The following is a 68,009-nucleotide window of genomic DNA, read 5'->3' as shown; positions in this document are numbered from 1 at the left end:
CTGGTAAACGCTTCCAGCAGTAACGGCCAAATGGAGTCCGGAATGTTGTTAGGGGTTGTGAGTCTTTGTCTAGGTGTATAGACCAATACCCTGATTTTGCGTCAAGCTTGCTAAATATTTTGGCATTAGCAAATTCTGGGTTTAATTCCTCCACAGTTGGAATTTTGTGTGGGCATCTCCTAAGGCTGGCATTCAGTTTTTGAGGATCTAGGCATATTCTAAGGGAGCCGTCTTTTTTGTGCTGTACGTGTGTTCTTCCACCTTTCTTATCACCTCTTGCTCCACCATTTTATTCAGCTCTGATTTGACCTTGTCTTTGATGTGGATACTGCATTTCCGTGGTGGGTCAATGAAAGGTTCAGCATCCTTTTTCAAAAAGAGCTTAGCGGTTCCACTAAAATTGCCTAATTTATCAAACTGGTCTGGGTAAGCTTTCTTTAGCTCTGCAATGGTTGATATCCTCTTCAGTGGTCTCTGGCTGTTGTTAACCTTCTTGTTTACTGTATCAACATTGACAGTTACCAGGTTTAACAGTTGGCACTGGTTGGCAGTCCGACTACAGCTGGACCTGGTACATCCACAACATAGAACCTGGCGTTGATCCATTGTGAGTCTTTGTACTGGTATGGAATGTCGATAGTACCCATACAGGGAATCTGATGACCACTGTATGCCGATAGCCTCCTGTAATTTTTCCTCAGCTTTTCCTGCACACACGCATCCTTGCCATACATATGTCTGAAGGTGCGTAGTGGAGGAGTATTGCCTGATGCCCCTGTGTCTATTTTTAGACAGAGTGTATGTCTGTGGCCTGGTAGGTCAGGTGGTCTCATGTTCAGTGTTGTGTATGCCTCTTCTCTCGGTGGCTTGCTCTCAATGCTGTGCATGCACTTCTCACTGATGGTGATTGAGTATAATTTTGTTTGGTACTCCCCTTCTTCATCAGCCTCTGTGCTGTCTATAGCATTGATATGGGACTCACCCCGCTCTCTGTGGTAACTCCTGGAGGCCTGTTGTCTGTCCTGTCTTTGTGGTGGTGGGCGAGACTTGCTTCTTTGGCTTTGACCGAAGCGTTGTTGTCCCTGCCGCCTGCTTTTCCTGCAGCACTTCGCCCAGTGACCTCTGGTACCACAGGCAGAGCATTCATCGTTGAATGCAGGATATTGACAGGGTTTATGGCTCCTGCCACAGTTTTGGCATATTCGCCCTCTGTCCACTGCATGGATTTTCTCACCATGTGACATACCCAGTTGGTGTAACTGTTCATTGCCTGCTGATAGGGCTTCATATTCTGATGACAACAGCAGAGAGGGTAGGATCTTTTAACTGAATAATACTGTGTACATCATTTTGAAGTGTGTGACTAAATTGTGTTGTGGAAATTGTTTGTAATTAGTTTCACCCAGCTGACAGAAACTGGAGGTGTGGCCTCGCAGGAATGGGAGTGGCTGGATCTGCGCTGACATGGCTGACATCATACCTCAACGACCGCTCCTACCAAGTGTCATGGAGAGGGACTCTGTCGGCTACCCGCCCCCTGCGGACGGGTGTCCCCCAGGGCTCGGTCCTAGAACCCCTTCTCTTCTCCCTCTACACTAAATCACTGGGTAACATTATCACGTCTCATGGCTTCTCATATCATTGTTATGCCGATGATACTCAACTCTTCCTCTCCTTCCCTCCCTCAGATATCCACGTCTCTGAGCGGATCTCGGCCTGTCTGTCCGACATCTCCGCCTGGATGACGACCAACCACCTCAAACTGAACCTAAGAAAAACAGAATTGCTCCACCTGTCGGCCAAATCCTCCCCCCTGACCGACCTCTCCATCACAGTCGAGAATGCAGCTGTGACCGCGTCGCCGACCGCCAAGAACCTTGGTGTTGTCCTCGACGACCAGTTGAACTTCTCTGCTCACATCGCAGCGACAACCAGAACCTGCAGATTCCTCCTGAGCAACGTCAGAAGGATACGCCCCTTCCTGACAAAAGAAGCCACCCAACTCCTCGTCCAATCAACAGTCATCTCCCGCCTCGACTACTGCAACGCACTGCTAGCTGGCCTCCCGGCCACTGCCACCAAGCCTCTTCAACTCATTCAAAACGCAGCGGCCCGCCTGATCTCAAACCTACCGAAGTCGGCCCATGTCACCCCACTTCTTAGGGACCTGCACTGGCTCCCCATTGCTGCACGTATCCGCTTCAAGGCCCTCGACCTAGCATACCGTGCGGCAAAGGGAACCGCTCCCGCCTACCTCCGGTCAATGGTCTCTAACTACACACCCTCAAGACCCCTACGCTCTGCATCTTCTGGTCGCCTCAGACCTACTCCTATCCAAGCTCCCGGAGGGTCATCAAAGAGAAGCCGCCTATTCTCAGTCCTTGCCCCACAATGGAGGAATGAACTACCCATCCCAGTTAGGACAGCCGAATCCCGTCCAATCTTTCGCCGTCGACTAAAGACTCACTTCTTCAACCATTATCTGAAATTATATAAAAAAAAAAAAAAAAAAAGTCTAACCGTGACTAACCTTACTGTCATGCACTTGTCCTAATAAACTAACCTACACTGTAACATGCAACACTTTGATAAACATTGTTACTCAGCTGATAGAGTTGTACCCTTCTTGCTGTCTTGTCGTACAGAACTTGTAAGTCGCTTTGGATAAAAGCGTCAGCTAAATGACTAAATGTAAATGTATATTTCACAGCATCGTGGGGTGTGCTGGCAATGATCAGCTCCATTAAAAGTTCATTGAGCTCTTCATCAATAAACTGGCATTTTTGAGCTAATGTTCTGGTGTGACGGATCATACTGGTCTGCGTTGTGTTTGATGTTAAATGAGAATGTCCCGAGGGGGAGTCGAACAGGGGGCTCCCGCGTCCGCGGGCGACGACACAGGCCGCTGCACTAAGAAGTGAATTCACTCCTAACTACCGTACGGTACCTATGCGTCTGTTAACCCTGTTATGGGGAAGTGAGTTTAATTTACCAGCCCGCACTGCCACAGTCACTCGTCAACACACCTGTTTCCGTGACTGTGGACATACCCACGGGCTTCCCCGTTACACTCACCTCCCTAAACTCACGCCCCTCAGGACATCCGGGTCACTGGGCACCACTGTGACGGATCATACTGGTCTGCGTTGTGTTTGATGTTAAATGCGAATGTCCCGAGGGGGAGTCGAACAGGGGGCTCCCGCGTCCGCGGGCGACGACACAGGCCGCTGCACTAAGAAGTGAATTCACTCCTAACTACCGTACCTATGCATCTGTTAACCCTGTTATGGGGAAGTGAGTTTAATTTACCAGCCCGCACTGCCACAGTCACTCGTCAACACACCTGTTTCCGTGACTGTGGACATACCCACGGGCTTCCCCGTTACACTGGCTCTGGTCACAAAATCATCAATGCTTTCATCGGTTTTTTGTCTATATTGAATTAATTGGAGCCTATGGATTCTAAAGTTAACATTCAATTTGAACACTTTGGATGCCAACGATGCTATAAGTCGTTAGTTCATGCCGCCAGTTGAGTGCCGCCAACGACATATAGCGTTTGTTTGTTGTATTTTTTTTTATTGGCGATTTCAAGTCAAGTCAAGTCAAGAGTTTTATTTGTCACGGCATACAAGTATACAATGAAATGCGGGTGGTCTTGCCCGCAACGATGTGCAATACAGTAGTACAACATATAATAGAATCCAATAAAAACAACATTGTGCAATAGACAGGTAATATACAGGTAATATAGTGGGACATCTCGGTATCTGTACATAGTTATTTACAGAGCATGTAGGACATGTTAGGTCCTTTGGTAGTGCAATACACTGTTACTGTTGCTTTACTATTTTTAAAGTGACCTTTCCTTTGTGGCCCTAAGTGTGGGCGTGTGCAGCATGAGTGTGTGCCTGCTCATGTTAAAGTGGCTGCTAGTGTGCGAGCGTGCACAGCGTGCGTGTCGTGTGTGTGCTCATGTGTGCTTGTGTGTGGAGAGTTCAGTTGGATTTGAATTCATATTTCATCAATCGAGCCTCACGCTAGTGTTGCAGAGTCTCTCTGAGCTCAATTGGGAAGATACCGCCCCCTATCGTCTCTCCCTGTGTAACTGCACCCCATTAGTTTAGACTGATGAAGGGGGGGGGGGGGGGGGGGGGCAGTTTCCTCATTTTACTTTTCCGTCAAGCCAACTGAAGAGACCCAAGTTGATCGCCGGCCCAGAAAACGCGTGGAATATATATTTACAGTACCCAACGCTGAATCAATAAACGCGATCGATATTTGGAATGGCAATGAGGAATAGGCCGAAAAATGACACAGTTTTTGTGTATGCCAGAATATTCCAGTAAATGCCGTTTATCACAGAATTTTCCTGAAAAACTAGGGCTTTTCAAAATGCTATAAAACGGAAATTAACTGATTAAAAAACAATCCGTTTCGACAATGTTGACTGCAAACAAGTCATTGATAAATGACGGGCAAATTAGACACATAGCCATAATTTAAGACAGAGATTATGCGTTCACAACGCTATCATTGAAGTGGCTGGTGGCATTTAACCACGTTTTACCATGTTCACCAGTGGTAATCAAAGTGTTAACTGACCTTCATAGAATTCCCATAGTTTGGCTGGCTTTTTCTTGTCAGCCTCACTGAGTCCACTAGCATTCAGCCGTTTCAGTCCTTCATCTCCAATGCCACGACATATTTTCCGTGCCTGTTTGGCATCGCCAACTATTTCCTCATCTTCTAGGTAAAGAGACATTTTTTGTTTAAACAATGAAATAGCCTCACCCTGATCCGGGTCGGCCCAATTCATTGTTGGCAAATGTGATGCCATGACATCTTCTCGTTCGGGTTGCGTTTCCAGCGTGTGAACTGCTGCTGTCAGCTGTCAGATTGCTTCATTAGCGCTGATTTCGCGCTGACGGAGTGACGGGTTTCCTACGTGCCGATGCAGAATTATCCTCGGACAATCTCCCGTCCTGCTTGTAGGCAATCCACTACTGTTACCGCTGTCACCATGAAGTGTTATCGAGACAAGGAAGACAATGAGTTGCAGACTGGACTCAAGTTTACTTAGGTTGACATACTGGTGCACTCTTATATATCGTCCGGGTCGCACCCCGGCATTATATGGTACCTACTGCATATCACTACAATATCCTGACAGCTAAGTGAGATATTTTTAACCATGTCGACAAACACGGGGCACTTGACAAAAAACAACAACAAAAAACACAATGACACGCTGCAAACAGAACATAGCGTGATGAGCAAAACAACTAAAACAAAAACACAGACAAATACGATTCTGGTCCATGACCCGTCGGTAGAGTGGTTCGCTCTAAACACAGCCCACTCACGGCATTATTTTGGCAAAAGTTTGAGCACGTTTGTCATAAAGTGACATCATTCATTCTCAATGAATTAAAGAGAGTCCAGCTCGTTAACACTAAAGGAAAGATAAAGGAAAGCTAAAGGTCCCGTGTCTTATAAATGGCCTTTTCCAGTGTTTAGCATTGTTTCCTAGCAATGGGGGTTTATATCAATGGGGTCTGTGTCTCTAATTCTCATTTTGACTCATCAGTCTAGTCTCGAGTTCACGAGATCCTCCCTCACTCAACTAAGCCATTCTGATTTGACTGTTTTGCTGACGTGAGTAAGGCACTGGTTGTAGTCACCGCCCACAATCAACAATTCGCTCAACAACAGAGCGAGTGGAATTACTTCCTCAAACGGGTTGACGTGCGTGGGTGCCGACAGAGACAGCAGAGAACGAGCGAGAGAGAGAGAGAGAGAGAGAGAGAGAGAGAGAGAGAGAGAGAGAGAGAGAGAGAGAGAGAGAGAGAGAGAGAGAGAGAGAGAGAGAGAGAGACGAGCATTTACACACAACCTTCAGCCCCACGTGCGGGAGTGTGTGTTTAAATGTGTGTGCGCGCGGGGATGGAGCTTCTCCACTCGCATATCACTGTCAAAATGTTGTTGCGCACGCTTCCACGCCTGTATTCCGATCCGTGCAATAATATTCACAGGGGTATATATTGTCATTTGAAACAAGTTACCAATGCATTGTCCCGTGGGATTATGCGCTCCCGCGGCAAAGTTTATTAGTATCCCCCTCCTCTATCTCTCTATATCTCTCTGTCTGCCAGTGCAGACTGTGGGTGACTGTCACTCAAATCGCTTATGGGCGGAGCCCAGCCCAAAACAGCTTGAAATCTTGAAGTGAAAAAAATGCTGCTTTAGAGTACTTGATTAGAAATACAAAACAATGAATTTTTTTGAAAAAAACTTTACAGATGTGTTCCATAGACTCACAGGAATTGTGTAAAGCAATGCATGTCCCCTTTAAAAAGGAAAGCCGGTAGGCTAGTAAAGGAAAAAAGAAAAAAAAGTATCTACCCCTGCTCGTCCATAACGAGCAAATAAAGAACAAATCATAGTCAATGCCATACGTGGGGGAGGAATAACAAATAACAAAGTGACTGCGTTATTCAATACATGTACACTGTAAAAACTGGGATTGGGGTTCATTCATATTTATTAAATAAGTATTAGTAACCTATACATAATAAAAATAGAATTGAGCTGAATTCAATGCATTTGAACCATTTATGAATTGCATTTTACACAGTTTTAGTTGAATACAATTAGCTGATAGTTTAAAAGTGACCAGATGACGCTCAGTTTTTACAGTGTAGGCTAGTCATAAGCTAGATCACAGCCAATACACCTCACCGGCAAGGATGATTACCTTTCATACAGCTGCACACAGCTAGCAGCTATCCAACAAGCTAGCCAGCCAGCTAGCTCAGTGAACTTCGGATGAAATCCATGGCCTTCTTCGGATTGTCAAGGCGCCTGGATCCCTCACCAGTGTCAATTCTGAGCGTGGCAGGGCGCTGCAAAGCAAACTTGACCCGACCTTCGTGTAGGGCTTTCTTACAGTCTTTGAAGGCATCTCTTTTAGCCTGTGTGCCCCTGGAATAGTCCGGGAAAATCATGACTCGTTTTCCGTTCCATCGAAGCTCCCTCTCTTATCTCTATCCCCCGAGCTAATGAATCTTGCGATAAGCGTGCGGCTTCTGTTTCGGTCCTCCAGGGCGAAGCGGGGAGTGAGTCTGTGTGCATGCTCGATGTATCACCCCTTAGCGGGGGTAGTGATGCCCAGCAGCTCCGGTATGAATTTCTCGAGAAAGGTAGTCGCGTCAATTTTCTCACAGATCTCCCATCTCGGCTCTGGTAGCAGGTGGGTCAGCCTGTAGCTGTTTGTCGGCATCCTCCAGAAAGCCCAGTCTCCCCTCCACATCACTGATCCTTGTCACGAGTGTTGACAGTTTCCCTTCCATCGACATGGTAGCTTTGCGAATTTCACCCAGGCTTTGCATCTCCGTAGATATTTTTTTCAGGATTATAAAGATATTGAGTAGGGTATATCTGCAGAGCCGCAAGCCCAATGTCTGGGAGGGGCTTCGGGGCTTGTACTCAGTGTGAGACGGGGCTTCGGGGCTTGTACTCTGTGTGACTGTGCGTGGGTGGGGCGTCGGGGCTTGCACTCTGTGTTGTTTCCTGTAAAACCCGGAAGTAGTCAGTTTGTGCTGTTTATTCTTAACCCTAACCATAACCCTAACCCTAACCTTAACCCTAACCCTAACCTTAACCCTAAACCTAACCCGCAACACGGAACACAGAAATGCAAATGCTGTCGAGTCCTCACTGCTTGTAAAAATAAACAGCACAAACTGACTACTTCCGGGTTTTACAGGAAACAACACAGAGTACAAGCCCCGACGTCCCGCCTCACACAGAGTACAAGCCCCGAAGCCCCGCCCAGACGTTGGGCTTGTGGCTCTGCAGATTTATGCTATTGAAAATATTCGCTATGTCCTCCGCTACGACCCCCGTCGAATTCGCGCCTTCTTCTGTCGGAGGAGATTGATCATCGCCATCTTGGTCTTGGTCAACGTTAGCATCCGCCGAGCGTAAACCTCCCTTTTTAGTGGCACTCTGAGGTGGACTTTTCTGTTTGCACGCCATTTTCAACTCCCAAAATGATCACCCCTCTATGACGAATTTATTATGTTACTTGCCGACTCCGGATACGATTTTCAGATAAAAATATAGATGCCACTGCGAGCAGCTCTCTCTCAAGCAGCCATTATCTTCACCGCCTCACGTGACTCCCCCATCTGCCTTCTTTCTTCTTCTCTTCCATCACTGAGTGGAAGGCGTGGTGAAATTCCTTGTGCTCTTAAATTGTTTTACATTTATGACCTATTTATCTAGCGATTATACTCTTCATTTCATGCTTTTTGCTTACGTTGTTGATCGCTGTTATGTTTGACACATTTTAGGATTCACTGCTGTAACCTGCCTTGTCAGACTTTAATAAATTAAACTTGAAACTTGTAGATAGCAGTCACGTGTGAGCTGTTGCTGTTTATAAAACAAACACATCTTAAACTACCATTATAAACACATCTGAAACTAACCATTATAAACACATCTGAAACTAACTATTATAAACACATCTTAAACTAACCATTATAAACACATCTGAAACTAACCATTATAAACACATCTGAAACTAACCATTATAAACACATCTGAAACTAACCATTATAAACACATCTAAACCTACCATTATAAACACATCTAAACCTACCATTATAAACACATCTAAACCTACCATTATAAACACATCTGAAACTAACCATTATAAACACATCTGAACCTACCAGTATAAGCACATCTAAAACTAACCATTATAAACACATCTGAAACGAACCATTATAAACACATCTGAACCTACCATTATAAACACATCTGAACCTACCAGTATAAACACATCTAAAACTAAGCATTATAAACACATCTGAACCTACCAGTATAAACACATCTAAAACTAAGCATTATGAACACATCTAAAACGTTAGGTTATGGCTATAACCAAGTTCTGTTAGTTAGGGGTGACGCTTGGCATCACCTACTGCACTCCCTCGCGTACGTGCACGCGTACTGAATAACATTCCACAAATATACCTTTAATACCAGTATTAGTCTGACCACACCCCTCATCAGCTTACCTTCATAAGCAGGTGTGTGGTCACCTGCTCTCCTCCTTCCCAAGCTTTCACCACAAGGTGAGGTCAAGGGCTGCAGCGGCCGTCTGATGCCAAGCGTCACCCCTAACTAACAGAACTTGGTTATAGCCATAACCTAACGTTCTGTTTCGTTAAGGGGCTCTGCTTGGCATCACCTACTGCACAAGGGAGGCCAAGCGGAGCCGCTGGCTGACAAATACACCCCGCTGACAGCCCCCCACAACCATCAGAACAGGGAGGGCCGAGCCCCCCCGACCCCCCCTAATGGAGGGCATCCCCCCTATTAGGGGCTTCACGGGAGGGCGACGGACCCGACCGTGCGAAGAGGCACTCAAGCAACCCAACGCACAGGGTGAGCAGACCGTGGCTTGACCCCACGACTACACCCACGCACAACCCGCATGCCACCCGGGAACGAACGTAGGAACAACCTCGTCACCGCCCCCAGAATCACGGGGTCAAGGGCAAACCCAACCCTGTGGCAAGGCCGTAGCAGCGGAGCGCGAAGGAAGACCCAGACCCACCAAAAGGACTGGACTCCCTGGAATGGGGGCCCGGAGAAGGCCATGATGCCAGCATCAAGACCCCACCAGGGGGGCACCTAGTGACCCCGCCCCCCACATCGCCAGCGTATTCGGACAAAGGCCCCTCAGCCGAGCGGGCCCTGTCCTCCCCAACAGCACACCGCCTGGAACACAGGCCCTGCAACAGGCAGACAGCATGGTCATAACACACAAGAGTTAACCAACGGAAGCAGGCAGTGCACCGGGGAAAAAGACCAGGCAACAGGCTGTCAACCCAAGCCTGGAAAACTGCGGACGAGGCAGGCGCCAGAAAGGACAGCTGAAAACAGCCGCCCCGGCGGAAGGGGCGTATGCTGGCGTTGTCGCATAACCAAGCTTTTAAACAGCACGTCAGAAGTGGGATCCATAGACCACTCGACCCCTGACAGCTGCCCACAGAAAAAGCCCATACGATCGGCAGACGTCATGAACGTGCAGGGGCACCCTCAACCGGAGAACCGGGAGTTGACACTGCAGCAACACACCAGAGAACCAACCACCCAGGCATCACCCCATGCAACGGTTGGTCCCATAACCCCTCAGGAAAGAAACCCCAAAACACATCTGCGGCACCGCCGCAGCCCGCGTTCCGGTTCCCAACAGGGCTATCCCGGGCCTACGGGTCAACGAGCATCACCCCGGACCGGGCCCGGTGATACGGGGAGCACAGGGTCCCCGAGGAGGTTAAACCCACCCAATAGGCCCCTCAGCGCCAAAACGCAAGAGAAGAGCGTAAAAATGGAAGACCAGCCCCAGCACCCCGCACTCGGTATTCCCAGGAGGTCACCCAACCAAGTACCAACCAAGACCAACCCGTACAGCGGCCGAGATCCGACGAGATCGGACGCGTACAGGTCGGCACGGCCGTAAGCCATTACGACAGTGCAGAATACAACGCACCTAACAAGGGTCCCATAACGCTCAACCCTGTGACACCCGGATCGACCTAGCATTTTCCCCCCTGAAAAAACCCCAAGTCCCTCAGGGTACCAGAACAGCAGATCTGCATCCCCAGCGGACAACGGTTGCAACTGATCTGGACCAGCGCGACCAGAACCAGTCCCGTGCCCTAATCACGCCGACCTGCCAACCCCAGGAGAAGGGGCAGATATGCGCGTTTGATCCCAACACAAAAAAGAAGGCGCCACCCAGACGTGTCGGTATGAACCGCGTCCGGTGGCCCACCCCTAGGGCGTGAGACCCTTCCCCATATGTCCAGACCCATTCCGTCATCATCCCCTGACATGAACGGGAACCCATCGACAACACACAGGATGTCGGAAGAGGAAAAACCCCCATCCCAATTGCTCCATAAAAACGCTGTTTCACCCAAGCAAACAAGGCGCGCCAGTCAGCCAATGGCCCAAAAGCACATCCTGAGCCAGCACTATGTGTGCGTTCGGACATACCCACATCAACAATAGGCCGTTTAGACCACCATATTGAATCCCCAAGACGCCCAGGGAAACGACAAGAGGGGCGAGATGCAATCAACTCCATGAATGAATGAATGAAAAAATTTACCCAACAGACTGCAGTACAGGAATACACACAATAGGATAAGGGGAGGCAGACCTGAGAAAGACGTTAGTCTTGTTTCCATCAGGGACCCTCATTTCCAATCCATCAAGACACATTCAACTCTTTATAAAAATAAAGAAAAGGCATCACCCGTATGACCTAACTGCACAGCTGGGAGTCAAAACCCTGTTTTTCACATGATTTTAATCCAGTCACTCCTTTTAATCAGAGTGTAAGACCAGACCCTCCCAGAAACACCTTCCCACATGAGACTACGGTCAAGAAAAAAGATATGTAAACTGTGAGACACGTGACCAATAGACTCAAGTTTGACACATAAACCGGGCGCAGCAGGCCTGTAAGCCCTGCGCCCAACCTCGACATCTTTAAGACACCAGCTCATGGAAGGCGTCGCCATAGCAACAACGCTACAACGGGCGGGGAAAAACCGACCGGATCCTGTCATAACAGGAGTCGGTAGAATACCCCTTTCCCCCCCCCCCCCCCCCCCTGTCAAGCACTGGCTTGGCCCTGACTGGCTCAGCAGAAAAGATCAAAAATCCCCTAAAACCAATCAAGTGGGAAAGGAGGGGTTTATTCGACACCCCCTCCCGAAAACACACCCTCTATCCCTACACACAGAAACGCAACCGTAGCCATCTTGAAAAACCTCCGGTAGAAAACAATGCATAGCATAAGCTAATACAATGCCTGCTACCCACAAAAAGTGTAAGAGGTTTCACAACAAACATAAGTCGCCTGTGCGTGAATCCTATACCCGTTGCCTATGTCATACATAGGAAAAACGCCGAACGAGAGTAACGGCTAGGCCGTGAAAAAGTGTGCGTACGAGCATTACTGCAACTAAACAACACAGCATTGTGAAACACATATACTTAGTTAAAGCAATGGAATAACACCAGTTCTAATTGCATGTGGAGCATCAAGCTAAAAAGAACCCATTACCGAGTGTAAGTTGCAGACCTTGCTTAACCTCGTAACACAACACAACTCACCCCCCAACGTAAACAGGGTAGATTCATATATACACAACCCCACCATATGATTTGTTTGAAGAAACACACAGTTTGTTCGGCCAAAACACAGTCCCCCTTATGTCGGGGAACTTTTTTTATTAATACTAATAAAGTGTAAGGCACAAAATCATAGAGGGGCCGGGAAGGGTGTAGGAGAGGGGATACAGAGGGGAAAAAAGTCACTCCTAACGGCGTCTGCCACCTCGCGCCGCTCGAGTCTTGCCACCCCGGGGAGCCCTGGAGGGACGGTAGGTTACAGTCTGCTGGACACGACGTTCCCTACCGTCTCCTCCGGTCTGGGATGGGCCGGCGGTGGCCGAAGCGCCGTTTCGTCCCCTGGCCCTCTTGGCAGGGCCAGCAGCGGCGGCGGAGGCAGTGGTAGCGGCGACGGAGACAGCTCGACGTCGCGGAAGCCTTCTGCCCCCACCGGCAAGGACGGGAGGCGGAAAATGGGGTTGAAGGACGGATCTCTCCTCTGCCATTTCTCTGCATGTTGAGGTCATCAATTGCAGGGCCTTCCCGAACAGGCCAGCGTCGGAGAGGGCGGCCGTCAGAAGAGGGGCTCTCTTCTTCTCTGGCACACGGGCCTGCTCCAGCCAAAGGTGACGCTGGCCCAGGGTGGCCAGGGCGCGCACTTTCCCCATGGCTATGGCCAGCACCTGGGAAAGGTGCAGGACAGCTCCCGCAGCCTGGGTGATCTGATCGCATTTTACCTCGTTCAGATCCGTGCCGCCCGTCATTATCCCTGATACAAATCTAGCCAGGTGGGCGATGTTAGTCGCCGCAGCCAGCGATTGTGTACCAGCGATGAATGACTGGTCACCCCAATAAGCCAATCGCCTAGCCGACCTCCCCTGGAGGACCGGCTTGCATAGGGGTTCCCACACCATATCCGGACAGAGGAGCGCGGCCATCGGATTGTCAAGCCGAGGCACGCCCTCCCCCATACCTTTGACTAACCCCGACACCCGCGTAACTGGTACGTAGGCGGGAGTCAGTCCCATGATGTTGGACACTGCCTGACCCCGACGAACATAGGCCCCCATCGATGGGAAAAATGGGTAGACAACGTCCACCCCTCTCACTGGGGGACGCTGCCAGGGATGGCCTATGAGGTCATCAGGGACAGGTGCAGGCAATGGCAGCGGCAGCGGCACACCGTTCGCGGTGGCGGCTACCGCCATGAGCTCGGGAAACAAGGCCCGCAGTTCCCCCTGCGAACCTTCCTCCACCGACCCCGCATCCCTCGCATACAGCAGGCTGCGACTGGTCAAGGAGCCACAATCCGATGCGGCCGACAGTAGGGCATCCTGCTGCTGAGGCCAAGGTGGTTCCTCGACATCCTCAAACAAGGCGCCCCATGGAGGCATACTCTCCTCCACGGGACCATCATACAAGAATCCGTCCGCCTCTTCCATGAAGTCTTCAGTTTCCATCAGAAATCCAGAGTCGGACGCATCCTCGCTGGTCTCCAGCAGCTCCCCAAACCCAGGCCGTTCGCGTCTGCACGCCACCATCTTGCGACGCGAGCGAGCAGACGCGAAAAGTTTGCGTCGCAAATCCTCCGGCTCTAAAACAATCCCCCGTTCATCAACGGGCGATTCCCCAGAACCAGAGGAACCAGAGTCGGGATCAGGCCATCGCCGGAGCAACGGCACCGAACCCTCGGCTCGTCGGTGAGGAAAACTATCCACCGGCAGTCTCCCGGGCTGGGTTGGCAACCACGAGAGTGGCAACAGCCCAGCACCGAAGCGCACGACGGAGGCGGGAATGGAGAACCGGTGGTGAAGAGTAGGTCTAGCGGGTCTACTCTCCGCAGAATACATTATGACCCAAATCTTTTCTTATACAACAAAGTGAGAGAAGAAAAGATTAAGCACAATGTAAACCAGTCACAACTCTTTTCAACTAACAACACGTCAAGTGGGGTACTACCGAGGCACTTCCTTGTGGTGAAAGCGAGAAGGAGGAGAGCAGGTGACCACACACCTGCTTATGAAGGTAAGCTGATGAGGGGTGTGGTCAGACTAATACTGGTATTAAAGGTATATTTGTGGAATGTTATTCAGTATGCGTGCACGTACGCGAGGGAGTGCAGTAGGTGATGCCAAGCAGAGCCCCCTTTTTCCAGAATAACAGGATGCACATCAAAGCAAGCTTGTTCCAGACCAGTGATAGATGTATGGTGGTATTCCAGATTAAGATGGGAGCCTCTATGTGGTGGTATGAGAACAGTAAATATACAACACACAGAAGATCGTCTGACTCAAATGGTGTCATGCAGTGAGGAATAGGATATGTTATAAGTGCTCACTCTTCCCCCGGACTGGGGAAATCATTCAGGCCGGGAAATATAGCACACAATATATTCCCAGTCAGGCCTTTTTAAGCGGGGGTCTGGGGGTCCCTCACTAGATAAATGTAAAGTTACAAAGACTTAATTTCTTGCATTCTGGTTCATTTTAGTGCATGTGAATCACAAACTAATGAGCCAACAACTGCTTAGTAAAGGTATATCATTAGGGAGGGAGACAACACAAGGACTAACGTTTAACCAAAAATACGAAATAAATAACTATAGGCCTACATATTTCTTTTTAAATGAGGTGTGGACTTCAGTTCATCAGTGGTGGTTGCAGGGTGTTGAATGAAGAGTTGCACCACTGCTACTCTCTCCACCTTCAGGAAGAGCACAATTATAATACAGTTAACCACTTTCTCCACCAATTCAAAGAACAGAGCAAGAGCACAATACGCTATTCAGTTTACTAATAAAACACTGCAATCAAAAGTTAAAATTACAAACATTAACCTCTCTCTCTCTCTCTCTCTCTCTCTCTCTCTCTCCCCCTCTCTCTCTCTCTCTCTATCTCTCTCTGTCTACCAGTCGCAGACTGTGTGGGCTGACTGTCACTCAAAGTGCTTATGGGCGGAGCCAGGCCATAACAGCCTGAAATCCTGAGGCTGAAAAATTATGGTTTTGAGTACTTGATTAGAAATATAAAACAATGCATTTTTTGGAAATAAAAACCTTACAGATGTCTTCAATAGACTCACAGGAATTATGTAAAGTTGCCCAAATAGTGCTAGGAATAGCAATGCAGGTCCCCTTTAAGTTTCAACAATAGCCTACTATGTAGCCCAAATAGTGTGTGACACAGGCACACAGACACACAACAAAGACATAATGATGACAACATTAGCTGTGTTAGCTAGCTAACAGGTCTACTTGTATCACTGATGGCTGTGGTCCTGTAGTGGTGCATGAAAACATGTAACTGTCAGTTTTTCTGCATTTAGCAGCATCTCCAGCAAGGGACTCTTTCTCCTTCATTGCTCCACCTTTCCTCTTTTTTCCAGTTCCACCATCCATTGATTGATTGATTGATTGATTGATTGATTGATTGATTGATTGATTGATTGATTGATTGATTGAAAAGTTTATTAACAGATTGCAGAATGGGTACAGTACAGTACAGCTCAATACATACAATTGTTAAGGGGATGCAGACCAGAGAAAGACTTTCGTCTTGTTTACATCAGGGTCCCCCATTTTCAATTCATCATAACATATATGACATACATGACATACAGATAGACAGTACTGCTACATCTATACATTTATGACATATCAGATTTGCAAATACAGTACTGTTTGTGATACAAAAAGTGTCCAGAAAAAGAGTGTATATACATTTGACGTAGAAACTGTACATTGGGGGAGGTTGGGTGGGTGGGTGGGGGCTGTACATTGGAGGTGGGGGGGGGGGGGTTGGGTAGGGGTACACTGTACATTGGAATACTGACAAAGCCATACTTGGTCATTTACTGTACAACTGGGTTAGGACATTTGTAGGGGCCAGTTTCGAATTGCAGTCTCCCGTAGGTGTTCTTTGACAGTGTTTTTGAAAATGGGTAGTGATTCACATTCCTTTACAGCTTTGGGTAGAGCGTTCCACATTGATGTGGCATAATTGCTAAACGTGTTTAGTCCCTTGTTTGAGCCAAATCTGGGTTTAACATCAAGCCAAGGCCTAAATAAATGCACATTTGCTGCCAGTTAACCAGTAGAGCAAAGCACTGCAGCCTTCTGTCAGTCCGTGCCTGGCTGGCTGCCTCGTTTCAACCCCGCGCAGTGCAGTGTTGCATTCAAGGCACACTTTCTGCAGGCCAGCAGGCCAGGCCACTGAGAGGTCTGCCGACTCATCTTCGCTGTCGCGGCGTCGCAGGGGGAGTAGTAATAAAACCAGTCTAGCCCGGTTTGGTCCTGTAGTGAAACCAGTCTAGTCCTGTAGTGAAACCAGTCTAGTCCTGTAGTGAAACCAGACTAGTCCTGTAGTGAAACCAGACTAGTCCTGTAGTGAAACCAGTCTAGTCCTGTAGTGAAACCAGACTAGTCCTGTAGTGAAACCAGACTAGTCCTGTAGTGAAACCAGTCTAGTCCTGTAGTGAAACCAGACTAGTCCTGTAGTGAAACCAGTCTAGTCCTGTAGTGAAACCAGTCTAGTCCTGTAGTGAAACCAGACTAGTCCTGTAGTGAAACCAGACTAGTCCTGTAGTGAAACCAGACTAGTCCTGTAGTGAAACCAGTCTAGTCCTGTAGTGAAACCAGTCTAGTCCTGTAGTGAAACCAGTCTAGTCCTGTAGTGGAACCAGTCTAGTCCTGTAGTGAAACCAGACTAGTCCTGTAGTGAAACCAGTCTAGTGCTGTAATGAAACCAGACTAGTCATGTAGTGAAACCAGACTAGTCCTGTAGTGAAACCAGACTAGTCCTGTAGTGAAACCAGACTAGTCCTCTAGTGAAACCAGTCTAGTCCTGTAGTGAAACCAGACTAGACCTGTAGTGAAACCAGACTAGTCCTGTAGTGAAACCAGACTAGACCTGTAGTGAAACCAGACTAGTCCTGTAGTGAAACCAGACTAGTGCTGTAGTGAAACCAGACTAGTGCTGTAGTGAAACCAGACTAGTGCTGTAATGAAACCAGACTAGTCCTGTAGTGAAACCAGACTAGTCCTGTAGTGAAACCAGACTAGTCCTGTAGTGAAACCAGACTAGTGCTGTAATGAAACCAGTCTAGTCCTGTAGTGAAACCAGACTAGTCCTGTAGTGAAACCAGTCTAGTCCTGTAATGAAACCAGACTAGTCCTGTAGTGAAACCAGTCTAGTCCTGTAGTGAAACCAGACTAGTCCTGTAGTGAAACCAGACTAGTCCTGTAGTGAAACCAGTCTAGTCCTGTAATGAAACCAGTCTAGTCCTGTAGTGAAACCAGACTAGTCCTGTAGTGAAACCAGTCTAGTCCTGTAATGAAACCAGACTAGTCCTGTAGTGAAACCAGACTAGTCCTGTAGTGAAACCAGTCTAGTCCTGTAATGAAACCAGTCTAGTCCTGTAGTGAAACCAGACTAGTCCTGTAGTGAAACCAGACTAGTCCTGTAGTGAAACCAGACTAGTCCTGTAATGAAACCAGTCTACTCCTGTAATGAAACCAGTCTAGTCCTGTAGTGAAACCAGACTAGTCCTGTAGTGAAACCAGACTAGTCCTGTAATGAAACCAGACTAGTCCTGTAGTGAAACCAGACTAGTCCTGTAGTGAAACCAGACTAGTCCTGTAGTGAAACCAGACTAGTGCTGTAATGAAACCAGTCTAGTCCTGTAGTGAAACCAGACTAGTCCTGTAGTGAAACCAGACTAGTCCTGTAATGAAACCAGACTAGTCCTGTAGTGAAACCAGACTAGTCCTGTAGTGAAACCAGACTAGTCCTGTAGTGAAACCAGTCTAGTCCTGTAATGAAACCAGTCTAGTCCTGTAGTGAAACCAGACTAGTCCTGTAGTGAAACCAGACTAGTCCTGTAGTGAAACCAGACTAGTCCTGTAATGAAACCAGTCTACTCCTGTAATGAAACCAGTCTAGTCCTGTAGTGAAACCAGACTAGTCCTGTAGTGAAACCAGACTAGTCCTGTAGTGAAACCAGACTAGTCCTGTAGTGAAACCAGACTAGTCCTGTAGTGAAACCAGACTAGTGATGTAATGAAACCAGTCTAGTCCTGTAATGAAACCAGACTAGTCCTGTAGTGAAACCAGACTAGTCCTGTAGTGAAACCAGACTAGTCCTGTAATGAAACCAGACTAGTCCTGTAGTGAAACCAGACTAGTCCTGTAGTGAAACCAGACTAGTCCTGTAATGAAACCAGACTAGTCCTGTAGTGAAACCAGACTAGTCCTGTAGTGAAACCAGACTAGTCCTGTAATGAAACCAGACTAGTCCTGTAGTGAAACCAGACTAGTCCTGTAGTGAAACCAGACTAGTCCTGTAATGAAACCAGACTAGTGCTGTAATGAAACCAGACTAGTCCTCTAGTAAAACCAGTCTAGTGCTGTAGTGAAACCAGACTAGCCCTGTAGTGAAACCAGACTAGTCCTCTAGTGAAACCAGACTAGTGCTGTAATGAAACCAGACTAGTCCTCTAGTGAAACCAGTCTAGTGCTGTAATGAAAACAGACTAGTCCTCTAGTGAAACCAGACTAGTGCTGTAGTGAAACCAGACTAGTGCTGTAATGAAACCAGACTAGTCCTGTAGTGAAACCAGACTAGTCCTGTAGTGAAACCAGACTAGTCCTGTAGTGAAACCAGACTAGTCCTGTAGTGAAACCAGACTAGTCCTGTAGTGAAACCAGACTAGTCCTGTAGTGAAACCAGTCTAGTCCTGTAGTGAAACCAGACTAGTCCTGTAGTGAAACCAGACTAGTCCTGTAGTGAAACCAGACTAGTCCTGTAGTGAAACCAGTCTAGTCCTGTAGTGAAACCAGACTAGTCCTGTAATGAAACCAGTCTAGTGCTGTAATGAAACCAGACTAGTGCTGTAATGAAACCAGACTAGTGCTGTAGTGAAACCAGACTAGTCCTGTAGTGAAACCAGACTAGTGCTGTAATGAAACCAGACTAGTGCTGTAATGAAACCAGTCTAGTGCTGTAGTGAAACCAGACTAGTGCTGTAATGAAACCAGTCTAGTGCTGTAATGAAACCAGTCTAGTCCTGTAGTGAAACCAGACTAGTCCTGTAGTGAAACCAGACTAGTCCTGTAGTGAAACCAGTCTAGTCCTGTAGTGAAACCAGTCTAGTCCTGTAATGAAACCAGACTAGTCCTGTAGTGAAACCAGACTAGTCCTGTAGTGAAACCAGACTAGTGCTGTAATGAAACCAGTCTAGTCCTGTAGTGAAACCAGTCTAGTCCTGTAGTGAAACCAGACTAGTCCTGTAGTGAAACCAGACTAGTCCTGTAGTGAAACCAGACTAGTCCTGTAGTGAAACCAGTCTAGTCCTGTAGTGAAACCAGACTAGTCCTGTAGTGAAACCAGACTAGTCCTGTAGTGAAACCAGTCTAGTCCTGTAGTGAAACCAGACTAGTCCTGTAGTGAAACCAGTCTAGCCCTGTAGTGAAACCAGTCTAGTCCTGTAGTGAAACCAGACTAGTCCTGTAGTGAAACCAGACTAATGCTGTAGTGAAACCAGACTAGTCCTGTAGTGAAACCAGACTAGTGCTGTAATGAAACAAACCAGACTAGTCCTGTAGTGAAACCAGTCTAGTGCTGTAATGAAACCAGACTAGTCCTGTAGTGAAACCAGACTAGTGCTGTAATGAAACCAGTCTACTCCTGTTTCGTCCTGTATTGAAACCAGTCTAGTCCTGTAGTGAAACCAGACTAGTCCTGTATTGAAACCAGACTAGTCCTGTAATGAAACCAGACTACTCCTGTTTGGCCCTGTAGTGAAACCAGATTGGCACTGTTTGGCCCTGTAGTGAAACCAGGTTAGCACTGTTTGACCCTGTAGTGAAACCAGACTAGCCGTGTTTGGCCCAGTAGTGAAACCATGTCAGGTATGATATTATGAGCGAGGTTTAATTTTGAATACATGTCAACGTTGCCCTGAGGGGTCCGAGGAGAGAGGAGCGGGAGGCAGATCAGAACAGGAACGGTCAATAGAATGCAGCCTGTTGGTCTGTGAATATGGAACGATGACTTTTGTTCTACCTAGATGAAAATTATACGATGTAGATAATTATCTGGTTGATAAAATTATGATTAGATTAGATTAGATTCAAATGTATTGTCATTATACAGCACAAGTACTGTACAACGAAAATAAGTTTGGCATCCAACCAGAGTGCAAATGTAACAGTAAAGTGCAATAGTAATATACAAAGTACAAGTACAAAGGCCATACACAACCTCTCGCCCCTCCATACCTGTCCGACCTCCTTCATATCAACATTCCCACCCGGTCCCTCAGGTCTGCCTCCTCCATCAACCTGACCGTCCCCCCAGCCCGTCTGTCCACCATGGGGTCAAGAGCCTTCAGCTGCTCTGCCCCCCGCCTCTGGAACTCCCTCCCCCCCGACATCAGGAACATTGACTCCATCATTTCTTTTAAAACCCACCTCAACGGTTAGGTGGCCGAGCGGAGATTGCGTTCGTCACCAGCCCCGGAGCTGTGAGCTGGATTCGCCTGTTCGAATCCAGCTCACAGCTCCGGGGTTGTCACCAGCTTGGCTGGCCGTCTGCACTAATACAATTGGCTGTATTAGAGGGTGGGAGAAGCTGGCGGGGTGGGTCCGGGTCGTTGTAAACAGCGACTCCTACAGTTCGGTCGGGGCGCCTGCTAAGCGCGGATAGGACTCGAGGGGGATAGTGTGGTCCTCCCAGACGCTACGCCCTCTCGATGAGAATCCGCGCTGCCAGGTGAAAAGAAGCGGTGATTGGCTGGACGTGTGTCGGAGGAAGCACGTGGTAGCCTCCACTCTCCCAGATGATCTGACTGTGGGGGGTAAGTGCGCAGCGACCAGGAAGGGACTGGGAATTGGCATACGACTAACATTGGGATGGGAGAAAATCGGAGGAAAATGGAGGGGGAAAAAGACAAAAAAAAAAAAAAAAAAAAAACCACCTCAAAACCCACCTTTTTAGGCAGGCGTATGTCTGATTTTATATATTTTTATTTTTTATTTTAATGAACTGTGATTATGAATTTAACTGTTTTTAAATTGTTGTACGGCGACCTTGTGTGCCTTGAAAGGCGCCTTATAAATAGAATGCATTATTATTATTATTATTATTATTATTACAAGTGATTTAACTGGGTATAAAAAATATGAAATAGTACTATTGAATATCATGCTAATCAGATGTATGTACAGAGTTGTAGTATTAATATGTACAGTGATACAGGTATAAAGACACTATGGTCACACTGGCCGACAGCATAACTAGTAAGAGTAGGTAAGGGATATGTACAGGTATAGATATGGTATCTACAGATATTTAAAAAGGATTATATGCAGGTATGTACAGACAGATGTGGATGGATAGATATATACAGTGAGAGAAAAAATATATACGGTATATACAGCATTATTGTGCATGCTATCACATAATGCAGGTGTAGGTATAAAGGGGTTGTATGCAGGTATATACAAATATGGATGATTGAATTTGACAAAGTAAAAAATTGAATCTGTAATGCAGATCCTGAGGTGTAGCAACTTTTCATTACCAAAACTACACAATTGATCAACCTTATTAAATTAAGTTATTATAAGGAGGATCTGCGTTATCCCACCCTAATGAGTGACTCAATATTTGTTTTGACAATGATTTAGATCTATTTTATGCTGAAATAGACAGGTATTTCATTGTTCCACACCAGGCTTGATTGTGAAGAAGTGGCTAATCTAGTCCACAGGTGTAATGATATTCTGTCAATTCATTAACCATACGCATTGTTATTACCTGCATTGCTTTTACCAATTTCTTACTCTCTGTGTTGCTTTTATTCTGTCTATTTTATGCTCATTTTATGTCTATGTCTATTTTATGTCCATTTTATGTCTATTTTACTGCTGTGAAGCACTTTGGGCTGCAATTCTTGTATGAAAGGTGCTATACAAATAAGGTGTATTATTATTATTATTATTATTATTATTATTATTATTATTATTATTATTATTATTATTATTATTATTATTATTATTATTATTATTATTATTATTATTATTATTATTATTATTATTATTATTATTATTATTATTATTATTATTATTATTATTATCATTGGGTCTCATTCCCCAATATTTTCCAAAGCGTTCTCTTGGAAGTCTTATCTTGGAACCGACTGAGACAGAATCAATGACAAGTTCACTCTGAGTCCTCAACACGCTGGTAATATGTCTTAAGTGTCTCAAACGATCACAGCTGAGATATCTGCTTTGGGGAATGGCACCATGTCTCAAACATGAACGCGCGTCATTTGCATACAAAACAACGCCTCCAGAGCAACTAAGTGTAGCAGTCTGGAAAATATGGTATATTATTCAGAACTGCTGACTGTGTTTATATCCCTTTTTGGTACACAAAGACATTCTAACTAGTGTCATTGATTCACACGAACAATGACACAAACGTCCCCTTCCGAGAGCATTGGAATACGGATTATAAATGACAATACTGATTCATATTCTACAATGCGTCTCCCCTTGCGGGACCTGCAGGGGGCAGTAGCAGGCAGAGAGCCGCGGAGAGAGTTGGGAGATAATAAAGGGAGGAGTCCAGCGGAAGTCGCTCTCTTCGGCAGTGAACTTGACAATGAGTAGTCGCAGCTAACGGGGCTCCGGATAGCCCTGTTGTTGACGTTATGCCAGGGGGCCCCGTAAGAGGATAACGGGTGATAACGAGTACTGGCTAGTGGACACGATATCCTAGCAGTACCAGCGGTATTATATGAACAATGAGTGCATAGACAGGCACTAGTAATCGGGTTATAGCAGTTACAGTGTGCGGTATAGTTAACGTGCGGTTAAACAATTATTCCAGTCTTTAAGTACCGAGTTATAGTAGCTACAGTGTGCGGTATAAGACGAACGTGGGCCAACAACCAGTCTGCGCCGGCTGACTTCGACCAGACCTGCGACCGGCTGCCTGCGTTCAGCCTGCCCCGGAGGACTTCACTCAGATCTGCACCAGGCTGCCTGCGGCCAACGGGAGTTCCGCCCATCCTACAGGGGTCGCCATCACTCAGTACATGCTCTCAGCCGGCGCTGCCTCTCTGCCTAGCTCCGCCTGCTGACACCCTCGCGAGAGCGTTCAACGCCATCTTGCCTCCCGGACAACAGTGGAGTGGCGAGGCGGCCATTTCGGATGAGTACAAATGAGCATTGATGCTCCCGATTCCATATACAGTACACAGTGTGGTGCAGCCCGCGGGCGAAAGTAACGTTGCTACGACCAGTTCTTAGGGGTACCCCGAACAATATATGCCGGCATTAAGATAGGACTTATAGGTATTTTGTGGGCTCACTCTTTTATTTTATTCCTTTTCTTTGAGCGTGATAAGGCGTGTATTTCCTAAATAATTCCCGTTCTGTGAATCCCTTTATTCTCTTCCCTATGCTCCCCCCTTCCTTCCCCATATTCTCAACCAGGGACAGTAAGAGTGTAATTCCTTAGAGAAGGTAAATACTGTGTTCCTCCCAGACGTGGGCAGCGTTTAGTCTGGGTACCTGAGAGCACTTGGTGCCTGGGTGTAATATTATAATTGACTCATGCCATTGATTCATGCCATTGATTCATGCCAGTAATTATTGTATGGATACCCATGGTGCAGTAATCACCAGACGTAGCATTGTTGTAACTAGGCTGAGTTACAATACAGTCATCCAGAACGGGAGCACTGTGTGTGTCTTTCATTATTTCTAACCCTAACCCTAACCCTTTAATACGGGTAATATATGTAACCTTAACCCCTTCCTATTCTACCTTTTCCATTTCCATTGTAAGGGTTCTGGTGTCACTAAGGGAGGGTACTGCTTGCGGGGGGAACCAAGTTATTTCTCTACCATCCGGTCATTAGGTGTGGGAGGGCAAAAGGGGCAACTGTGGAGGGTGAGGGTGTGTTGGGGAGTACTGCTGACTGCTCCAGAGAGAGGGAGGAAGACCAGAGTACCGGACCAGGTTTGTAAATCCTGGGCCTCACACACCCCACTGCCAGCCTCCAGTTGACGCTCCGGACCCCAAAGACGGAGGTGCAGCTGGCCAGAGTGCTACTGTGTCTCGCTACCTATTGACCGCACACCACAGTTCCCACGAAGCAGGGATAATCCACCCTGCTACATAAGGCAACTAATGATGCAGTCGTGTGAAAATGGATGCAGAAGCATTTTGCTACCCATCGAAATTAGATTAGATTAATTGTATTGTCATCATATATAGTACAGCTCGGGCACCTGCCGCAGCGCGCGCACACACACGCGCGCGCACGTGCAGTACTGTATAGCCTACGGCGTAATGAATGAACGCAGTATAGGCTTATTATTCCATTAATGACTTGTTTAATTAGGATTTAGTAGATACTATATACTGTATATGTTCTGCCCTACGTACAATATAGGTACAGGTACATATATTGCATGTTGACCTGCATTCTTTCAAATGTATAATTAATGATTAAAACAGATATGTAACAAATAAGAAATACAAATTCCACAGAAGGCATTAAATAATTATAATTTTCAATCATTTCACAATAATTGCATAATTGTGTTTGAATATCTGAGTAATTAAAGTAATTATACATTTGTCCAAAATAGCTGGTTCAGATATGGTTAATCCAGCTGCCCTGTGATCAGATGAATCCATATTATTTATTTTTCCGACATCAAATGCGTAATTTCTTATCGTACAAATATTGTCATATTTATTTAAATTATGATTAAGTAATTAATTCCAAGGAGGCCTGTAGCGTTGACATGAAGGAATCACTATGAGAACACAGTCTGTCAAGTTAATAACGTTTTCAATTAGTCAATCAATCATAAATGTGCTCCTCAGCACTCTTAAATCTGCTCTCAGCCACGGTCAAATCCGATCTCAGGAAAATTTGGGGAATCACACTACCAGCCCTAATATGTCTTAAATGGGCAAAAATCTGCCTAAGAGGAAATGTTTGGTCGTAAATCTGTTCGGGAATGAGACCCATTATTATTATTATTATTATTATTATTATTATTATTATTATTATTATTATTATTATTATTATTATTATTATTATTATTATTATTATTATTATTATTATTATTATTATTATTATTATTATTATTATTAATTATTAATTATTAATTATTATTATTATTATTATTATTATTATTATTATTATTATTATTATTATTATTATTATTATTATTATTATTATTATTATTATTATTATTATTATTATTATTATTATTATTATTATTATTATAGGATTATTATTATTATTATAGCAGTACATAATCTTGTATGGTGCCTATTTTACCAGGTTTGTAATCAGATATTGGTGAGGGAGGGGTAGACCACACATTGTGCCAGGTCACGGTGACTTTATAAATTGAAGCCCAGCTGGAGGAAGCTTCCTAAATATATCCTTCATGAATTGATCGTTAAACTTTTCTTCAAATACACTTGTTCACAGAGCATTCCGAGGTATTTAGTGGGGTCGTTAGACTAATAGCCCATAATAATTTTAATAATGTGAGGATGCCTGTTGGTAGCCCTGCCTAATTATTTGTAATTGATCTTAACGAAATGGGGGACCCTGATGTAAACAAGACAAACGTCTTTCTCTGGTCTGCATCCCCTTAACAATTGTGTGTATTGAGCAGTACTGTATTGTTGTACCCATTCTGCAATCTGTTAAATAAAGTTTTCATTCATTCATTCGGTCATTCACCCTCTGCCTGCGAAGCCCCGCCCCACTGTTCGTGTGTCCCCGCCCCTCTCCACCAGAGGGCAGCAGTGAGCTGACAGTAGAAGAAGCAGCAGCATCAGCACCCACAGATACAGTATCTCTCCTTTCTTCTCCTTCTCACCTCCTTTCCTCTCATCTTCTCCGCAGCGGAGCCTCGGCCTGTCCAGTCAGACATGGATAACACCGGGAAGGAGAAGGAGGCTGTCCAGCTTATGGCTGAAGCCGATAAAAAGGTCAAAGCGTCCGGATCCTTTTTAGGAGGGATGTTCGGGTAAGGTCCCTCTCTCTCTCAATGGGGGGATGGGGGACTCGATCAAGGCCGTTTTGTCTTGTTGCTGCGACAAAACGCTAATACCGTGTCTAATAACGGCATGTCGCAGTCTTGGACTGGCGTTATTTGGTAATAATATGACATATTATGTTGGTATTTGGTTGTATTATAACACGTAACCATGTTAATTTGTAGTATTAGGACACGTAACCATGTTAATTTGTAGTACTATCATGTCACACAACCTTGGTAGTGTTGTGGCCTATGGCCGGGCTGTGGCAGAGCAGCGGAGTCTGACAGGGCGTCAGGCGGCCAGGGAGGAAGGGAGGTGGTGGTCGGGACTCGGGACCTGCCGCAATCAGGCCGCTGTCTGAAAGACTGACAGGATATAGACTATGATATGCGGGGGCTGTGTGTGTGCGTGTGTGTTTGAGGGAGAGAGAGACACGCTGGTTGTTTACAATGTTAAATGGTGAACACGGGTGGTTTTACTGAACATCAAATTGATTGATTGATTGATAGAGGGATCAAGGGGTGGTGGAGGGTGAATTGGGTGATTGTAGAGTTATGGGGATTGAGGTATGATGGAGGTATGGATGCTGGATGGATAAATGATGGATGGATGGAGGTATGGATGCTGGATGGATAAATGCTGGATGGATAGGGATGCAATGCCACTTTTTCACTGCCGATACCGATTCAGAGTACTGTATTCAGTATCTGCCATACAGATTACTGATCAATCTGATCCATCACTTTTACTGAACAGACAGCTCTTACTGATCAGTCATCTGTATTGCCGATACAGATTATCGATCTGATCCATCACTTTTACTGAACAATATAGACTTACAGTAGACCATCAGGTTGGGGACTGATATCCCAGACCAGTATCCCCCCCACCCCACCTACCCAACCTCCAATGTACAGTTTCTTCCCCCTCAAATGTATATACTCTCTTTTTTAGGCTATTTTTTTTGTATCACAAACGGTACTGTATTTGTAGATCTGGTATGTCATAAATGTCTACTCTAGATGTATGCAGTACTGTCTATCTGTATGTCATGTATGTCACGTATGTCATATATGTTACGATAAATTGAAAATGGGGGACCCTGATGTAAACAAGACAAAAGTCTTTCTCTGGTCTGCATCCCCTTAACAATTGTGTGTATTGAGCTGTACTGTAGTGTACCCATTCTGCAATCTGTTAATCAAATTTTCAATCAATCAATCAATCAATCAATCAATCAATATCAGGTAAGGAGGGATGATTCTAAAGAGGAAAGGAGGAATGGATGGAGCAAATGAGGGATGATTCTAAAGAGGAAATGAGGGATGGGTGGAGGAAAGGATGGATGATTCTAAAGAGGAAAGGATGGATGGATGGATGGAGGAAAGGAGGGATGGTTCTAAAGAGGAAATGAGGGATGATTCTAAAGAGGAAAGGAGGGATGGAGGAAAGGAGGGGTGATTCAAAAGAGGAAAGGAGGGATGATGGAGGGATGGATAGATGGAAGAAAGAAGGGATGGGTGGATATAGGGAGGAAAGAAGGGATATGTATGGAGGAAAGAAGGGATGGATGGAGGGAAGGAGGGTGGATGGAGGGATGGAAGAAAGGGGGGATGGATGGAGGAAAGGAGGGATGTATGGAGGAAAGGAGGGATGGATGGATGGAGGAAAGGAGGGATGGGTGGATAGATGGATCAGGGATAGATGGAGGGAGGGATGGATGGGGAATAGATGGAGGGATGGATGGATGGGGGGTAGATGGGGGAATAGATGGAAGAAGGGATGGATGGATGAAAGGAGGGATGGAGGGAGGGATGGATGAATGAAAGGAGGGATGGATGGGGGATAGATGTATGGGAGATGGATGTATGGATGGGGGATAGATGGGGAATGGAGGGAGGGATGAAAGCAGTGATGCAGCATTATTCTAGCTGCGTGTGTTTTCTGGCAGAGGAACATTTTCACCTCAACAGAAGGTTGCATGGTTTTAACCAGAGGGGGGTAATAAAAATGTACTCTATGTCTGTCTGTCTGTCTGTCTGTCTGTCTGTCTGTCTGTCTGTCTGTCTGTCTGTCTGTCTGTCTGTCTGTCTGTCTGTCTGTCTGTCTGTCTGTCTCTGTCTGTCTGTCTGTCTGTCTGTCTGTCTGTCTGTCTGTCTGTCTGTCTGTGTGTGTGTGTGTGTGTGTGTGTGTGTGTGTGTGTTTCAGGGGGAATCATAAGGTGGAGGATGCATGTGAGATGTACGCCAGAGCTGCCAACATGTTCAAGATGGCCAAGAACTGGAATGGTAAATATACACACACACACACACACACGCACGCACGCACGCACGCACGCACGCACGCACGCACGCACGCACGCACGCACACACACATTTGCAACCAAGGGCTGATCCTGGGTCAGTTTGTTTCACAGGTGGAATGGACAACCTGTCTCAAAGGAACGCACTTCTTTTTTATGTTTATTAACACTTTCCGTTCCACGGGTCCGGTGCCCCGGAACCCTGTTGCGTGCCAACGCCCACTTCAATGATAGAGCTCTCATATTTGCGAACGCATAAACTATATCTTAAATTATGGCTATGTGTATAATATGGCCATCACTTATCAATGACTTGTTTGCACTTTGCAGTCAACATTGTCAAAACGGATTGTTTTTTAATCGGTTCATTTCCGTTTTATACCATTTTGAAAAACTCGTTTTTTGAAAGTTTCAGGAAAATATAAAGATTCTGTGATAATCGCCCTTTAGTGGAATACACTGGAATACACAAAAAAACGTTGTCATTTCTCGGCCTATTTATGAATAGTTTTCAAATAAACGCTAGATTATCGATAGTATATGTGTACTTATGCACGCTATAGAAGCGGGCTGAAAAATCGATTATCCATTTCCTGATCAGCACACACACACACACACACACACACACACACATGCACAAACACACATAGGGCCCACGTTGATATCTCTGTGAAAAAAGCTCTGATTATCCCAAGACTGGTCAAATAGATTCCTTACCTCAGATCAGATGTTCTCCAAAAACATTATTCCAATTCCTGATCGCCATTCCAAATATCAATTGCGTTTATTGATCCAACGCTGGGTGGTCCAAACTAGTGGTCTGCAAGGTCCTTGAAATAAAGCCCGAGCCCTGCCCGAGCCCTTGAACTTCAGGCCCTGCCCGAAAATAAGCCCGACTGTAAATAATATTTTAAGCCCTAGCCCGCGTGAAAACCTGAAAAAAATTATTATTATTATTATTATTATTATTATTATTAAAATATAATTTTTTTTGTATTTGTTTTAAATATTCGAAACACGGTTTTATATGAACGTAATAAATAAACAAAACTAAGAAGCATTTACATAGCCTGTTTCGCAATGCCGTCTCTCCCAGTGCTCGCTTATATAGACTGACTCACACTGTCACACATCAGCCTCAAAACGTATTGAAGGCTATAGAATCTTCTTTGACACACGCACACACACACACACGACACACAATAGCCTACTCAGTCAAACAAACAAACAGAAAACCGAAATCAGATTTCGAGCAGAGCAACGTAATGAAAATCACAACAAAACAAGTAGCAGTCGCGACCCAGCAAATAGTAAACATCACTCACCAGACGTCAGCAACGCGTTGAACACCGTTAACAAAACCGGCTACATACATCCCAAGAACAAATTAAAACGTTCGCCAACTGGCTATATTCCAACACAACCAATCGAGTTGAACTTGTCCCCTGAGTTCTCTCTGCGCGCTGCAGTAATTACATCCAAATGTTTCTCTGGCGCAAAAGAGAAAGCGAATCTTAAAACGAAGGTTATCATATAACCCTAGTTATATAAAAAAAAAAAAAAAAAAAAACAAAAAAAAAAAAAAAAAAAAAACGGCGGTGCCCGGGCCCGGCCGAGCCCGAATTATTTATTAAAAAAAAAGCCCTACCCAGCCCGAACCCGCCGGGCCAGGCCCCGTCGGGCCTGGGCAAGGTTGCAGTGCACTAGTCCAAACACCGATTCCACGCTGTTCTGATGGTCCACAATGAATCCGATCGGCTCGAGTTACATGCCTGAGAAGTAAAATGTGGAAGCAGGAAATTTTTTTTTCATGCGTTTCATTCAATCCAATCCAAAGGGGTGCAGTACCACACGGAGAGACGATAGGGGGCGGTATTTTCCCAATGGAGCTCAGAGAGAGTTCCAGTGGTAACGGGAGACTAGATTGATGAAATATGAATGGAAATCGCTAATAAAAAATAAACGAGATCTCTCGTCGTTGGCACTGAACGGTTGGCATGAACTAACGAGAAATCTCGTTGTTGGCACTCAAAGTGTTAAGACACCCCAGGTGAATAGGCAAATAAATATTTTTTGGTTGATTTTGTTATATTTTGCTTCCTAAACATGTCTTCTATGAAACTAGTGACAATAAAACGTCAATAACACACATTTAGTTGTTTATTTTACTTCATTTTGTCTGATTGCATCCATAAATGTGCACATATTTAATGGGGAAGTGCCTCATTTGCATATATAAACATTATATCAAAAAGCAGGGTAGCCGGACCAGCACTCACAGGTTCAATGTTTTTTAATGGCAGCCTGAATAAATAGCAGACATGTTTCGGACAATGTCCTTCTTCAGTGATATGGCTAGCCTGAAGAAGGACATTGTCCGAAACATGTCTGCTATTTATTCAGGCTGCCATTAAAAACATTGAACCTGAGAGTGCTGGTCCGGCTACCCTGCTTTTTGATATACTGAACTTTATGGGATTGCAGCACCCAGTGTGAGAACTTGTGAGCGCGGTCTAACTTGACTATATTGCATATATAAACATAAAATTCAGAAAACATGCAATATATTTTTTCTTATTCTATATGTACATAACAAACTGGGAAAGTTTCATAGTGATATCTATTCAATAATTTTTTTTGCCTATTAGGGCATGCGTCCACCTATCTCACAAAAACGCTGGCAGTGCGCCGGTAGTGCTGGCATGAAGCGCATCTTGTAGATAACAGAAAGAAATCTACAGCCATCTTTTTATCGTTTTTTCCTGCCGCGGTTTTGCACATATAGCATATTTTAATACACTTTATTGTATATTAATTATATATATAGTTATTGTCTGACACCACAGTTCGCCCTTTGCTTTTTATTAGCTTTTTAGTAGTGTATTCGTGTAGTTATTATTAGTGTATTTGTGCTTTGTCGCGAATCTCAATGGCCCGTCTCTTGTGGGTAGACAGCCAGCCTGTAGCTGTTCCGCAACTGTAGCTATTTCCGGGGTAGGCCTGATTGGCCCCGACAGGCACGTGACCCGCCGCGGCCACGCCCCGCGGCAGCCTCAGGACGTGGCAACGAGGCTGCTGTGGTTCACAGGCGCTTTCCGCCTTCAACGCCGCCCGCAGCATTAGGCAGGAGTTCGCGGCGCCTTTCACATCGCAGTCATCAGTCATAATAATCGCGCCGCAGTCGGCAGTCATGCAATCATTTATCATTTGAAAGGCATACATTGTTGTATGAAATAAAATAGTATAGAGACATATGTACAGCGTCGCGATTGCAGTCATCAGTCACCTTACTGTAAATTGTACCTCATCCCATTTCTGCTTTGCACTATAGCATATTGTATATTGTATGTGTAGCTGATCTAACTCAGTTACTTCTATTCTGCATCGAACGCTGTACATATGTCTCTATACTATTTTATTTCATACAACAATGTATGCCTTTCAAATGTTAAATGATTGCATGACTGCCGACTGCGGCGCGACGCTGTACATATGTCTCTATACTATTTTATTTCATACAACAATGTATGCCTTTCAAATGTTAAATGATAAATGATTGCATGACTGCCGACTGCGGCGCGATTATTATGACTGATGACTGCGATCGCGACGCTGTACATATGTCTCTATACTATTTTATTTCATACAACAATGTATGCCTTTCAAATGTTAAATGATAAATGATTGCATGACTGCCGACTGCGGCGCGATGCTGTACATATGTCTCTATACTATTTTATTTCATACAACAATGTATGCCTTTCAAATGTTAAATGATAAATGATTGCATGACTGCCGACTGCGGCGCGATTATTATGACTGATGACTGCGATCGCGACGCTGTACATATGTCTCTATACTATTTTATTTCATACAACAATGTATGCCTTTCAAATGTTAAATGATAAATGATTGCATGACTGCCGACTGCGGCGCGATTATTATGACTGATGACTGCGATGTGAAAGGCGCCGCGAACTCCTGCCTAATGCTGCGGGCGGCGTTGAAGGCGGAAATCGCCTGTGAACCACAGCAGCCTCGTTGCCGCGTCCTGAGGCTGCCGCGGGGCGTGGCCGCGGCGGGTCACGTGCCTGTCGGGGCCAATCAGGCCTACCCCGGAAATAGCTACAGTTGCGGAACAGCTACAGGCAGACAGCCAAGACAGGCAGGCAACTCCGGTGTCAGGTTACAAACAGAGTGGTAAATATGAGATAGGTGGACCCGGGCCCTTAGGGGGTACTACACTGTTACTACACTGTTTGTAGCCTGTGTGTAGTTCTGTTCAGTTCAATAACATTATTATTATTATTATTATTATTATTATTATTATTATTATTATTATTATTATTATTATTATTATTATTATTATTATTATTATTATTATTATTATTATTATTATTATTATTATTATTATTATTATGTTATTATGTTATTCAGTTATCAGGCATGTGTTTAGGTTGTCTATTACTAATGGTTTGATTAGGTATTGTGTTTGTAAATAGCTGTTTCAAAAAAAAATTATGGCATTTTACAATACAGAACTTTGAAGGCATTTTCCCAAAAATTAGTTTTTATGCGTTTTTCTTACACACTTGGGTAAACATGTACCATTCCTCTAGCACCTACACCATACTTTCCACATTTCTTCCTATATATACCCTGCATCTTTGTCCAGAGGGGTTTGTTGATATATCATTCATAGCCTGATTTATAGTACATTTATACCAAAAACCTGGCGAAAATAGATTTTTTATGACTGTAGTCAGACAGCATTTCCTGATATATATATATATATATATATATATATTTCAACCTTTATTTAAAATCGTAAGCATCTGAGGTTTCCCTCATTTACAGAAACGACGATTGTACAGTACAATATTCACAGAAATGTAAACACCAGAGTAAAAAATTAAAAACGTTTCAAAATAATTTCAAAAGATCAACTAAAACAGTTACAGGTAGTCACACAATGGTCTGAAATCATACGTTTAAACATTCCAAGGAAAGGGAGAACCTCCAATTTCAGTGAGAGTTGAAGGACATTCCATGAGTTAGAGGCATCAAAGGAAAAGGCTGACTTCCCTAGCTCAGAACAAATTTGAGGAACCCTAAGAACCATCCAGTCATTCGATCGAGTTGAATATTGAATATTCCAATCTAACAGTGAGGAGATATAAACAGGTTGTTTACCAATAAGGGCTTTAAAAATAAATAAATACCAGTGTTTGTTGCGCCTTTCTGCAAGAGAAGGCCAACCCCCACCCTATCATACAGGACACAATGGTGAGTATCATATCTGTCACCAGTTATAAATCTGATAGCTGAGTGATATGCAGAATCCAGAGGTTTAAGAGTTGATGCCGCAGCATGCCTATAAATTTCATCACCATAGTCCAAAACTGATAAGAAGACTGATTCAACAATTATGTTTCTACTAAATAGAGGAAATTGGATCTGTTTCTGTATAGGAAACCAATTTTCTGTCACAGTTTAGAAGCAAGATTGTCCACATGGAACTTAAATGTAAATTTCTCGTCAAGCCACAGGCCAAGATATTTATACTCAGTGACTCTCTCTATACAAGAGCCACTGACAGTAGATATCCTCACATCATCAAAGTTAATATTCCTTTCTCTTGAAAACAACATAAACTTTGTCTTACTAGCATTAAGAACCAATTTAAGACTAGTAAGGGTATCCTGTAGAGCATAAAAGGAAAGTTGCAATTTCTCAATGGCCAACTGTACAGAGTCTGCAATACAGTACACAATTGTGTCATCAGCATACAATGGGCATGACATACAAAGAAGAAACAATATCATTAATATAAATTGTAAAAAGGACAGGACCCAAAACTGAACCTTGTGGCACAGCTTTAGTCATGGCCAAGAATTCAGATTGTGCTTGACCTAACTTCACACACTGCTGCCTAGAAGATAGATAATCCTGAAACCAGACACAGCTATTATCATCCAACCCAATGTTAGATAGTTTCTTTAGAAGTACATAAGTAGTGATCAACTGTATCAAATGCTTTTTATGGGATGATACAAAGACATAGCCACAATCCCTTCTGGACAAAGTTCACTGTGTTGTGTCAACATAATGAAACAAATTTTTTTAATCTGGCATCATCCAATGTTGGTATTTATACCCTAACGTCATATGCAAATTAGTGCATATTTAATTACCAGACCAACAACAATTACCAACCAGACCAACAATACCATCATGCCCAGTATAATACAGGCTTTTATATTTAGTACAACAATTAACGTTAGGTTATGACTATAACCAAGTTCTGTTAGTTAGGGGCGATGCTTGGCTTCGCCTTCTGCACTATCTCGCGTACGTGCACGCGTACTGAATAAACCACAAATGTACCTCTAATACCAGTATTAGTCTGACCACACCCCTCATCAGCTTACCTTCATAAGCAGGTGTGTGGTCACCTGCTCTCCTCCTTCCCAAGCTTTCACCACAAGGTGAGGTCAAGGGCTGCAGCGGCCGTCCGAAGCCAAGCATCGCCCCTAACTAACAGAACTTGGTTATAGTCATAACCTAACGTTCTGTATCGTTAGTGGCTTAGCTTGGCTTCGCCTTCTGCACAAGGGAGGCCAAGCGGAGCCACTTGGCTGACAAATACACCCCGCTGACAGCCCCCCAAAACCATCAGAACAGGGAGGGCCGAGCCCCCCCGACCCCCCCTAATGGAGGGTAGCCCCCCTATTAGGGACGTCACGGGAGGGCGACGGACCCGACCGCGCGAAGAGGCACTCAAGCAACTCAACGCACAGGGTGAGCAGACCGTGGCTTGACCCACGACTACACACACGCACAACCCGCATGCCACCCGGGAACGAACGGAGGAACAACCTCGTTACTGCCCCCAGAATCACGGGGTCAAGGGCAAACCCAACCCCGTGGCAAGGCCGTAGCAGCGGAGCACGAAGGAAGACCCAGACCCACCAAAAGGACTGGACTCCCTGGAATGGGGGCCCGGAGAAGTCCATGATGCCAGCATCAAGACCCCACCAGGTGGGCACGTAGTGCCCCGCCCCCCACATCGCCAGCGTATTCGGACAAAGGCCCCTCAGTTACTGCACCTGGTATTCCCAGGCGGAACCAACCAGGCCAGTAAGCCGAGCGGGCCCCGTCCCCCCAATAGTACACCGCCTGGCACACTGACCCTGCAGAATAGGCAGTCAGCATGGCCGTAAGCACACAAAAAAGGTTAACCAACGGAAGCAGGCAGCGCACCGGGGAAAAACCAGGCAACAGGCTGTTAACCCTAGCCTGGAGACTGCGGACGAGACAGGCGCCAGAGGGGACAGCTGAACACAGCCGCCCCGGCGGAAGGAGCGTAAGCTGGCGGTGTTGCATGACCAAGCCTCCATTGAACAACCCCCACCCAGAGGGGTCGAGGCAGAGAAGGCTGACACGATTGGCAGACGTCATGAACGTGCAGGGGCACCCTCAACCGGTGAACCCGGGAGTTGACACTGCTCCAACACACCAGGGAATCAACCACCTCGGTGTTACCCAATGCGGTGGTTGTTCCTATAACCCCTCAAGAAAAAACTCCAAAACACACCTGCGGGTATACACCGGCTATACCGCAGTACAAGTGTTTCAGTTTCCAAAAAGGGTTAACCCAGGCCTACGGGTCGCAAACATCACTTCGGACCGGGCCTGGCGGTACGGGAAGCACAGGGTCACCAGAGGAGGTCAAAAAACCACCCCCACAGGCCCCTCTTCGCCATGCGTGAGAGAGGAGCGAAAAACAATGGAGAACCAGCCCCTAAGCACACCGTACCTGGTATTCCCCGGCGGTCTCCCAACCAAGTACTAACCAGGACCAACCTGTGTAGCGGCCGAGATCCGACGAGATCGAGCGCGTACAGAATGGCATGGCTGTAAGCCATGACGACAGTGCTGAGTAAAAACATACCCAACCAGGGTCTCCATAGCGCTTAACCCTGTGACACCCAGACCGACCTGGCATTTTTCCCCCTGAAAAAAGCCCAAGTCCCTCAGGGTACCAGAACAGCAGATCTGCATCCCCGGCGGACAACGGGTTCAACTGATCTGGACCAGCGTGACCAGAACCAGTCCCGTGCCCTAACCACGCCGACATGCCCCAGGAGAAGGGCAGATATGCGTGTTGATCTTAACATGAAAAGAAGGCGCCACCCAGACGTCGGGACGAACCGCGCCTGGTGGCCCACCCCAAGGGCGTGAGACCCCACTACATATGTTCAGATCCATTCCGTCATCATCCCCCAGACATGAACGAGAATCCGTCGACAACCCACCCAGGTCATGGGATGTGGTCGCCGGAAGAGGAAAAACCCCCATCTCAGTTGCTTTATAAAAACGCTGTTTCAACCACAAGCAACTAAGGCGTGCCAGTCAATCGCCTGTTTACAGCGAGCTAGCACTATACGTGCGTCGGGACACACCCCCATCAATGAACAGGCTATTTAGACCTGTCATTGAATCCCCAAGGCGCCCAGGGGAACGACAAGAGGGGTGTGACACTCCCTAACTCCAACACTTCTGGAATAGAAAGAAGGAAGCATCAACAGTATGTATCCCAGTCTACACAGCCGGGGTAAAAAATGTTCACATTTTTACATCCCACCACCCTCCCATAGGAAAGAGACGGGGATCCCCAGAGAGACTTCCCACGCGAGCTGTACAGATTGAAAAGAATATATTGCACCTTGAGCCATGTAAAAAACTGGTTTTAGGGCCTCCGGGGAAGAGGCACCGAACCCATACACACTCAATAAACGAATTGAATCGAATATACATACAATAGAAAAGGACCCTTCTAGAGGGTCCACTCACTTTGACAATCTGAGGAGGAAGGCTCTGTACTCTGATGGAGGCTTCCTCACATGGATCACATGGAAGAAGGAGTCCGAACTCACAGAAGGCCTGAGTAGGCGCTTGGTGAGGAGGAGCCCTGACCACCCCCCCTGAAAACAGATCCATCACATGGACCTGAACAGCACACGGAAGTCCTACCAACAGAGACGCGCACGGTGACGTACTCTATGGCGGGGGAATTCCTGCGGTGCACACGCCCAATATACCAGGCCGTGGGACCAGGAACTCCCTCCCCCCCCCCCCCCCCCCCCCCCCCGTAACGTGCCGAACCGCCACGTGACGGGAACCTTGAAGGACAGGGGGTGTACCCCTGACCGACAGAACAATGGGGAGAGGAAAGGTTACCAGTTCACCCCTTTACGACCCCACACCCATGATACGACGTAACGACAAAAAGAGAATATGACACAGTCATAGTCAGCTCTATGAAGCGTTTCACAGCTCCACACAGCGCACGAGCTAACCTGCTATCTGATTTTTACTAAGGAAAAACACAGAATAGAGAGGGCTCTAAGAACCCCGGTCCAACATACACATGTGCTTCTGTGGCCAGTACAACCCAGTTGTAGGTCACATGACACACACAACCCATCATCATCACAATGAGAGAATACATCATTCTTGATTAGTATCGACCACAGGCCTTGCTAAGCACACGACAGCAACCAAACCAATTTCCCTTTAGGAAATAAGTTTCTCCAGCAGATTTAGCACAACCTCAGCAATCAAGCTGAGAGTTACATCGTATCCCTACCACACAAAAGACACAATTAATGCACAACATGTCTGATAGGAGGTGATAAAGTCCCCAGGGAACCGGGGGGGGAAAAACACAATCCTCCTATTTAACCCTCAATACGGCCAGTTAAAACAGGAAAACCTGTTAATGTGTGAACTCACTGTCCATTGTCATTACAGTCTGAGAAAGAACATTCTTTTACTCACTCGTCACCAAGCATAGCTTCATAGGTTAGTTGCCTTAGTAGTGAGTACACGGTACACATAAACACCATGATGTTTCTCACACAACAACCAGATCAATACATCACGACCTGCACGGAGAAGCTACTGCCAGTGACAAAAACAGCTCACACACAACCCGCAACGTATCTCAAATGCATTGCAACAACACACGTTTTGGGAAAAAACACCGTCATTCACAATACATTTAGCAAGGTAAAACCAGAAGACGTGTTATGAGGGTCTGGCCAACCCCGTACCTGCCCGGAACGCAGATCAGCGAAGTGCAGTCATAAGCCACCGTAGAACACAGCCCTCTTTGTTGACGCAATCCCCGTCTAGGCTCAGGCAGGGTTGACGAACATCCCCTGTCAAGGATGACGTCGTGGTCAAGAGTGTAAAACATGTTAAAAATCAAAGCACGTTCAACAGAATAGCATCAAGCTAATGGCTGCTCCAACCGTCCGGGTGCTATCGCTTCCGCTCGCGAGACGCCGATCTACGACGCACGCGATCAGGAGCGAGCTCCCGGCGGCGCGCGAGAAGCCAAGCTACCCCGCGCCAGGCCACCGACCGGCTAACCGTAAGCTATGAACATGTAAACAATGACATAACACTCACCCAGACAGGCCGCCGTTCTGAACCCTCCTCACTTTTTAAGAGAAAAGAGAAAACAAGACGTCAACACCGCTTCACAACGGTGACATTAACACGTCCGGCGGAATCAGCACAGTACCAACTGGCCTGTATAGCTGACTTTGAACATGAATCTGCCGCTATCGCACATTACATGCACATATCCCCTCGTGAAGGAATACTCTCATTTGGATATGAAAGATGGGGTCTTAACACGGTGACAGAGAGAATCCACTCGTCCAGAACACACAGGGATCACCAGTGTCAATGGTCGCGGCCCACTAGTTAAAACTATAATGGTCGCCAGACCAAGGCCTTCTGTCGCCTAGACGGCTAAACAAAGGACCCTAGCCTGGGGCCGGTTTCCATAAACTTTGTCTAGTAGCCCCCATAGCACTAACAGACAAGTGGAGCCCGCCAGCAAACACTACTCACCCAACCTGGAACGCACCGCTCCTCACAACAGCGGCATGTCCGACAGTTCAGCTGTGGCCTGACAGGTTTCACCCCAACAAACACAGCAAGGAACTGCAGTTGAGAAGCATGCAGCGGCGTGCTCCCAATACGAAAACCGGTGGAGGGTTTGTAGAATGATCATCATCTTCTAGACACTCCAGTACGAAGACAATATCGCCGTATTTTCTCGAAAATAGTGAGAGAGAAAATAAAGATATGATGTCAACGTATCCTTGTTTCCCAAGCTGTTCCTAATCCAATTTCTTCCATCATGGTGTCAAGTGTGGGGATCTACCGAGGCACCTCTTCCTTGTGGTGAAAGCGAGAAGGAGGAGAGCAGGTGACCACACACCTGCTTATGAAGGTAAGCTGATGAGGGGTGTGGTCAGACTAATACTGGTATTAGAGGTACATTTGTGGTTTATTCAGTACGCGTGCACGTATGCGAGATAGTGCAGAAGGCGAAGCCAAGCTAAGCCACTAACGATACAGAACAACAATACCATCATGTCCAGTATAATACAGGCTTTTATATGTAGTACAACCATTAACAGGTGCCCCCAAAATTGGCCATTTTCGTTTTCGTTTTTGAGGACTGCATACCTTTTTTGCAAACCGAAATACTATACTTTAGACTTATAGCACATGCATGAGCCTGGTCTCTTTTGAAAGAGGACATTTTGAGGTTTCTGATACAATAAAGAAAACTCACTTTTGGTGCTAATGAAATAGCGTAACATAGGTCTGAACTTTAGTTGTAGAAAAACTTGTTACTCACGTTTTTCTGTAGTAGTTAGTAGTCCAGAAGTAGTATTTCCAAAAACATTGGTATGGCTGGAAAGACACCCTGGGTCCATAGCCTGAAGTATTTTGTAGTACATTTCATAATAATCCGTCCAGAAATGAGTGATTAGAAGCGGTTTTGGTAAAAGGTGAGAGGGCTCAGAAAACGATTTTCTCATAGACTTCAATGCATTCGACGGAGAATTCTCTTCCTCAAGTTCAAGTTTCAAGTTTCTTTATTAGTTGTCATACAGAAATACAGGATACTTTTGTATGAAATGCTTCTTTCTGTTTTGCTCCTGAGAGTGTGCTAGGTAAGAATAGATCATTATAAAAAGTATAATAAGTATAAAATAGAAAGTCAAGTACTTGAACAAGTGTAAACAAGACAGAAATGTTCAAATGTTCCTGTTTTGGCTCATGACTTTTCAACTAGATCCCTGATTCGCTCATGCCCACGTGGGGTACCATTGGAAAGCCCTACTCATTGGTTACTTAATTTTCGAGATTGCCAAATGATTGACAGAGGTAGAAGCTCGAGTGTACTTCGGCGCACGCCTCACATATCGGCATGTAACTCGAGAACCGCTGAACGGATGTTGTCACCTGAAACGGCTATCGACAGGCAACAAATAGGGCTTTAATTCGATGTCAAAGTGCTGGTGGAAAAATCTTCCTCAAGAGGGCCCACATGTGGGCCGTTGCATGTTAACAATACCATCATGTCTAGTAAAATACAGGCCTTTATATGTAGTACACAGTGTTTCCCACAGGATTTTGTGAGACTGTGGTGGGTGAAACTCGGCCCCTCTAGGGGGGTCCCAGAACATTTTTTTTTTTTTTTTTTTAAGTTTTAAAGTTAAATGCATCAATCTGGTGCACTTTGAGAGCAAAATAAAGAGGCTAGATCTATGATGAACTTTGTGCTCAAAACACAATCGACTAGAGCATATTTGAGCTATCAAAGAAATTAAGCAAAAGTGGTTACCTGTGTTGAACTGGTTTATTTTCTAGAAAATAAAAGAATATACTGGATTACTATTACAACTACTACCACTGCCAATACTACTGATACATCCCTATTGGCAAACTTAATATTAAAATATATATTTTTTTATTAATTTTTTTTTTTTGTTCATTATAAAACTGTGGCTGGACTAATTAGAGGCCCGCCACAGTCTAGTTAATTAATGGGAAACACTGACAGTACAACCATTAACAACAATACCATCATGTCTAGTAAAATACAGGCCTTTATATGTAGTACAACCATTAACAACAATACCATATTGTCTAGTAAAATACAGACCTTTATTATGTAGTACAACCATTCCGATTTCAGTAGATGACAGTAGATTATAATAGATGTCAGTAGATGACAGTAGATATCAGTAGATTACAGTATAAATCAGTAGATGTCATTAGATGACAGTAAATGTACATCGATCGTTAGTAGATGGCAGTAGATGACAGTAGAAATCAGTAGATTTAAGATTATAATAGATGTCAGTAGATTACAGTAGATTACAGTATATGACAATAGATGTCAGTAGATTACAATAGATGTCAGTAGACGTCAGTAGATGTCAGTAGATGACTGCAGATTACAATAGATTACAGTAGATGACAATAGATGTCAGTAGATTACAATAGATGTCAGTAGATTACAGTAGATGTCAGTAGATGTCAGTAGATGACAGTAGATTTAGTTACGCCCCCACTACAAGAAAGCTCATTTTTGCTAGTTTTGGTTAGCCATTTTTCCTTTTTTTAAACTGCCACGAAATTCAAAATCCCCTGCCTCACCAGAGAGAGATCAATCAATATTAGCAGACCTCCTTCCAGGTAAAGAGCCTGTGTGAACCACAGAGGAAACTAGGTTAATAACCCTCTTGTGAATCTCAGTGTATTCCTAATCCTCTCGTGAATCTCAGTGTATTCCTAATCCTTTTGTGAATCTCAGTGTAGTCCTATACCTCTCATGAGTCTCAGTGTATTCCTATACCTCTCATGAGTCTCAGTGTATTCCTATACCTCTCATGAATCTCAGTGTATTCCTAATCCTCTCGTGAATCTCAGTGTATTCCTAATCCTCATTAATCTCAGTGTAGTCCTATACCTCTCATGAGTCTCAGTGTATTCCTATACCTCCCATGAGTCTCAGTGTATTCCTAATCCTCTCATGAATCTCAGTGTATTCCTATACCTCTCATGAGTCTCAGTGTATTCCTATACCTCTCATGAGTCTCAGTGTATTCCTAATCCTCTCATGAATCTCAGTGTATTCCTATACCTCTCATGAGTCTCAGTGTATTCCTATACCTCTCATGAATCTCAGTGTATTCCTAATCCTCTCGTGAATCTCAGTGTATTCCTAATCCTCTCATGAGTCTCAGTGTACACTGTGTCTCTCTCTCACTCTGTGTCTCTCTCTCTCACACCCTGTGTGTCTCTCTCTCACTCTGAGTCTCTCTCTCACTCTGTGTGTGTATGTGTCTCTCTCTCTCTCTCTCTCTCTCTCTCTCTCTCTCTCTCTCTCTCTCTCTCTCACTCACTCTGTGTCTCTCTCTCTAGCTGCAGGCAATGCCTTCTGTCAGGCAGCTCATCTCCACATGCAGCTGCAGAACAAATTGGACTCAGCCACCAGCTTCGTCGACGCAGGAAATGCTTATAAGAAGGCTGACCCACAGGGTAACTACACACACACACCCACACACACACACACCCACACACACACACACACACACACACACACACACACACACACACACACACACACACACACACACACACACACACACACATTCCCTGTGTAGCTCAATGTGTAGAGCAAGGCACTAACACTGCTAAGATTAGGACTTCCATTTCCTGTGTAGCTCAATGTGTAGAGCAAGGCACTAACGCTGCCAGGGTTAGGACTTCCATTCCCCGTGTAGCTCAATGTGTAGAGCAAGGCACTAACGCTGCCAGGGTTAGGAGTTCCATTCCCTGTGTAGCTCAATGTGTAGAGCAAGGCACTAACGCTGCCAGGGTTAGGAGTTCCATTCCCCGTGTAGCTCAATGTGTAGAGCAAGGCACTAACGCTGCCAGGGTTAGGACTTCCATTCCCCGTGTAGCTCAATGTGTAGAGCAAGGCACTAACGCTGCCAGAGTTAGGACTTCCATTCCCAGTGTAGCTCAATGTGTAGAGCAAGGCACTAACGCTGCAGGGTTAAGCCTAATTTATACTTCTGTAGAAATGGAGAGCACAGGCCATTTAGGCTGGTTATTAAATAGTTGACTCAGCAGTCAGCGGTGAATCCTGGCCTTTCAGAGACGCCAGACGGACTGTTCCATTCAAAGTCAGAGGTTGGAGGTTGGAATTACGACCACAGTGCAATAGTGCAAGAGAAACCATAGATATGTAAAACAATGTTGTTTACAGTTTATAGTGTATGCTGCTATGTTCACATGATGTCAGATAACAGCATCTCAGAAAGGTCATAGTTGAGAGATCATGCCAGAGTTTCCTATTTGGAGCTCAGATTTCCCCTAGTTCCGACTTCAACAGAATGCAACGTTACTACCATGAGAATGTGACATCATCATGGCCACCTGACAGTTTCCCCTTCCTATAGAGGGTTAGGCTTATGGTTTGCAGTAGTGTTTCCTGTATGTGGGGCAAAGGAACGTCACCCACCACAAAATAAAACAATATTAAAACTAGAAGGGCACTCAGAGAGATGCCTACACCTGTGCCCTAGTGGGTAAAGCCTGCAAGTGCTGCTGTCCAGACTACGACATGTATTAGTCTGGACGTCATTTCTGCCATGACTGGAGCAACACACTCCTCTGCCTGCGCATGTCCTTCACAGTTACACACTCGAGCCATTAACTACTGGAATGTTTATAAACCATAATGGCGCACCTGAGGATTGGCCACATCCAATTCTACTTCTACAGCTGTGACTGGTCTCTTAAATCGAGTATTAGTATTTCACTTTTAAAGCAAGTAATACAAATGGTTTGGATTCTCTCCTTCCCCGGAGACTGACATCATGCAGTGTTGTGAGAAAGTGATGTGTTTTCTGGCCATCTTGTTTCGGCAAATAGCGAACATTGTAAATAATTCACAGATAAACACAACACTGCTTAGCTAACACAATGTTGTCGTAACTAGGTTTTCATGCATACTGTAGATCACTAGATTTATCAACTCATAATACGAGATGACAGTGGCTAAATGGGCAATAGCGAACATTAAATACTTAACCTACAAACATAAGACTGTTCTGACAGCACAATATTAATGTAACTAAGAGATTCACTGGGTGGATTCAGCCACCAGTGTGCACCTGCTTGCTAGCTGGACTAGTGGGATGCACTGGTTTCCATGGCAGTGTGTGTGGTCATCTAAGCTGTGGAGCCACACCGAGTATATAGGTGGCAATGTATTAGACCAGGGGTCAGCAACCTTTTTGACATGGAGTGCCTGTTTGAAATATAGTTGTAACTAGTGTGCCTCAACAATATTCCATGCATCGTAATATTTTTTTCTCATAATCAGGTCTTTTTAATGATAATTTTTACATTATTACATCATTATTGTTATTGTTATTATTAACAATATTATTATGATGGTTGTATCAACCCAAAATCTGAGTTGGGGGGGGGGGGGGTAATGCAATGCAGACAAACAGCTGCATACAGTGCGACCATTTCACTCACATTTGCCCATTCATTTTTGGACACATCACACACCATCGGTGTGTGTACTGTACGTGTGCTGTCATAGCTCCACCTACAGGCCTAATGGAGAACACCAGGAGAACACCAGGATGTGAATGGAGGGTGAATGTGAGGTATATCGTGTAAATAAGTTTTGATTGATCGCAAGACTACACTGTAAAAAAAATTATAATAATAAGTTACCAGAACTTAAAAATATTGAGTTCAGTTACTGTGCATTAAGGTTTTCAGTTTTCAATCCATAATAAGTTAACAGAAAAATAAGTACACAACCACATTATTTCAACCTAATAAAACTATGTTTATTGTCATTGTTTTAAGAACACAAGTTGACTTGGTAATACTCACATTTTGAGTAAAAAAATGGCTTTTAACATGTGCAATGTTCAATGAAATAGAAAAATAAATAATAAAATTTGTTGATTAATCCCACTGGTCACAATAGTGACCGTAATAATGTTTTTGTTATAAGGCTCTGCAAATGTTACTAAATGATGTAGCAATGTATTTCCAGCTAAATTGAAATAATAAACAAATAAAGGGTCTCAATTAAATATGTGGTAGTAAAAAGAACCTGTGGGAGGATTTCAACAAGATAAATGCGACAACAGTGCAAAATATTTCACTATAATATTTCAAAGCAAAAAAAAAAAAAATTATATATATATATATATATTTTTTTTTAAATGCTGCCCCCTGTGTCTATGAAAATGCCCCCGCGTGCCTATGCAGGCACGCGTGCCTAGGGTTGCCTACCCCTGTATTAGACTGTTTCTAGTAGGGCTGACCCCTATTAGTCGAATAGTCGACTAATCGATCGAAAGGAGCCGTAGTCGACTGCCAACCTCTTAGTCGAATGCAAAAAATATATAGATATATTATTATAATTTTTTAATTTTGTAAATAAAAAAATCAAATTATAAAAAAAAAATATTATCATTCTTTCCAAAAGAAAAGAGGCCTAGATGCGTGGCTAACGCTAATGGCACGCATACCAGAGGCTAACTGCCTAAGAAAACAAGCACAGAGGCACTGAAAGAGGATTTCACCCATCTAATGAACACACTAGACTAGACAAATATCAAGATGCATCCATCAGTGGACCAATTGCATGCTTTTGCAGAGGACAAGAAGCCTTCCGTCGACTCCTTCAGACATTAAGCACCCCCATAGCCCAAATGGAATGATAAAAAAAGAGAGAATTAGGGCGGCTACATGGCGTAGTGGGCAAGGCGCTCGCCACGAATGCAGAGACGCTGGGATCGCCTGTTCGATCCCAGCGCTCCACATTGCTTTCAGTTTAGCTGGTCGTCCGTACTAATACACATTGGCCGTATTAGGGGGTGGGAAACTGATGGGTGGGGATCGGGCGTTGTGGACAGCGACTCCTACAGGTCGGTTGGTGCGCCTGCGCAGTAGAATCAGGAAGTGTCGGGGGCAGTGTGAGCCTCCCACGCGTTACTCCTCGCTACTGAGAGATCGAGCTGCGCAGGTGAAAAGATGCGACTGCTGTTACCTCAAGTACCGGAGGGGACTTGTGCTATGTATGACTTAGTCCACATTGCAGCCGGCTTGTGGGAGGCAAGAAACAGCGTTCGTGACAGGGGAGGGTTGAATTGGATGATACGAAATTGGGATGGGAGAAAATATAGAAAATGGGAGAAAAAGTGGATAAAAAAAAAAAAAAAAAAAGAGAGAATTATTATACTTTTTTTTCTTCAGATTCTTTTTTTCATAGTCGACTATCGGCTAATTTCGGCCAATCAAAGTCGACTATCCAAATCCTTAGTCGGGGACAGCCCTAGTTTCTAGTCTGTTTCTGTTCACCCCTGTTTCTGTTTCTATTTGGGGCAAGTCCACATTGGTTTTCAGTATACTGCTGCCTTTAGCCTAACTAGCCTCCTAACCTTAATCAACTATTAACAGGCAGTGTTACAGTTTGGGTAGGTGTGTTGGACCCAGGTGCAGTACAGAACAGAAACGACGAGAGACAGTTTGTTGATCTTCGAATTTGAGCACTGCTCATTTAATTCGAGAAGCGTCAGGATAGGCAGATCACAGTGGACCAAAATAAAGGAGAGAAAACGAGTCTCCAAAACACGCTTATAGCAAAAACACATAAACTGAACTATATAATAAAGAGGGAAAACAAAGGGGAGAAAACACTGTCTCCAAAACGGGATACACAAAATGATAAACACGACAGACAGAATACACGTCCGACGGCGATACTGCATACGCTCAGAGCGATATAACAAATTCCAATGCGGGTTGACACGGCAGTCAAAGAGGAACGAAAACAAACAAGCTTATCCTCCGTGGCTTTATACGGCTTTAGCATGAATGCATAGGATTACTTCAAGTGTTATGGTTTGACACCGACCCCAAACGCTAACGACACAAGAGAGTAGGATTCAGAGTTGCCAAATACGAGGGCTTGTTTATTTGATAATAAGAATAAGTGAAACAGGGAAAAGCAGGTCAACAAGAACAGGTACAATGAACAAGGGGCAAAGTTCTGCTGCTCTGCAGCTTCACCCGGAAGGGTAGTCTTGGGAAGCAGGAGCAGACCTCTGTACCGCTCTGCAGACTCTCACGGCGGACCTCTCAGATGTTGTGCAAGACCGAGAGAGGGAGAGAGGGAACGGGTCAGTGACAGAGCAGACTTGAAACGAGCTGGAGGACAGGGTGTTATATTCTTCGTGTTAAACAACACAGTGATGTGCAATATTCCAAAAACAGCCCAAGTGAATATCTTCATGTAAAACACACAGTGAGCAAAAATCCAAACACCGTCCAAATGTGAAATAATATCTTCGTGTAAACACACAGTGAGCAAAAATCCAAACACAGTCCAAATGTGAAATAATATCTTCGGCGTGAGCAAACACACAGAGGGAGGTGGAAGATCCCAAAAATATTATTCCATAAGGAAAGAGCAAAAACAATAAAGGCTGGGTGAGTGGCTGTCTGACAAAAAGGTGGTAGACTTCAGTGTAAAGGTTACACACGAAAATCGGAAATAGGTCAAGACAGTCAATCTAGAAAAACTCACCCAGACGAGCTGCGTAAAAGGAACAGGAACAACAGTGGAGGCGAGCGCGCGCCACGGAGCAGGTATCCAAGCGAAGGCTTCTAGGAATTCCTGGAGAATAGCACAGTGAAACAGCAGCAACGGGGAAAAACATCCAGCGACAAATCAAGACGAACCAACAACTTAGGGTGGGGAAAACGGGGTATAAATAATGAGGGATCGATTGATTGAAAAGCAGTGACAGCTGGGGAATGTGATTGACAAGCGTGGGGAAGTGAGAGAACCAATCAGCGACGTCTCAGATGACGTCAACGGGGAGAAACGTGTGAACGAGGGAATTGAAATACTTGACAGAAAAAATGAATGAAAACAAAGCGAGGGTGGTTAAAGGAACAGAACGAGTGAGAAGGCAAGGACAGAAACCTCACAGTACCCCCCCCTCCACGGGAGCCGCCCGGCGACCAGGCCGACCCGGCTCGTCAGGATGGGCCCGATGGAAGTCGGTGATCAAGCCGGGATCCACGATGAGCTGCCGGGAGACCCAGCTACGCTCCTCTGGGCCGTAACCCTCCCAGTCCACCAGGTATTGGAATCCCCGGCCCCGCCGACGAACGCCCATCAATCGGCGGACCTGCCACTGGGGGTGACCATCCACTAGCACAGGAGGCGGTGGATCAGGAGCTGGAGGCATAAGGGGACTGAGGGAGACGGGCTTAACCCGGGAGACATGGAACACGGGGTGGATGTGCATGGATGCAGGAAGCTTCAGGCGCAGGGCCGCCGGACTGAGTACCTTTAGGACCTCGAAAGGACCGACGAAGCGAGGGTTGAGCTTCTTGGCCGAGGACCGTAGCGGGAGGTCCTTCGCGGAGAGCCACACCCTCTGCCCAGGGCGGTAAGTCGGCGCGGGAACCCGGCGCCGGTCGGCACCACGACAGGCGCGCTCAGATGTCCGGAGCAGCGCGGTCCTGGTGATCTCCCAAACGCGACGGCAGCGGTCGAGGTGGACCTGCACGGAGGGAACTGCCACTTCCGTCTCCAGTGCGGGAAAAAGAGGGGGCTGGTAGCCCAGGGAGGCCTCAAAAGGGGAGAGGCCGGTGGCGGAACTGACCATTGAGTTGATCGAGTATTCAACCCAGGGAAGGAAACGACTCCAGGATGCCGGCCTCTCGGCTGCCACACACCGAAGAGCAGACTCCACGCTCTGGTTCATCCTCTCCGTCTGCCCGTTTGTCTGGGGATGGTAGCCAGAGGAGAGACTGACCGTTGCCCCCAATCCCTTGCAGAAAGCCCGCCATACCTGGGAGGTGAACTGGGGCCCCCGGTCAGAGACGATGTCCTGGGGAAAACCGTGAAGGCGGAACACGTGGTGCGTCAGGAGGTCCGCCGTCTCGGCTGCTGAGGGAAGCTTGGAGAGGGCCACGAGGTGGACCCCCTTGCTGAATCGATCCACCACGGTCAGAAGGCAGGTGTTCCCCTGGGAGGAGGGTAGACCAGTGACGAAGTCGAGCGCCACATGTGACCACGGACGGCTTGGAACGGGAAGTGGCTGCAAGAGCCCGGAGGGTGGCTGGTGAGAGGCCTTGCTGCGGGCACAGACCGCGCAGGCCAATACGAACTCCTTGACGTCGTTCCGCATGGTGGGCCACCAGAAACGACGAGCCAGGAAGGAGAACGTGCGATGGACGCCTGGGTGGCAGGCGAACCGGCTGGTATGGCCCCACAGCAGTACCTGGGACCGGACAGAGTCAGGGACGAAGAGACGGCTCCTAGGGACGTTGCTTGGAGCACGTTGGAAGCGTAGGGCACGCCTCACCACACCCTCGATGCCCAAGGTGATGGCTCCAACCACTCGGGCCTCCGGGATGATGGGAGATGGGGCCTCAGAGGGTGGAGCCCCCTTGGAGTGCATCCGGGACAGGGAGTCGGCCTTCGTGTTGCGGGAACCGGGGCGGAAGGTCAGCGAGAAGTCGAACCGACTGAGGAAACTGGCCCATCTCGCCTGCCGACCGTTGAGGCGCCTGGAAGCGCGGATGAACGTTAGGTTCTTGTGGTCCGTCCAGATGGTAAAAGGCTCCTCGGCACCCTCTAGCCAATGACGCCACTCCTCCAGAGCAGCCACGACCGCCAGTAGCTCCCGATTGCCGGTGTCGTAGTTCCTCTCGGCGGGGAGGAAGCGACGCGAGTAGAAGGCGCAAGGATGTACCTTCTGGTCGGAAGGAGAACGCTGGGATAGGACAGCGCCCAGGCCAGAATCCGAGGCGTCCACCTCCACGATGAACTGTCTCTTGGGGTCAGGGTGGAGCAGGATAGGAGCGGAAGTGAACCTTCTCTTGAGGGAGCGGAACGCAGCGCATGCCGCTGGGGACCAGTCGAACGGCAGAGCGGGGGAGGTCAGCTTGGTAAGAGGCTCCGCCACTTGGCTGTAGTTCCGGATGAACCTTCGGTAGAAGTTTGCGAACCCGAGGAAACTCTGTAACTCCTTCCGAGTGGTGGGTTCCGGCCAATCCTCCACAGCCTGGATCTTGCGAGGATCCGCTCGGGTCAAGCCCTTCTCCACGATGAAGCCCAGGTAGTCGACGGAGTTGGAGTGGAAACGGCACTTCTCCGCCTTGACGAAAAGCCGATTGTGGAGGAGGCGCTCCAGCACCCGGCGGACATGCAGGATGTGTTCCTCGAGGGTCCTGGAAAAGATAAGAATGTCGTCCAGGTACACCACCACGAACACCTCCAGCATGTCACGGAGGACATCGTTCATGAGTGCCTGGAATACCGCCGGGGCGTTGGTGAGGCCGAACGGCATCACAAGGTACTCATAGTGGCCCCTGGGGGTCTTGAAGGCGGTCTTCCATTCATCGCCCTCACGGATACGGACAAGATGATAGGCACTTCGGAGATCCAGCTTGGTGAAGAACGAGGCCTGGGTCAGTGGCTCGAAGGTGGAGCTCATGAGAGGTAGGGGGTATTTGTTCTTGATGGTGATCTCGTTGAGCTGACGATAGTCGATGCAGGGTCGCAGGTCCCCATCCTTCTTACCTACAAAGAAGAACCCGGCCGCCACCGGGGAGGAGGAAGGCCGAATGAGTCCTGCTTCCAAAGACTCAGAGATGTAGAGATCCATCGCCTTCTTCTCCGGGACAGTCAGACTGTAGAGGCGGCTGCCGGGAAGGGGAGCCCCTTGGCGGAGGTCGATGGCGCAGTCATAGGGGCGGTGAGGTGGAAGGGACTGAGCCCTGGTCTTACTGAATACCTCCATGAGGTCGTGGTACTCGGGAGGAATGGACGAAGGATCCGGGGGCAACTCACCAGCCGGTCTCCGGGGCGGGGGACAAGACGCCGCCTGTAGACAGCGGGCGTGACAGGAGGAGCTCCAGCCCCTGATGGTACCGGAGGCCCAGGCGATGTGGGGCTCGTGCAGCGCGAGCCAGGGCCTACCCAGGACCACCGGGACAAGGGGGGATTGGGTAATGAGGAACTGGATCCTCTCGACGTGGTTCCCAGCAATGGTCAGCAAGACTGGGCCGGTCCGTTGAGAGATGTCGGCCAGGCGGTGTTGGTCCAACGAAAAGATCTCCAAGGGCCTCACAAGGGCCTCAAGAGGTATGTTGGCTTGGGTGGCAAACTCGAAGTCGAGGAAGTTCTCGTCTGCCCCAGAGTCGATGAGGGCCTCCACCGTGGCACGTTGGTCCCCCCAGGCCAGGGTGACGCTCAACAGATGGTCAGGTGGTGCGCGGCGCTGGGAATGGGAAAAACGGCTCACCAGGATCTCCCGGGGTCTTGGTGAGCCCGATCTTTTGGCCGGGTAGGGCAGTCGGCGATACGGTGTCCCGCACCTCCGCAGTAGAGGCAGAGACCGGACCTGAGCCTTGCCTGACGCTCCGCCTGGCTCAGATGAGAGCGTCCCAGCTGCATGGGTTCCTCCTCGCGCACCGGACGGGGAAGCCTGTTACCCTCAGTAGTGTTGGGGACGGGGCGTCCAGGAGTCCGGGGTGCTTCAGGAGGTGACAGTCGGGCCCTCTCGCGCCTTCTCTCCAGGAGGCGTCCGTCAATACGGATGACAAGGCTAAACAGCTCCTCGAGGGAGTCGGGCACCTCCCTGGTAGCGAGCTGGTCCCGGACTGCGTCACTGAGCCCCCTTATGAAGGTTAGGCGAAGAGCAGGTTCGTTCCAACCGCTCTCCACCGCCGCCAGTCGAAACTCCATGACATAGTCCGTCACCCTGCTGCTCCCTTGTCGGAAGGTCCCCAACCGGGCTCCAGGGTCCAGACCTCGGGCTGGATGGTGGAACACTCTGCGGAGCTCCGCCACGAAGTCTGGGTAGGAGAACAAAAAATCTGCTTCCATTGCCCAGGAGGAAGTGACCCACTGGGCAGCATGGCCTGAAAGTAGGTTGGTTATATAAGCCACTCGGGACCCATGAGCAGAAAAACGGCTTGGTTGATGACGGAAAACCAACTCACATTGCATGATGAATGTGGCACACTCCTCGGGATTACCGTCGAACAGCCGTGGGACGGAGAGAAAGGGTTCCCGAGGTGCGAGATCTGCTGGGGCTGCGGGGAATGTTCCTGAAGGGTGTGAGAGATGAAAAGTATTAACGGCGTCGCCCAGCGAGTTAAGCTGGGCGAGAATCTCGGACTGTTGTCCCGCCATAGCGGCCATTGAACCCTGCATAGGCAGGACCTGGTCCCTGAGGTTCTGCACCGCAGCCGCAGCCCGCTCAAGTTGGAGACCGTGATCCCTGGTCAACTCGACTTGAAATGCAAGTGCGGTTCTGACCCCCTCTGTGTCGGCTGGGGTCGTCAGGGTTGGTTCGTAATGTTATGGTTTGACACCGACCCCAAACGCTAACGACACAAGAGAGTAGGATTCAGAGTTGCCAAATACGAGGGCTTGTTTATTTGATAATAAGAATAAGTGAAACAGGGAAAAGCAGGTCAACAAGAACAGGTACAATGAACAAGGGGCAAAGTTCTGCTGCTCTGCAGCTTCACCCGGAAGGGTAGTCTTGGGAAGCAGGAGCAGACCTCTGTACCGCTCTGCAGACTCTCACGGCGGACCTCTCAGATGTTGTGCAAGACCGAGAGAGGGAGAGAGGGAACGGGTCAGTGACAGAGCAGACTTGAAACGAGCTGGAGGACAGGGTGTTATATTCTTCGTGTTAAACAACACAGTGATGTGCAATATTCCAAAAACAGCCCAAGTGAATATCTTCATGTAAAACACACAGTGAGCAAAAATCCAAACACCGTCCAAATGTGAAATAATATCTTCGTGTAAACACACAGTGAGCAAAAATCCAAACACAGTCCAAATGTGAAATAATATCTTCGGCGTGAGCAAACACACAGAGGGAGGTGGAAGATCCCAAAAATATTATTCCATAAGGAAAGAGCAAAAACGATAAAGGCTGGGTGAGTGGCTGTCTGACAAAAAGGTGGTAGACTTCAGTGTAAAGGTTACACACGAAAATCGGAAATAGGTCAAGACAGTCAATCTAGAAAAACTCACCCAGACGAGCTGCGTAAAAGGAACAGGAACAACAGTGGAGGCGAGCGCGCGCCACGGAGCAGGTATCCAAGCGAAGGCTTCTAGGAATTCCTGGAGAATAGCACAGTGAAACAGCAGCAACGGGGAAAAACATCCAGCGACAAATCAAGACGAACCAACAACTTAGGGTGGGGAAAACGGGGTATAAATAATGAGGGATCGATTGATTGAAAAGCAGTGACAGCTGGGGAATGTGATTGACAAGCGTGGGGAAGTGAGAGAACCAATCAGCGACGTCTCAGATGACGTCAACGGGGAGAAACGTGTGAACGAGGGAATTGAAATACTTGACAGAAAAAATGAATGAAAACAAAGCGAGGGTGGTTAAAGGAACAGAACGAGTGAGAAGGCAAGGACAGAAACCTCACATCAAGTTTCAAGTTCAAGTTTCTTTATTAGTTGTCATACAGAAATACAGAATACTTTTGCATGAAATGCTTCTTTCTGTTTTGCTCCTGAGAGTGTGCTAGATAAAATAACAAGATAGTATAAAATAGTATAATATAAGTATAAAATAGAAAGTCAAGTACGTAAACAAGTGTAAACAAAACAAAAAAAGTTCAATATACATATATACAGTATATGTACAGTCTATACTTCTGTACAGTCTATACAGTCAGCTTCTATACAGTACAGTGTAGAATGGTGAGGTATAGCTTAGCTTGTGGTGCCACGTTGTGGTGGTGTGGTGCAATGAGGCCTAAAAGAAAAAATTGTTTGGTTCCGGTTGCCGACCGACCCTGCCGATTTAGGTGCGACCCAATTTATTTTATGAGTATAAGTATAAATATATATATTAAAAAGACTTTATTTTTATTTTTATTTACAATAAAGTTTCATTAAAATCTTAGTCAAACCTTTAGTATTATGGATATTAAACATGCTGGCAGAGTACATGCATCCATGTTGTCGTGAACATTTTAATTAAATAAAGAAATTCCCTATCCATAGTCGCCGTGGGGGGAAAAAAATAATAATAAAATAAAATAAATTCCTTACCTACCCATGGCCTTAACTGACAACCAACAGGAACCAAACAATATTTTCTTTTATGCCCGAGGTGCATGAGATTGATGCCAATAAATATAAAGTGTGTTAGTGTTTAAAAGTGGGTGCTAGTGTTGTTTATTTAAAGTGAGTGTGTGCGTGTGGATGTGTGTGTTGTGGGTGTATTTGATGGTCTGTTATTGTTCATTGTTCATTGAGCATCCTGATGGCCTGGGGGTAGAAGCTCCTTCTGAGTCTATCTGTGCTTGCCATGAGACTCCGGTATCGCTTGCCTGACCGCAGCAGTTCAAAAAGGCAGTTGTTTGGGTGGCTGGCATCTTTGATTATTCTCTTAACCTTACCCATGCAGCGCTTGTTGTAATGTCTTGGAGAGTGGGAAGCCCCCCTCCAATTGTGCGTTCGGCTGAACGGGCCACTCTCTGTAGTCTGCTACGGTCTTGTGCAGTGCTATTCCCAAACCAGGAGGTGATATTGCCAGTCAGGATGCTCTCTATTGTGCATGAGTAGAAGTTCTTGAGGATCTTCTGGCTCACTTTGAACTTCCTTAGACGCCTAAGGAAGTAGAGGCGTTGTCGTGCCTTCTTGATAACACTGTCAATGTGTGTGGTCCATGTCAAGTCCTCGGATATGTGGACTCCGAGGTACTTAAAACTGTTCACTCTCTCAACCGGTGCCCCTTCGATGCTGAGGGGGCTGTAGTCCCTGACCCCCGACCTCCCAAAGTCCACAATCATCTCTTTTGTTTAGCTGACGTTCAGGGAGAGGCTGTTCTCTTGACACCATCCCGCTAGAACCTTGACCTCTTCCAGGTAGGCCCTCTTGTCGTTTGCAGAGATCAGGCCCACCACTACTGTGTTGTCAGCAAATTTGATGATTGTGTTGTTGGTCCGCTGTGCTGTGCACAGTCAGGTGTGTACAGAGAGTAGAGGAGGGGACTCAGAACACAGCCCTGGGGGGGCCCTATGTTGAGAGTGATGGATGAGGAGGTGCAGTTGCCTGCTCTCACCACCTGGGGTCTGCCCGTCAGGAAGTCCAAGACCCACTGGCAGAGGTCATAGTTCAAGCCCAGGTCCCTGACTATGAGTTTGGAGGGGACTATGGTATTGAATGCTGAGCTGTAGTCGATGAATAGCATTCTCACATAGTTCCCCTGCCTCTTGTCCAGGTGTGATGCTGCTGTGTGCAGCACATGGGCTATGGCGTCCTCCGTGGACCTGTTGGGGCGGTATGCAAATTGCAGGGGGTCCAGGTCGATGGGGATGGAGGAACAGATGTAGCCCTTCACTAGCTTCTCAAAGCACTTCATGGCTATGGAGGTGAGAGCTATAGTCGTTGAGGCAAGCAGGCTTGGATTTTTTGGGTACAGGGATAATGGTGGACTTCTTCAGACAGGTGGGGATGACAGCCTGTTCTAAGGACAGGTTAAATATGTCAGTGAATACCGGGGCCAGTTAGTCGGCACAGACTTTTAGGACGCGGCCGGGGATACCGTCCGGTCCTGCTGCCTTCCTGATATTCACTTTCACTTTCTACTTACGGCAATGTTCAGTGATCGACTGACAGTCTAAATGGTAACCAGGAAGAGCATATAAAGCCAACCTAACTAGTCACACCAGGTACCAATGACTGCAATCAGGGCAGATAGACAGGTTAATTACCATCAGGTAACGCTAGGGCTTTGCTCCCTGAGGAGAGCAAAACCCCAAACATTACAAGGGGATTGTGCTTCTTATCACGACAGTTAGAAACATTGGGGAAACACTGGTTTGTAGTGTTTGGCATAATATGTAAAACATCCTTTCAGCAACGTTAGGAGGAATTTAACAACAGATATGACAAAGACATACAGCACTGTAAACTCTGTCTCTGTCTTTCTTTCCCTCTGTTTATCTGTCTCTCCGTCTCTCTCCCTCCCTCTCTCTTTCTCTCCTTCTTTCTCTCTCTTCCCAGAGGCTATCAACTGTTTAAATCAGGCCATTGATATCTACACTGATATGGTAAGCCCCGCCCTCTGATTATGTCAGCCATTCCCCCCAGCTCATTAGCATAGCCCACCACCTACTCCTTTATGTGTGTGTGTGTGTGTGTATGTGTATGTGTGTGTGTGTGTGTGTGTGTGTGTGTGTGTGTGTGTGTGTGTGCGTGTGCATGTGCGTGTGTGTGTGTGTATTCTAGGGTCGGTTCACCATAGCAGCCAAACATCACATTACCATCGCGGAGATCTACGAGGCAGAACTAGTCGACATAGAGAAGGTAAACACACACAGACACTTGGAAGGTATTGGAAGTAGAAAATGTTAGCGTTTGTGTCAGTGGGGTATGAAGCGTGGTTCTTTCAGACACACAGACATGCTCTGTATGTTGTACCCTGTCGGTCCCTGTAGCTGTACCAGGTAGTACCCTGTAATACCCTGTAGTACCCTATATCACCTTATAATACCTGTAGCTGTACCCTGTAATACCCTAAAGTACCTTGTAGTACTATATAGTAGCCTGTAGTACGTTGTAGTACTGTATAGCAACCTGTAATACCCTATAGTACCCTGTAGAACCCTGTAGTACTGTATAGTACTGTGTAGTACATTGCGATACCCTGTAGTAACGTATAGTATCCTTTATACAATGGCATGCACATTTCTTGATTCTGATTGGCTGAAACAGTGAAGTTGTCGGTTGTTATTTAGTATAACACACTCCACGTGACACCAGATCCCTCCCACAATCGAATTACTTAATTTTTTCTGTCTGAATAAATCCGCCATAGATAGAAAAATGGAAGTATGAATAGCTTTTGAACGAATCCGCCAAAAAAGATAGTCAACTGGAATATGTTAGTTTGTTACATACAATTAATTTGTCATGACTCATTGTGAAGAAAAAAATGGCAGACGTTTTATTTTTTTAATTTTTTTGTAAGATTTGATTGATTGATTGAAAATGTTATTACCAGATTGCAGAATGGGTACAATACAGTACGGCTCAATACACACAATTGTTAAGGGGATGCAGACCAGAGAAAGACTTTCGTCTTGTTTACATCAGGGTCTCCCATTTTCAATTCATCATAACATATATGACATACTGTACATGACATACAGATAGACAGTACTGCTACATCTTGTTTAAGAAGCACAGTGAAGTTACCTAGTAAAATTTTCAATCAATCAATCAATCAAACCGGTTGTTATTTGATTGATTGATTGATTGGACATTTTATTACCAGATTGCAGAATGGGTACAATACAGTACGGCTCAATACACACAGTTGTTAACACATTCAGGGCCATTGGGGGCCGTCTAATATCACTCTAGACGGCCAGCATTTCAAAATAGACTTGCATAGTTCGTGAGGCTGTTTGTAGAGCTAAATCTATACTTTATAGTATTGCTATCTGTCCATTCTCATTGTCAATTGAGACCATAAACCGTCCCTTCAAAATGGCTTAAAGAAAAAAAAAATTCATCAATACGTTCTCATTTTATAGCGTCTTGAATATAAGCGTTATAAGGGATTTCGGCTGGGATATTTCCTGGAACGCGAGATACAGGGCTAATAGCTACTAACGTTAAATCCAATGGCATTTCGGATATACAGAAGCTACAGTTAATACTCAAACTGCATATTATCCGTATGATGGTCCACCACGAATGCATGAAAGGGGGGGGGGGGGGGCGGGGGACGTCGTTTCTGATTATTGATTACCAATAACCGCGTTAGCCTCATTAGCCTCATTCGGGTGAATGGCTATCAAAACGGGAGCATGTCTATGTTCCCCGGGTCCTATGTTCCCCGGGTTCTATGTTCCCCGCTTTGATTGATTGATAGATTGAAAATTTTAGACCACCAGCCCTGATTCCAAACTCTAACCTTAACCAGTTCGAACGAGGGCCTAAGCTTAACCGTTCGAAACAAGGCAGACATTAATAATTAATAAAATAATAAAAATTTATAAAATTTTCAATCTATTAATCAATCAAAGCGGGGAACATAGAACCCGGGGAACATAGGACCCGGGGGACATAGGGATGATCCCATCAAAACAAGCCCTGATCAGCATGTAATTTACGTGAAAAAGATCTTACCGTGGGCCGGTTGGATCCCCCAGAGCATTTCTCAGTTATCGATTGCCATCTGGTAGACAACAATAACAATACACACAATTGTTAACACTTTGGTTGCCTTGGGTTAAATTAATGATATACCATAGATTGCCAGCGCTATTTGTCTATGGAGAAAGTCCCCTTCTTTGCAGGGCTATAACTTTTTAAATTCTATTGCTACATTGCCATTATTAGGGCCCATTCAAAGTCCTATATGTATTGTTCATTGTGTAGCAACGTTAAACTTTTTCATTCACATATTCATAGTAAAGTATGGTCTAATGTATAAGTATGTTTTCATCTCTTTCTGCAACTTTCTCCAGAACGTGATATATAGCCCCAAATGCATTATATTGATGATGAAATACAGTTTGATGGCAATCAGCGCGATATAAAAAATTCCAACTAGACGTACTTCTAGAAGTTACTACACGTCATCTGATGTTGACCGGATGGGCGAGGGGGCGTTTATAATTCCGTGGGCAGCGTTATACCAATCATCTAATGTGGGTCAAATGTTGATAAAAGCAGTTAGTATCGAAGATGGTAACGTTACACGCTGAAACTCACCCCAGTCTCCGCGCGCCGTTGGGCGATCATCGTCGAGTAGAAATTTTATCATTATGGGATATATTATTACCCGGTCCATCTCCAGCTTGTATAATGGTATATACGTCCAAATCATGTTGTTTATCGAGTTATTGGCAATCGATCGCTATGTAGAGTGACGAGCTAGAATGCCGGAACCTATCCCGAGTGGCCGGAAGCAATACGGACATCTAGCACAACCTCCACTGTGCTTCCTGTTAAGCGGTTGCGCGATCGGCCACCAGATGGCGCTCCTGAACCGCCAGAGAGCTCAGTGGGTCCTGCTGGTGGTTCTCAGGCCAGCGGAGGGACATTATGGATCAGATCGCAGATTTTTGAAATATTGATACAAAGACGACGTACAGCGTCCCCCGGCAACTTTAGCATCGCCAGCAAAGACGTTGTAAATCGTTTTTAGGCAGTCAAAGTGTTAACACTTTGAGCGCCACGCCTGGTTTTCCGTTTTACCGGCTGAATGCCACCATCGGCGCCAATGTTAACGTTAATATCGCCTAATCTATGTTTTAAATTATGGCTATGTGTCTAATCTGCCCATCGCATTATCAAATACTATTTTCCAGTCAGTGCTGTGAAGGCAGATTGTTTTTTTATCACGTCGTTTCCGTTTCAGAGCAGTTAGAAAAGCCCCCGTTTTGATATAAAAAACAGCTCATTCTGGAGCATTCTATGAAAATCGTCTTTTAGTGGAATATTCCACAACGTTGATATTCGTCGGCCTTTTTATGAATCGTTTTCAAATAAACGCTAGATGATCAATATTATACGTGCACGCAAGCACATTACGGCCGCGCACTGATAATCGCTCCGTTGATTTCCTCACAGACTTTTACAGTGAAACCGAAAGAGGACATTTCACAAAACAGCTTATAACTTCATCAAACTTACTCTGATTATCCTAACACTGATAACATAGAGTCCTTACCTGACATCAGATGGTATCCAACTGGTATATTCCAATTCCTGATCACCATTCGAAAAAATCGATACGTGTATGGATCCAACGCGATACAGTAGAACTCCATGATCCGCGGGGATCTGAGGATCCAGAATGAACTCTGGTAACCCCGGCTGGATCAGTGAACTGGAAAATGTGGAGTACCGGATTTTTTTCCCCATTCATTTTCATTGAGTCCATTCCAAAATCACTTATGTCATCTGGGAGACGACAGGGGGCGCTTTTTTCCACAGTGATCGCTGGCGCCCCTCGGCTATACTCGGGTAGGCTCGGGTGATGCAATAATTTTTCAGATCGCTAAAAAAAAAAAAAAAAAAAAAGATTCAGAGAAATCTCGTGAGTGGCATTCAACCACCTATAAAAAAACCAGAGAAATCTCGTGAGTGGCACGGAAAGTGTTAAGGGGATGCAGACCAGAGAAAGACTTTCGTCTTGTTTACATCAGGGTCCCCCATTTTCAATTCATCATAACATATGATATACAGATAGACAGTACTGCTACATCTTGTTTAAGAAGCACAGTGAAGTTACCGGTTGTTATTTGATTGATTGATTGATTGATTGATTGATTGGACATTTTATTAACAGATTGCAGAATGGGTACAATACAGATAGACAGTACTGCTACATCTATACATTTATGACATACCAGATTTATAAATACAGTACTGTTTGTGATACAAAAGAGTCTAAAAAAGAGAGTATATACATTTGATGAAGAAACTACATTGGAGGAGGTTGGTACAGTAGGTATAGGGGATTGGTAGGTGGGGTGGAGGGGGGGGGGGTATTTCGTATAACACACTCCACGTGACCCCAGAACCTCAATGTAAATAAACCATAATCACCCTACAAAAACAGTACTGTATTTGTAAATCTGAATGGGGTTTAACATGGTTTGTGGAGCGCCCTCTGGTGTCTACTAGTGGATCTACTATTGGATCTACTTTCTCTGTGGATGGTTTTGTGAATAAATCTCCATTATGCTTCAATTACTGTGTTTATTCTATAGCAATAAGGTTGGGTGAATTCGGCCATTGTATAAAAGACATTACACCACTTGTAGTCGTGTGTTATAGGAATTAGATCATGCCTAGGGGGGTCTAACAACCACCCCTATGCATGATCTAATTCCTATAACACACTCCTGCGTGTGATGTAATGCTTAAGTAGTACTCTACTTTGTGATTCAAATATGAATGTTGTTTCTCTTCCTGTGTGTGTGTATACAGGCCATTGCCCACTATGAGCAGGCGGCAGATTATTATAAAGGAGAAGAATCAAACAGGTGAGTGGGAAGGTTGGAGCTCTTAGAAATTAGACATATTAATATCCACTTTTTCTCTCCTCTCCTCTCCACTCCTCCTGTCTTTCTCCTCTCTTCTCCTCTCTCCTCTGTCTCTTCTCTCCACTCCTCTCTTCTCCTCTCCACTCCTCCCCTCTCTCTTCCCCTCTTATACTTTCCTTTCCTCTTTTCCTCTCCTCTAATCTCTTCTCTGCCTCTTCTCCTTTCTGCTCCTTCTCTCTTCCCCTCTCCTCTCCCATTCTCTCCTCTCCCCTCCCATCCTCTCCTCTCCCGTCCTCTCCTCTCCTCTCCTCTCCTCTCTTCTCCTCTCTTCTCCTCATCAGAAACCAAACCGGCAGGAAGTCACATGAGAAATAACACAAGTGTGTGTGTGTGTGTGTGTGTGTGTGTGTGTGTGTGTGTGTTTTCCAGTTCAGCTAATAAGTGTCTACTGAAGGTGGGACACTACAGCGCTCAGCTAGAGCAGTACCAGAAAGCTATTGAGATCTACGAGCAGGTAACTGCAGTGTGTTTAGCAGATGACATATTTTTCCTTGTACTTTAAGTAATATTTGACATTGTAACATGTTATTTCTGTCCCCTATATCCCTCTGGGAGTTCATGAAGGTTCAACCACCAAAATTGGCCCCATTGGGGACCTGTAGTCACCTCCTCACTTGCTTCCATTATAAAATCAGACTTCTAACACACACACACACACACACACACACACACACACACACACACACACACACACACACACACACACACACACACACACACACACACACACACACATTGCTGTCAAATGTTGAGTTATCTGATTCATCTGAGTATCTTTTGATTTCACTGTGTGTGTGTGTGTGTGTGTGTGTGTGTGTGTGTGTGTGTGTGTGTGTGTGTGTGCGCGCACGCCCCCCAGGTGGCTACCAGCACCATGGACAACCCTCTGTTAAAGTACAACGCCAAGGAATACTTCTTCAAGGCCTCACTGTGCCACTTCATAGTGGATGAACTCAATGCTAAGGTAACACACACACATTTAGCATGTAGAGACATGTCAACTCTAAACTTGAAGATACACCTATACTATATACACTAAATAAATACATATATACTGTACATATACATACATATATATCTATATACACACACACACACACACACACAAACACTATAGTCTATAATTTATACTATATCCTCTAAACTTGGGCCAAATATATACTGTACATTATATAAACATGTACATAAAGTAGAGGACTGTCCAATATACACCATTATACACCATTTGTATACTACATGTGACATGTGTGTGTGTGTGTGCGTGCGTGTGTGTGTGTGTGTGTGTGTGTTTTCAGCTGGCCATTGAGAAGTATGAAGAGATGTTTCCAGCCTTCTCAGACTCCAGAGAACTCAAACTGATAAAGGTACAAAAAATAAATAAAAAACACAAATGTTAACAGTGAATGTTAATATCCGGTGGGGGGCAGACCCCTCCCTCCATGAAAGTCAGAGCATCAAGAGAGACACCAGCTCAGCTGAGACACTGTATGTTAACCCTTTCACTACCACACGACAAAGGGTTAACCCTTTCACAACCACACTACAGAAGGTTAACTTTTCACTACCACACTACAGATGGTTAACCGTCTGTAGTGTGGCAGTGAAAGGTTAACCTTCTGTAGTGTGGTAGTGAAAGGGTTAATATCGTGTACAGTACTATAAGTAGGGGATAATACACAACGAGGCGTGTGCTTATCGATGAATACTGCGCCATGTAGAGGCTAATTACCCCTCTTGGCTACGCCTCATGTGGTTTGCTTCTGCATAGTGCATTATCTTTCAATAACTGCACACCTAACTGTATAACTATTACTGTGTTATCCCCCTTATACCATGGCAACTTGCCAAAGACAACGAATATGTGCCGTTAACTAATATTTTCTATAGTAAATTACAAAGAGATGTGTTATTTGTGCTTTGCTCACTGCTGTCTTTCATTATAATCCCTCTGCTCCAACTTAGCAACTGCTTATCTGCCCGTGATAATAAGCCTGCAAGCTAACTTTACTAAACTTTAACAAGCTTTTCTGTTAATAACGTTGCCTATGGTTGACAAACAGTGAATATGATCTGACAGTATGCTTGACAACAAGGCTGGCTAGCCATCCAGATGTCTCATTGTCCCCAAATCAGTAATGTAATTTTCAGGAACAAATGGATATGCGATGATTGTAATGTGTCAGTCATAGCCTCACTGTAGACTCACTGGCTACGTTTACATGCACACCAATTATGCGATTGTACTGCAATTAAGACAATAATGCGAGTATGGCAGAACCCATGTCAACACCATACTTCCATTATGTTAATGTGAGTATGCTCTTAGTCACAGTCACAGTAAGCATAATTGCAGTAACATGAATTACTCTGATCATAGTTGTTGACAGAACTGGCTATGGGGCGACAATAATATGTTCATGAGGCATGGTTTCTACCTTTAGCCTTTAATCGGCGTGGTTTATTATTTACATTTCACAACAGCAGCACATGAGATCTCCTCTCCGTGAGAGGTAGGTGGGAAGAGACAGAGGGGGAGTCGGTAACATTAACAGCTCCGCCTATAGCGCCCTCCAGTGGAAACAGTTATGCATAGTTAGACAGTTACTCAGTTACTAGCAATCATATTATAATAACCTCTAACTTTAACAATAGTCACATTATAGAGTTGCATTTCTCCTACTGTCAGGTTCCTGGGCCCTACAGTTGACGCTCCAGAGGTTTAAAGGCCCCATGAAATCAAAATAGATGTTTGTAATTTCCTGGAAAACGGGGGAAAAAATTTTGATGAGTCATCCAGCACACGGGGGCGTATACTAATTTTGCGTCCAATTAAATGTTTTCTAGAATGACATTTACAGCACATTGTAACTGAGATAGCACTCTGCCTCTTTAACGAAATTTACGTAAATGTTACGAAATTTACGTAAATGTTACGAAATTTACGTAAATTTACGTAAATTGCGTAATGTTGCTAACCTATGTTGCTAACATTAGCTTGCTAGCTTTAGCTTAAATTTTTTAACAAGGTGCTTAAAAAGTCCTTGGAATTCAAATCAACCATTCGCATTGAACGTTTTGTTCATCCATGATAAAAAAATTCGGAATCAAGAAATTAAAAAAAAAATTCTAAAGTGTAACTAATTGTCGGAAATTGGTTTTAAGCCATAAATATTGGATCCGATTTTTTTCCAATAAAAAAAATAACGCATTTAAAAGTGAATTGGATCCTTTTAAAATGAAATATAGTGCTTGGAAAAGTACTTGAAAGTCCTTGAATTTCATTTTGCAATGTCTGTCCGAACCCTGCCATCTGAATAATTTGAGGGATGTGTTGTGTGCGTCTTCAAAGTCTGTGCACATTGATACGCACCTTGTGTATATAACATTACACGCACCTTGTGTATATAACATTACACGCACCTTGTGTATATAACATTACACGCACCTTGTGTATATAACATTACACGCACCTTGTGTATATAACATTACACGCACCTTGTGTATATAACATTACATGCACCTTGTGTATATAACATTACACGCACCTTGTGTATATAACATTACACGCACCTTGTGTATATAACATTACACGCACCTTGTGTATATAACATTACACGCACCTTGTGTATATAACATTACACGCACCTTGTGTATATAACATTACACGCACCTTGTGTATATAACATTACATGCACCTTGTGTATATAACATTACACGCACCTTGTTTATATAATCTACTGCTCTGTTTGAAGGAATGGCATATTTGCGTATCATCATTTTGTCGAGTCGAGTCGAGCCCACTGAGAATATAATGTAAAGGCTGCTGGCTGGTTTGCACACTACTGTTCCCATTCTACATACAGTAACTTCCAACACCAATCATTGCTGCGTGTCCTCATCCAAAACATGATATTGTATGTAGTAAAATGTAGTTGTATTTGATTCTGAACAGAAACTCTTAGATGCCCATGAGGAGCAGAACAGCGAGGCATTCACCGAGGCTGTGAAGGAGTTCGACTCGGTATCCCGCTTGGACCAGTGGCTGACCACCATGCTGCTCCGCATCAAGAAGACCATCCAGGGTGACGCTGGAGACCTGAAGTAGAGACGGACAGAAAGAAAGAGACGGGGGACGTATGGGATGTGGAAATATGGCTTTTGTTTGGAAAGAGAGAGGATACAGCAGAACGATAGAGGGATGGAGAGAGAGACAGACGGGTGGAGGAGTTTCAGTTGTACATTATCTACAGTCTGCATGTGACCCTGACGACCTTTAACCCTCACACCACCTCCCCACGACCCCTGACCTCTGTCACCCACAGTGTTATTCTGTTGACATCACTGGATGAGAGAAAGCGTGTGTGTGTGTGTGTGTGTGTGTGTGTGTGTGTGTGTGTGTGTGTGTATGTGTGTGTGTGTGTGTGTGTGTGTGTGTGTGTGTGTGTGTGTAGTATAATGAGTTATAAATGTGTATCAGAATGAATAATCTATAAAGATATTATTGTTATTTATCAGATGATTAATATTTATTGTTGATATTGAAGATTCTATTTATAGTTTATTATGGTGCTTAGTGTTCTATTTGTCTCAACATAATATTGGATATTACCTCCTCCCCTCTGCTTTCCTCTCCTCTCATCTCACCTTTATTCCTCTCCTCTCCCCTCTTCTCTCTCCCCTCTCCTTTCCTCCGCTCCTCCTGTCTCCCCTCTTCTCCTCTTCTCTCCTTCACTCCTCTCTCCTTTCCTCTCCTCTCAACCCCCCTCCCACCACAACAGTCTGTGACATTCATTGTGATTGGTTGGTTCTTTGTGTTCTGGCCATTGACTGGTTGGTATAGTTAGTGTTAGCCACCAAGGCTAAACCCTTGTCAGTCTGCTTCCTTGTTTGTGCATGTGTGTTGTCATGGTGATCTAAGTGTGTCCGTGTCGTTTTAATGTGTTTAGAACAACATACATGTAGCCTGGTATCACATGTACCATGTCAGTACTATATCACTATGTTGAAATAAAAACATCAAGTCCTTCCTGCTGTTGGAATTATTATTATTATTATTAGTGGTAGTAGTAGTAGTATCACAATTATTATAATTTATTTTATTATATGCTAATATAATAAATATTAGCTTTATATCTAAATTTGCTTTAGAATTTAGAGGTGTAGGCCTAAAGTACAAAAGTACTCGGGTATTACAATGTGTGAGATTTCTTTGTTTGAATTTTACTCCAAAACACATGGACACATGAAAAAAGTTATATAGTGTTCTGCTCGCTATTGGACTAGCTTGTTTATACTTATTGTATACATTGAAAGTATTTTCCACATGCACCCTAAATCTACCCGGCCACGCCCATTTCCGGTCATGTATATAAACCGTGGCGCCAGGCCGTACTCATCCTTCAACTAGTCTTTCATTCGAAAGTGTGGCTCACATGCGCTCTGCACCTTGAGAGATAGAGATAGTTATTAGTTTGGAGATGGCATCACCACCAGCACTTCCATCTCTTGGCTTCCACCGCTTATTGCGGGGGTTCCCTGGACCGGCATCCGGTTTCCTCGCTGGTGTGTAGGGCCTAGCAGCCTCGGCTTCCCTAGATGGACTAAAGCAAGGAAGCGTTTGGTGCTTGCCGCGCATCACAGAGTTTTCTTCAGACCCGACGAGAGAGTTCCTCCGGCTGAAGAGTGACAACTAACAACGCGCGGTAGGCGGTGGGAGCCACGCACCGGCGTTTTTAGGCTGTCACTGTCGCACGCACCGTTTAATCGGAAGCGTGAGCACCAGACAAGCCTGTATTATGTTTTTGCTTGGCGCGCTCGAGTTAAACCGAGAGCCTCGCAGCATGTACGTGGCAGCCAATATGAAGATAATACTGCTTGCCTCTCCCAGTTGTGTTTATTTGATTGACTGAAAATTGTATTTACAAAGCAGTGCGGCTCGGTACACACAGTTGTTTGCAGGGCGGACTGGAGAAAGACGTTTGTCTTGTTATATCAGAGTCCCCCATGTTTGCAATTTGTCATAAACGCTGTTTGGCTCAGCGCGGTCCGAGGCGTTGCGCTACACGCGACCCTCGACCCGCACGAGGTAGGGGTTGCGGACCGAGCGAAAACGCCGGTGATTCCCCCTCAAACCTCCGTTTGCATATGTTTTTGTTCAATAAAGAAACCACTCTTGGAGAGTGCCGTTTTTTGGTTGAAACAAGCGTAGTGATGCCACTCAAATGTGTTTAAAATTTAAATGTGTGCCCGAAACGGAAAATAACGAGGGTTATCCAAGCTCGCTGGCAGAGTCGGGGTTCGTGGCAGAGTCAGCTCGCTGGCAGAGTCAGGGTTCAAAACCCGGTCCCCG

At 45.6% G+C, this 68,009-nt stretch overlaps 1 protein-coding gene across 2 annotated transcripts; it reads left to right on the top strand.

Annotated features, from left to right (window-relative positions):
- Window positions 1-26,150: 26,150 nt before the first annotated feature.
- On the top strand, window positions 26,151-65,765 carry napba (N-ethylmaleimide-sensitive factor attachment protein, beta a; the record flags this gene model as incomplete). Of its 2 annotated transcripts, none has more annotated exons than XM_084321195.1 (10): window positions 26,151-26,279; window positions 28,501-28,580; window positions 42,902-43,018; window positions 56,598-56,644; window positions 56,823-56,900; window positions 61,545-61,600; window positions 62,030-62,114; window positions 62,520-62,624; window positions 62,956-63,024; window positions 65,613-65,765. In XM_084321195.1, exons 1-10 carry the CDS (start codon window positions 26,182-26,184, stop codon window positions 65,763-65,765), a joined length of 888 nt encoding a protein of 295 aa, XP_084177321.1. In that variant the 5' UTR covers window positions 26,151-26,181. The 2 variants fall into 2 exon arrangements, with proteins under 2 accessions (XP_084177321.1, XP_084177322.1); XM_084321196.1 differs by having other exon boundaries at window positions 62,030-62,125; window positions 62,531-62,624.
- Window positions 65,766-68,009: the final 2,244 nt, after the last annotated feature.

Source organism: Notolepis coatsorum (assembly GCF_963971535.1).
Source record: "Notolepis coatsorum genome assembly, chromosome: 9".
NCBI classification, from domain to species: Eukaryota; Metazoa; Chordata; class Actinopteri; order Aulopiformes; family Paralepididae; genus Notolepis; species Notolepis coatsorum.
Note: the sequence above shows the minus strand (reverse complement) of the source record. Positions and strands in the feature narration are given on the sequence as shown.